Here is a 53,702-nt window from a genome sequence, read left to right as displayed (position 1 = left end):
GGCCTTTGCCATGGGAGACCCTACCCTCACCTATGGCTACGAGCTGTGGGTAGTGACCGAAAGAACGAGAGCGCAGATACAAGCAGCAGAAATGAGCTTCCTAGGAAAAGGTCCCTGTCTAAAGGCCTGTCCCTTAGAGGTAGGGTGAGAAGTTCAGCAATCCGGGAGGGGCTCAGAATAGAGCCGCTGCTCCACCACATCGAAAGGAGCCAGTTGAGGTGGTTCGGGCATCTGACAAGGATGCCCCTGGGCGCCTCCTGTGTTCTGGGCATGTGCCACCAGGAGGAGGCCCTGGGGCAGACTCAGGACACGCTGGAGAGATTTTATCTCTCGGCTGGCCTGGGAACGCCTTGGTGTTCCTCCGGACAAGCTAGAAGAGGTGGCTGGGGAGAGGGAGGTCTGGGCTTCTCTGCTTAGGCTGCTACCCCCGCGACCCAGCCCCAGATAAAGCGGAAGAAGATGGATGGATGGATGGACAAATTACCTAATTTGTGCTTTTGTCAGTTAAGCCTATTAATAAACTGCTTGTGTACAACACACAGAGCAATAAGGGCTCTGTTGTTAGCCAATGGCCATCCCTTAATCTTTAGTTTAATAATGCTCTTATTACAATACAACAAGACCTGAAGCTAGTGACCAAGCCCATAAAGTCATCAGGAAACTGGAATGTTTTCCTATAGACTTGTATACAATCACAGGAGTCGCCCCCTAGCTGGCAGTTAAGATAAATGCAGATTTAAGGCACTTCTGTGGCCTCACCTTTCAGGCCTAGAAGCTATGATCCAAGTACTGTTATTTTTTGGTGGGGTTGTTTTTTTTAGGCCACTGTTTACCAATGTTAGCTTATTTCATATTTTATATATAAATTATTAGCACTGTCTGGTTTTGATGCAACAGTCTCTTGATCCCAGATGATTTTTCTCTCGCGGGAGAGAACAAAGTCACTTTAAAATAATCGTGTTATGTTTGACAAAATAATAAACCACTCAAAGCCGTTAATACCTCAGCCATTTATTTCTTAAACATAAGAAAGAAGGGACTTCTCAAAGGTAAGAAAAATAACATTGCAATTTAAAATCAAGTGCACTTCAACGATGTCTCGCTCTATAATAAGGGAGCTGTCCCTTCCTACTGTGTGAAGTGAGATACACAAAAAACTCAAAAACATATCGTAAAGAATCGATCGTTTCCGTAAGGCTTTGGGTGCCGAGTGCCGTTACTGTTGTGATGCTTATGCTGAGATGACAGTGGTGGTGACAAATATATATGTACAGAAAGGTGACAGATTACAGGAAAAAATAAGAACATAAAGTGGCTTTTAAAGGTGTGGCAAGACTATGAGCTGCAAGAGTCGCTTCAATGCTCCTTGGCACTGGCATTTGGATGATGATGAGCCACAGTTTCCTCACATAATTTCCAAACCACTCTTTGTGCCCCGTTTATGGGGCTACTGTCATCCTGGAAGAGACGATATCATTAAGGGGACAAACTATGCCTGCAAAATGCCTCCAACAGCACAACAAAGCCACTGGATCCCCTCACTTTTCCTTTAATTTGCCACCGATCAGTATATATGTGCATATACCCATTAACAGCCAATACAACATCATCCCAACAACATCCTTTGCAACATCTGTACATATCTGTACAACAGAAATATGTGACGAGACTGTGTAATGGACTCCAGGAGGAGTCGGGCAGTGGGCTCATTTGTGCTAAAACTCTTGCTTTAAGCTGTTCATCAGGATGGGAGTGCAAAGTGGAAGAGAAATGATGACAGCTCTGCATGTCAGCGCCTTACCTGCGCCAGATGGTATTTGCAAGTCATTTCCGGTGTTTGTTTGAACGCCCTGAAGGGTAAGAGAAGGGAAGGAGTTTACTACATCAAGAAGCCAGATGAGTTTCCATGATGTAAGATATCGGCTGTCAGTCACAGAGGTCTTAAACATGGCAGCTTCTTGCCTTACAGTGACACGCCACACGGGACAGCGAGTTTGAGTGAAAATCGCAGGAAATTATTTGTAAGTCAATTTAAGGTACTTTTCTGCAATAATAAACACAACTACCTGGCTCCAGTCGAGTAATTTAACAACCCTCCATCCTCCTCTCCTCTCTGGTTTTAAAACGGGCGCTATGAATGAGCTGCAATTACAGTCTGGCCCTAGTCTGACTACCATTATACATGTGAGTGACTCATCCAAAAACAACACGGATAATAAACTCACTGGTTACACTGGAGAAGTGGGTCACACATTTCCTACCATAGAAAAAACCCTCTGAAATGAAAACAAACAAACAGCCTTCTTTAATGAAACTAAGAATAAACTTTAATCTAGATTAAAAAACTAAATGTTACTTTGAGGAGAAAATAAGTCAAACTTTTTTTTTTAATAACTCCCAAATATCAAACAATGTCCTATCTTTACACTGTAACACCCCAGTTACAGTAAAATGCAGCAATTCACAACGGTCTTAATGCCTTTTGTTACATACTCAGAATATAGAACCATATATATCAATATCAATGGCATTTCAACATTTTCGATAATACATAACACATACTCTATTACCCACAAAAAGATGCTGGTACTGTTTAAACAAACGGGTGCTTCAGATTGGCAATTCAGGGTTTCACATAAGGGGCAAAATAAATAAAAATGAAAAGAGACCTAGACAAACAACATGAGACTGGATTATAAATACTTACGATGTGTTAAAGTGGACCTATTATGCTCATTTCCAGATCCATATTGGCTTCTCTTCACTGGCTCCCTTCTCCTTAAAATCATTCAGTATCAGGGTTGGGATTCGCAATCAGATCCTACGGTATCTTATATCTGAATTATTATCTGAGTATTATCTGATTTAGACTTCTGCAGTGAGTCTTTTTAGAGGCCATGACATGAACTACTCCAGCGGCCGACATTGCTGGCAGCATTTATGGTTGTGTGTTAATTACCTTGTGGTTGTGTCCCAGTGTTTTAAATGCAGTGCCTGCCACAATAGGAACAAATAAAATATCCGGCATTTTTCCCTCCTGGCGTCACTACTCTTTGTTGTGGTCAGTATTTTTTCTCTTCAAAGGCAAACATATTTATCCCTCAAGTTTTTCCACTTCTCTGTACATTCCCTCGTGTCCATTCCAACAGGTTTGGCAGTACCCCTTCAGGAATTTGCTGATATTTGCCCTTATATTGATACTATGATTATTATTCCTTATATTGAGGCAATGGTTATTATTCTCTTAATGACAAATTTTAAAATACAGATGCACCTGTGGCATCAGTTTCAAAATACTTGGACGTCCTTTTTGAGTTATCGGATTTAGAAGATTTTCAGAAAACTTGACCTCTGACCTTGATCTTGGGGTTGAGATCACTGAGATTTAAATTTGTCTGACACTTTTAACAGATACATCTATGGTATCAATTTGAAACTCCTAGGTTGCCTTTTTCTCAACTTATTACATTCACAAACTTGGGTGTCCACACCGCCTGCCTGGCAGGGTGATGACAATATCCCATCGGCGTTTTACGGCTGAGTGGTAACAGTACTGGACAGGCCAATCGTGGTAGTTGTGGGCCATGTTTATGGGACTTGTAGCCTCATTTTTAGGGTTAGGGTGTAGGTTAGGTCATAGGGTTTCAGAATATTTGTAGATACGATGAAGCATAAATCCCCAGTTATTTGTGGTCCCTAAAGTTTCTAAAAGTTGAATGGGAGCCATTCAGCTAAGGAACCTGCACATTGGATTCAGGAGACAAAGGACCTCTCTTCAAAGTTTCCTTTTGGAGAAAGATAATTGGCATTGAATAAGGTGACCCTTAACGATGTCCTGTGTGTCTCCACGCCACAACTGCATGACTTTAATTTTGATTTTGTCTTTTGTGTTTTGTTCTGTTTTCTCTCTTCCCCCCCACGAGCCAGTTTCTTCCTATTAAAAGGGAGTTCTTTCTCCTCACCATTGCTGCTGCTCAATGTTGAGGCTCTCTCACTAATATTGCAGCCAATATTCATCTTAATATATAAAGTACCTCAAAAGAATTGTTGCTGTGAACTGTAGCTATATAAATACAGTCTAAATTTAGTAGATTAGCTTTGCATAATTCTCATTCAAAACAGTCCATATTTATTTCATACTGAGCCTCGATGCAGCCCCTCCATTTGTCTTCTGTTTGCACTGAGCCATTTTAGCTCTCTAACTGTAAGTTGTAAAATGAGCATGCATCATTGTTATAGTACTAAAAAAATTTAAAAATACATATGCATAATAGGTCCACTTTAAATAATTAAAATTGGTGTGCAAACCAGTAGATTTGTTGAACAAGCAGGTGGCAGTGTTTTTTTCTTTTACAGAACAGTGTTTAAGCCAGCAGTGTTGCCATGATAAAAACTCTCTGTTCACATCATTGCATCCAAAAAGTCATTTCAGTTGCATCAGAAAATCAGTTTGGGCAACCACAGAGTGCTTTGAAAACCCTCCATGAGTTACCCGATAAGCAGGTCGGTGTAGGCAGTTGATGCTTTAAAGTACGTACCCTCATCCTGGAATGAGCTGAGGACATTTATACCAATTCCCAAATTTAAAGAGGTACCAAACCGTGTCTTGTTGTTGCTTTTTGTGTATTCAGAAGGAGGGCAGTATTATAGAGCAGATCCAAACAGTTGCATGAGTGAAACCCCAGGCCATCTGAATGATGGCAAAGCCAATCATCTATAATATAAATTGTTTTTGTCGCGTATGTCGCTTGGAACTGACAATTTAAACACATAATATAGCCGTATATCTGTACTACCTTTTCATTGACAATAATGGTGGTGTGGGGTTCATGATGAGGTGATGGGAATGAGTGGTATGACGCATTTACTAAATTATACTTAAAGGTCGGGAATTTGAACTACTGCACCCGATTTATCTTGCCACAAGAGGAAGCAGCGTTTGCAAGATGTGAAATCAAATGCTTTGCTTAAAACATTTTCACATGTATAAAAATGGCCAAATGAGAGGGCTCAGAGTCAACTGGAACAACCTGCGCATGAACCGCAATCACAAGCGCACTTATGTTCTCGCTCTGCAGGGTTTGTCCTCGGTTTTAACTCCCTGTGAGAACATTACCTTCTCTGACTTTTCCTCCTGGCCAATAATGAGTCAGAGGCCAGAGCAGCACTGGACATTTCAGTGTATGTTTTGGAATCAGCACAAACACATGGCCTTTAAAATGTCTCTGCTGGCTGTATATTTGTAGACTCATGTACTCTTTACTTGCACTACATGGAGCAGGAAGGTGCTTTTTCCTCATTATTAATCAATCTGAGAATTGTTCTCCTGATTGATCAATAGGTTATTTGGTCAATAAAGCCTCTGAAAAAACAGTGAAAACCGAACTTTGTAATTTCCCAGAGCCAAATTATCATTAACAGTCCAACAGCAGAAGATATTTTACTTTAAGACATAAAAAATGTGCTGGAGCAGTCAAATACTTTCTTGAAAATTTCATTTTCAAACAAGTAAGTGATTAATTTGGGTAGACTTCCACTGCTTGCTTTGAAATATGAACATTTAATGTGAGACTTTAATCTTGATCTGCTTAATGTACCTAAAATTATAAAGAAAAATATAAATGTAAAAGCTGACTTATTAAATGGCGCACTTTGCTTGACTGCTTTGTGCTCGCTTTACGTAAGAGGAGAGAGCAACAAGACTACAGATCTGCAAGGTCTGAACGTCTGAAAAACTAGGACCATAAAATATCCAAGTCCAGCCACTCAAGGTGGATCTTTAGTTTTATATTAAATGCCTTTTGTCACTTTTCAAAACCTCCCTTTAGTTTCTGGACATGGATCTTTTATGCAATATTTTTGGTCATATTTTTTCCATTTTCTTTCTTTTTTCATTCCATAAGCACGAGTGGTTTGAGGGACACCAGACGTGATCCTGTTATTTCCTTTCACCTAAAAATATTCCTCTCACTAACACTCTCATCCAAACAAACCCATATATCGATCCTAAAGCATCAAAAGCGAGAGATGGAAATAATGCCAAATGAAATGGGTGATGGGATGAGTCCATCCTTGGATGTGATGGTCACTTGCGTCTAATGATGCCACCTGCATCTTGCTGTATTTAATGAATCCATTTGCACTGATATGAAGACGTTACGCTGTACAAAACGCTACTTAGATACAATGATTACATGCCCCAGTATCCTGGCTACACCAGGAAAAAAAAAAAAAACCCTGCCATCATAAGCACGTTTTGCACAATTGCGATATGAACTACCACAATTACACAGAACAATTTACATGCACATCATATCCAAATATTAATGTGCATGTAATTAACAGAAAGAATGAAAGCGCTACATACAAGTAGAACATGTTATATAAAGACGATACTGACATTACCTACACATTATAGACACATTGCTCATACATTCATATATGTCAACACTTAAATATGTATATACAGTATACATGTATATATTTAAATGTATACAGATATATCAAAGGAGGAATAAATAGTGCCATTAATGAGGTGAGAACCTAGTTTTCCTCTTCCTCTCTTGCATGACAACAATCCTGCCAACATGACATTTAGTTCACGAGTCTATGCGTGTCTGATCTCGCTCATGCGACTTCTCTAACTTGAGGACTCATGTGGTGCAAGAATTCACTCCATCGCCATCCTTCCTGGCACTAGGTCTAGTTTACAGTATTATGCCCAGTATTAAATACAAAATGTACTGCTGAACTAAAGTTGCCTATATGTAACAGCTACTGCCTTGTTAGTCATATAAATGTGATTACATTCTATATATCGGATGGGGTATTGACATATATTGCAATGCTTTAGTGCACACAAAACAAAACAAAAAACAACAAAAAAAGGCGTTGTGATCTAATTTGACCCTGTGTGTGTATTAGTTAGCGTATGACACACACATTTAGGGGTGAGATAAGTGACATGTTGTGTGGGGACCTCTGTGTGGATGAAACAGTGGTTTTGGGATTCTGAGTGAATGGTTGTGTCAGGGAATTGGCAGTGTGCAACTCTCTGGTGGCGTGATGGCTGGATCTTTCTGTTGAAAGCGGGTGGCATCCCATCTGGCTGATGCATTTGACAGTTAAAACAACAGGCCCCTAGTTTGAAGGTGGCAGAGTAAACAACAACATCTTAAACACCTCTGAGCAGAATATTCATAACCCACTTTCTCAAACCCAAAGTGCAACAGTAACTATTTTGCCATCTTTAACTGAAGAACCTACATTCACATGCAACAGCCTTGTGTGTTACCTTTATATTATCCAGAAAAATATTATCAAAAAAATAGAAGCTCCTGATACAGGTGCAGAAATGAGGTCATGCCTTGATGTGTAATGCAGAGAAACACCACCGGAGGGCAGTCTCTACAGGGGAAATTATCGTTTCAGCTCAGTAAGTTTAAAGGAGGCAAGTGCAACTATAACTAGTAGATTGTTTGGGAGTATTTTAGCCTTGTTGATAAAGATAAGCAAGTTACGATTTTCCTCTAAGAACAAGAGGTCGTGCTGCTGGGTTTCGGAAAAAATCATAATCCCAGTTAGTTATTTTCTCCATATTGAGATCATGATGATGACTTAACATGTAACAATACATGAAAATTATGCAACCTGCAGTGAATCACTTCTTAAAACACATTTTTATACTTTGGCTTTAGTGTGATTCCATAACTGGATTCCCTTCTGGTCATCGTTTTGCTTATCGCCCGTTTCTTTCTATGTGACTTTAATATGTATTGTGTCAAAGCACTTTGTAAACTATTTTTTAAAGGCAAGCAATGTGCTGAAAGACAAAGCAAGAGTTACTGACAAACAACATACCGATTATGGTATTTTAAGAACATTTAGCAACAGTGTATTAGGGCTACTGCGAGTGTGTAAGGGGCTTGGTAAGGATGTTTACAATCTGAGAAAAAGTCCAAAATCTTCAAGATTATAATCATATTCATAAATTCAGGAAAAAAGGACAATTTATTATTTTACAAAAACATACAAATTCATGAGAAACAAAGGCAGATACAAGTTTTTTTCTTGTAAATTTGTCACATTAGCCTCAATTTTATTTTTTGTTAACCTTTAGTGACCCTAACATGCTGTTGCAGTCTCACAAATTTGAAGATTATCAAACCTAAACTTATTTTTAATAAAAATGTTATTAAAAAAAAGAAAAGAAAAGCCGTCCTCTGGCTACAAACATACTTTAAAACCACTCACATGTGCCCATTACTGGGAATGACAATAAGCTCATTTCAAATTGAAGGCAAAGCATTTCGTGTTTTTAAGCAGATATTTGATCCAGCGTTCTCCTCAGATTTCTGCATCTACTGTACTGAGCTACTATCCAGCTGCAGTGAACACTCATCATATCAGAGGCTAAATATGGCTGCTACGTGAACGCCTCACGCAGCTCATTATTTTTAATTGGCTCGACCTTTTCCTGTTCTCAGCAGCGGCGGCTCTGTCGACAACCGTTTGCGCTGCAGATAAATTTCATGCTACCGCTGTCAAACAAGAGGCCTGAGTCTGTTAACTGAAATGCTACATTGTGTATTAGGGTGCATTAGAGTGTGAGTCATCTGTGTTTGTGCATTAAATCTTTCTCCCAAAGGGAAGAATTAAGGATTTTTAGGAATCGACTGGGCGTCATTGTTTTGTTTTTTTTAAGATTTAATGGAATGTGGGATTTTCCTTCATCCACTCTGTGTTGCATCATTTGTGGCCATCAACTTTCAATATTTAGGAGTTTATTTGGAATTATTTAGAGTACTCCTACTGGCGGAGACATCACTGACATTCCCGGCAGTGGTAAACTATGGAATGATTGTGCTATAATCTTCTATTTCCTACAAGTTTGTAAGTAAAATTTTAAAATCAGGGCAAAGATATCAAATTTCTAAGTTGTGGGAATTGAAGGAATGCTTTAAGTAGCTCAGAAATGAGAGGAATTCAGAGCTTTAGGGTATGAGCAGCAAAATCTGTGTGAAGTTATAAAAAGGGGGATGGGTTTTTTTTTGAGATCACACTCTTTGTAGAACAGCAGTGAGAGACATGGACTAAAGATTCAAACAGAACAGCATGTACATGTGCAAGTGTGTGTGAACACGAGGAATAATTCCACAGATAAATGCATGTATGCTTCAGAATACCCCTGATGTGTTAGATGAGTGCTGGTTTGGTCAGGGTGGGGTCAGTCTACCAGAGCAGCTGCAGCCAGTCAAAGGCAGGGCCGGAGGAGACGGGCAGCACCTCTCCAGCTTTCACTTGGCCTTTAATTTGCCCAGGTCCCCGTTCAGCTTGCCCTCCTTTGCCAGCTTCTCGTTGAGTTGGCACAGTTGGCGAAGGAAGCCGTCGTTAGGACCGATCTCTCTCTTGTGCCGCACAGTGGCCACCGCCAGCCGTGCATCCATTCTGTGGCGCAGCATGAGGTAAGCAACAACCATGGTGGGGGAGCGGCTGTAGCCTTCTCTGCAGTGTACATACACCTTCCCTGGAGGACACAGAGAACAATAAGATGAAAGCTGTTTATGGTGCGAGGCTGGTTTCACACACACACACACACCACAGAGAAATAGTTTTCATAGAAGAGTTTTCTCAGGCCTCATTGTGGCTCCTCTGCTATCTGTTATCCACTGCACAGGAAAAAGCATAAACTAGTACATCCTGTAATTGTCACTCTGTAAGAGCGTCAAAAATATCTGTTCCCGGTATGACACTGGAAGAAGCATATAAATGAAACTTGTCGGATTGCCCTGGCTATCTTTATTCATGAACAATGACCAGCTGTTACAGAAGGCTGCTTGACTGCCACAAAAACTATGATCACAATTATGACAATTATTCGTGAAGTCATGGACTTACTGATCTGTGTATATTGTCTTGATTGGGATTTCTTTGAACTTCCTCTAGATAGATCTTTTTGACTGAAAACTCTTTTAGCCATCTTTGCTTGAGCTAAACTAAACAGCAAGTGAGTTTGAGATTTAAGAGAAAGCTGTGCGCTTGAGTTATTAATTAATCCAAATATATTAGAGTGGCTATCCCTTATATGGCCACCGTAGGCACAGACTGTGACAAATTAAGCCCCTCCCATTAACTGTTTAAACATATAGTTTGTGAAGAACAGCCAATCAAAAAAAAAAAGCTGGCTTTTCAGAAAGGAGGCAAAATAGTTATTCAGGTAGAGAATGAAGTAAACGTCAGTACAAAGGGCCACCACAAGATAAGTAAGGATTAAAATAAACCATGAATCATGCAAAGCTACTCTAGTCGAGTCCAAGAATACACATTTGGAGTTTGAAATTAACACAAAAAGTCCCCTTTAATGCAAATCATTAATCAAATCAAATATATTGTGTCTATTTCTTTTTATTTCTCACATGTGGGGCATTAAATTAAGATAAGTGAACATTCAACACAGAAATAAAACATGATTTTTCAGGTTCGTATCAAGTATACAGTGTCCTTAAAGCACCAGAGCACAAACAGGAGTTTTCCCTCGTGGTAATTTTGAGACTGCAGGACAAAAAGTAGGAGGTGGAAGAAAATGAGGAAATGAAGCAGAAACAAATAAATAGAAAATAAGAGATTGTTAGAGTAGTTGGAAAACATATGCTGTGACCAAGATTGTCCAGCAAAGCAGCTTCTCTTCTAGAAGCTGCATATATAAGACATGACCTTTGCTGCAGACTCAGCAAAGTCAATCATCTTCCACCAGCTGAGGTGAACCCACATCCCGACCACAGCAAAGAATCAATGTCGTCTTTGTGTGTGCAAAATACATATGTGTTTACTGTTCTGTATTTTTATGTTCATGCCAGTTTGTGTGTTTGTGTTCATTTTTAAGGTGTACCTTTGTCTAACTTACACTTCCATTACAGACTGGCTAAAACGCCACAGGGGATTTAACTTGGCAACCTTCACAGAGCAGCTGATGTGCTCGGCTCAGGTCAGATCTGCAGATTCTGCACTTTATTTGAAACCCAACACCTCTCTCTGTCTCTACTATAGTTTTATCCCCAACATCTTTCTCTCCCTCTTCTCTCCTTTTTCTTTGACTGGCTCCTCTCTCACACTCGACCGGGAACACTTCCATGCCAATGACGTGACCTCTTCAATACCAAATCACCATGTCTGCCACAGATCAATTCTAATTCCACTGTATCCTCTTGTTAGACACACACGCTCTTTGGCTCTCAACTCACTTGCTCCATCACTGTCCAGCTCCAATATCCCTCAGTCTTTACTGTGTCTTGTATTTTATTGTTTTATTAGACTTAATAGTCTTATCTGCATTTGTTGGAAAAACATTAAATTCTATCCACTGTTGGGCACTCTTTTCCTCAACAGGAGTTGTCAGTGGGTGCAGTCAGCATCGTTCTCTCAATGCTGCGGTCCTCCTGTAGACCAAGCTAGCAGCATTAGCATCCAGTCCGAACTGCAGCACTGGCACAGCTATGTACACTTTACACCCCCTGACTGACCCTTTCTCCCATTCTTTGTCTATTTGTATACTATTCATCCACCATATTGACAGTTGGCACTGGATCTACAGAAACAACATACGATTTAATTACAAAATATTTAAACAGTTTTCTAATCATGTTCCCTTCACTACAACATTAAAAAAATATTTACGTTAATGCTCCTCATGGGGAACTGTGCATGTTCCCCACGAGGACATGCACAGTATATTAATCCACGCATGCCTCCACCACTTATGAGAGTAATTTTATGTTTGTAGTGACAATGCTCAGCTCTATGGAAAAATGTGCCTACCAATTTCTCAGGGCCCAAATAAGAAATGATCAACTCCTGGAGTTTATCTGAAATCATATCAGGAGCTAGGAATTTTGACGTGGGAAGAAACTTCCACATTTTGCATATCTTCAAAAATCTAACTAAAATGAGACAAACTCATCCCGATGCTCTTAGGAAAATATAAACGAATTCAGATTGAGCTAACCTTCTGGATCCAGGCACTTGATTCATGCATGGTGCAAAAGTATGGGCATGTATTCATTCCATCATTTTGACCTTAAAGGTTCAGCGTACTGTTTGATGGAGCTGCAGAGGACAGAACGATTAGGCAGAATTTTTAAAAGTTTTTCCAGCAGGATGCCTCCTTTTTATTGGCAACACACTCCAAATTTGTTGAACTATGGCGTTCAAAAAAAGCTCCTAAACTATGTCCTGCCACTTGCTCGGTGCAGCAACACATTTTCATTGCATTGCATGAGCCACTGAAAAAAAAAGCATCAGGCTCTTAAGGCTCCTCTCAGTGCTTCAAACGTGATCTGCAAGAAACTACCACACCCAAATTAAAAACAACCAATCAAAGCAAGGAGGCATGTCCGATACAGTCTCAATGGCTGCTTACGCAGACGGAGCAGCACCCTCCACCCCCTGCATGCCCTCAATTTGTCAAGCTAAATAACTATAAATAATAAATTAATAATTAATTTAAAAAATATAAATTTTGTCTGAAATATACATTCCAGCATAAATTATTATCTATCATACTTTAATTCTAGATCATGAATCCAACCATTTCTCCATATCACCACAGTTGATGCCGTTAAATTACTTTTTATCATTGCAGTTTTAATGTGTTGGTTTTCTGTTGATTGGAGGAAAATACACAGATCTGCACACTGTAACCTTGTGTCTTCATTATGGAAAACTCACAGGAGCAATGCATTAGTGCAGTTCCTCATTAAAATCCTGGACCTTGGACCTTTTCCAAGCTTACAGCTGAGGGTCACAAAATGTCACACTTAATGTGGCACAATGCACAAATGTCAAACTGCGGCAAAACCACCAAGCAGAGATGAGGCATGCTAAATCTCTTATGCGCTCTTCTCCACAGGAGCTCTTCATTCTTGATTTACCACAGCACTGTAGTGACAAAAAACATTCGGGGAATTAAGATGCTAGGTTTCAGATTTGAAACAGCTGCTTTTTGATTCGTACTATTCAAAATTCAAAGTTTGCACACCTGAAATGGTGTATAGTATGCCTGACCTAGAAGTTGTATGAAAGTCAAGACTCAGTTCCCTAGTGATTTCTGTATCTTCCCCTTTCTTACAACTTTTTACTGCAGTACTTGTTCTGTTCTTTTACACAGTCCCAAAGTATTACAGCACCCGTTTAACATCTTACAGGTGTGCTACACATCAAACATTGTGACGATGCTGATGTGCAGGGATGTGATCGGGTAATGGAATATGGAGCAGGACTCATGAGTGTGTCAGATTTAGCGAGAGGTGTTCAGGGCCACTGTGATTATCTCCTGTTGTTGCTTTAAGATCCACAACAATGAGGAGTACTAAGACTGGAACTAAGACTGGATCTTGTTAGACAAACAACAAGAGGAACTTGTTTTCATGTCTCAACTTTTGGAGCAAATTACTTTTAAGTGTGAGCTATTGAAGTAAGAAAGGCATAGTGCTCCCATTTGTTAAATAAATATAAATATCCAGCATAAGGGATACATTTCTTTGAAGTGCTGGATATATTTAGGTGCTAGTTTTACCCAAGTTGTGGGGTACTAACACATACTAATACTGATGTAATGTAATATAGTCAATCAATATATTCTCTACCTGTGCATATATAAGCATACAGACTTCCTAGCACCATATATAGTCAATAGAGGGAAAACAATGGGCTTTTTCAAACATCGAGTGGGTGTTATCTCTAGTTATGGCTCCTGAACAGCTTTTTAGGACCTCACTAAATAAAAATAGTCTGAAGAATGTAGAAATGATGTATTATTTTTGTGCTTTCTCAAGAAACCGACTACAAATTTGGCAAACAGCTATTTAACAGAATTTGGTGCTTTTCTTTGCTACACAAGACTGTAACGGGAAGTTCTTTGGTCTCTGGACAGCTTGTAGTCCACAGTTTAATGCACATAAGCGTAAGTAAGAAAAACATCCCACAGTCTGTCCTTCTTTTTTTTCCCCCCCCATTTACAAATCAAGCAAAAAATGTCAACAACGTTATATGTGCAAAGTGTTAGGATGTCCTACCACTTTGTACACTTGTTGCTAAGTGGTAGATCACTTGCACACAAAAGTTTGGTGGCCATTATTTTAATATTCTACTAAAAATGAATACATGTATTTCAAGAGTTAACATTTACCTCCTTAGTCCAATAGATAAAACATAAACGACAAAATAACCCCACCTTTGCCATTATTGTGCGCTAGGGCCTTGTCGATAAAATCAGCCCCTTCCTCAAAGAAGGCACTGAGGTCGAACTGCTCTGTGTCATTGGCCTGGATGCCATGATAGGTGATGCCCGTGCCAGCGTAGAAATCCGCACTGGTGTTGACATGCATGAAGGAGGTGCCCTCTGCTACATTTAAGACGTGTGTCACACCAAGTTTCTGCAGACGCATTGTATTCTGAGCGACAAACCTGCAAAGGCGAGAAGAGGTTAATGATCAGAGATGAAAAAACTGATCAAATATGCTTACCAGTCTACAATTTAATTTCAATTTAGAGGCACTGGACTAAAATCACAGAGCCTCTGAAATTGAAATAAAATGATGAATGTGCAGACACAGAACAAGACATCTGAGACAAATAACAGTACTAACAGCACCTGACAGATACAGCAAAGCAGTGTGTCAGCACAATTTTTTTTTAAAGTGGTATTTTGACAAACAGGTCGCAATAACACCACATGCAGCACACAGTGTTTCGCTGCATCTGTTGATGAACAGCCAAATACTGAGTATCTGCTGGGAGACAAAAGCAGCTCCCTCGTACTGATTTTTCAAACAAAAGTCACATTAAAGTGCCTTTTGTCTCAACTTATTTCCAAAGTAGAGTTCTCATGACTCGAGGTCTAATTACAAATATCAATCAAACCTATAATCGCTCAGCAACTTTTTTTCCAGTTTAACCCTGAAAGACCCAACCCTTCAAAAAACTAGCCAGAAAATTCAGATTTTTTTGGAACTGAGATGTTTATTAACCCTTATAACAAAATCCACAATTTATTTTGCTATATCATGTTGTGTATGATATATTTTTATTGTATATTTATTATATATTTTCTGTATCGCATAGAATACATTGGGCATTTTTTGCAACTTTTTGTTAACAACAGTGTTAATTTTAGTTTTGTCTATAACATTTTGAAATTATGTCAAGTATTGATCATGTTGATGAGCTAGAGGTCTCAGAAACTCATATCAAATATGATACAATGGGCATTATAGGGTTAAAGTGCTTCAAAGGTTACAGATGGTAGAAGTGAGAAAAGAAAAACAAATATGCAGTGATAAATTTAAAATAAAATTAAAAAATTTAATTTAATAATGTAATACAATTCACTAACATGCCATCATTCATGTTAACGGTAGCACATGTGCTCATTAAACACTAAAGTAACACAGTTTCAGTTACCCTATATATTCATCTAGCTAACGTAAACTGTGTGGCCAGACTTGCACTACATTTTGAAGGTTTGGAATAATTGTTTTTGAAAAATAACCGCATTTATTTCAGGATTTCCTACAGAATCACAACAAGGACTCCTGTTACCGGCTGCAGTCCACACTACAGAATGAGACTCTCAGGTAATCACCACAACAGTGACCTGGTCAGTGTAATGTAAACCAGTGTTAGGCTTGGGCTAGCTACTGAGCAGTTTAAAACAAAGTGAAGTCAAGGTGATGGATAAAAACAAACAAACTGCTAAACATCCTTGGGTGTCTGTTAAAATACTGCCTACATCCTGTGGGGCGCATGAAGCACTCTAATACGATTAATATATCTGAAATGTTTTAATTGAATGAATATTGGAATCATTTAGATCATTTATTTTATTTATTTCTCTTGAATATCTAAGTAGAGGTTCATTGTCAGTAAGCATTACTCCTATGTCTGTAACACATAAGCACAGCTTGTTGTACTGTGCTGAAAATAAGAAAAATAAGAAAATTTGGCTATTTGAGTGTCTAAAGCATCAGCCATTGTGAGTTCGATTATAGTCCCCCCCAAAAAGTCTTTTTTCTCAGTAATGGTTGGTTTTCATACAGCAGTGTGTACTACCCTCTTCACCAACCAGTCCAATCCAGCTCTAATGGGCACCATTTGAAACTGCTGAGGACCTATAAAGGTGTCCATTTTTCAGTCTGCAGACTCTGATGTATTTGTCTTTTTTATTTTATTTTTTGTAGGACAACAGACAAAAAGAACAATCTCTCTATTCTCAGACAGCTCTGCTCCAGTATTTTCACCTCCATCATCATTCACCCTACTTCCAGGAAACAATGAATCTGTTTCTGCTTACCTCCTGCTCTAATACACATCCCCTTTTAGAGCTGCGTTATTGCACATTAGACCCATACAAAGCAAACAGTCCCACACAGCTAACAAACCATAACAAAGCAGTACAAGCTTCTGGCTGCTCCAGCCTGCCTGGCCCAATGCCTGCATCCACATCCAACCTGGCCAAAGGCACTGCCCATTGATTCTGAACAAAAAACCTCCTTGCGTATTTAGGTTATAAGTTGTATTCCAAGTTTATGGTACATTTAGTGCCACTAATTGCACATAATTTTTTAAAACAAAAGAAATTGCACATAATCGAAAACACAAAAAATAGAAGAAAGAAATAGAAATGGAGAAGAAAACTGGAAGTATATAAAAGCTGTTGTACAATGATATGGCAAAGTTATGATGCAAGCAAAATATATTTCATTAAAGATTACTATATTTATAAGATGACTGCTATTTCTATCTGCAGTCATTTGTATTTGGTGATTTAGTGATGAGTGGTTGGAGGTGGGTTTCAAAGTAGCTTGCAGAAGAACCAGCACCTATGGGCATAGCAAAGCAGTGCAAATAGCACATCTTATGTTAGATTTGTCAATGGGATGCAATGAAACCTATCAGCTGAGCCATGAGCGTATGTTAGCTGGCATTGAGAGCAGCTGATCTAACAAGATCACAGCTAGGCATGGGACATGAGGAGAACTGATAACACCAAAGCTTTGGTAAGCATCTGGACAAACACTGCAGCTACAGTATAAGTATTTATGCAATGTCACTGATTCTTAGAGAAATTTTTGTGTTAAGGAAGTTTTGATTTTGGACTCAAGTGCATGGCACGGGGTAGCGAAAAAAAACAAAAAGAGAAAAAAGTAGTTAATACAAGAATCTAAAAATACAGAAAGTCCAACAGCTAAAAAGAAGTCCAAAAAATAGGTACAGGAAGCCGGAAGAAAATGTGGCAAAGTTAAAGGGAAAGCCAGGTTTATAAAAGTACACAAGGGTGAATGATGTTAAGAGACAGGTGGGAACAGGACACAGGTGGATGCAATCAAACAGGTGAAAGTAATGACAATCACAAAAGAGGGAAAAGAACAAATGCATGAATTAAAACCAAAATAAGGCACATCTAAACAACTAAACTTCAAAGTAAAACAGGAAATTACCTGGAGGAACATGAAGACTACCACAAATAATATCAAATATACTTTGAAATTAGTGTGAGCTGTTTTGGAGGCCAGACATAATTTTTCATTGGTCATAAGTCTGCTAAAGATTACTTTGTTTGATATTATGGTGATAATTTGACATGAATAATCATTAACTTAATAAGCCTGATGCAGTTCTTGAATTTCATTTACCCTGACCTTATTTTTAAATGCAAATAAAATTAAAAACAAATAAAAGGAAAAAAAGAGGTGGTTCTTGACATTGTGGTGTTTTTATGGCTATAAACACAGTCTGCCAGCCTGCTGCCATCACTAAATGTCTGGAGTTACAGATGGGGGGCGAAGAAAGCCCCAGGTGGAAGCTCGCGTGCCTTAGGAAATCTGCACAGTGACAATGGAGTGAAAATGGGTGAGAGACTCTGAGAAATCCAGAAATAAAGGCACCAGTCAATTCTCCACAGATTAAACTTTGTGAGTAATAATTCTGCCTTGGTATGTGTTGTTTATAAAGTTTTTTGTTCATATATCTGCAGTTTTATTTGCATACACTTATGCTTAAGACATATTTCTACTACACTGCAATGGACAATAAAGTTTTCTCATTATGATTTTAGACATAGCTTGTTAATTGAATTCTCTCATTTAGTTATCTCATCTGGAGCTGAACTAAACAGCAAGCATGTTTTAGGTGCTTCTAGAAAGAGGTGAAATTGACACTGTAAAGGAAAGGGGTGTACTTTATGTATAACACATAGAAAAGTGAGGGATCCATAGCAAATAATAATGGATTGGATTTATATAGCGCTTTTCAAGGAACCCAAAGCGCTTTACAATGCCACTATTCATTCACTCTCACATTCACACACTGGTGGAGGCAAGCTACAGTTGTAGCCACAGCTGCCCTGGGGCAGACTGACAGAAGCGAGGCTGCCATATCGCGCCATCGGCCCCTCTGGCCAACACCAGTACACTGAAAAAAATATGTTGTTGGATTTACTTAATTCAATGGTGGACATTTGTTGCACACAGATGTTTTGCTTTGGCAGCAACTTAAACAATTGAGTTAAATTAACACAATTTATTCATGTTCAATAAACCTGTGCAATTTGTGTTGATAAAATGTGACTTAAACATGTTTTGATGAAGTAATTTGAGCTCTTGGAATATTTTAATCCTTCACAATTTTCTCACGTTATCCCAACACGATTCAATAACTTTTACCCAATACTACTTGGTCACTTAAATACTACATGTTATCTTCAAATTACATTTTGCTATTATATTCTAGTATCAAATACACAATTTTCAAATGGAGGCCTTATAACAGATTGTATTGTTCTCTTCCAAGATGGTTGCTGGCATCCACCAGTAACCTTTCAAAACAACATGTCTAATTTCACTGCAGTAGGTAAAGAATTAAACTGACATTACTCCTCTACTGAATCTATATAAATCAACAGTTAAATAATGTCAGTTCTTCCGTGTTCTCTGGAATCAATCGCAGCAAAGAAATTAGACTGTTTCTTTTGAAAAATGTTGGGAAAGAACAATACAAAACATTCTATTTAAGGCCTCTGACATCAAGATTCAGTTAAACAACAATTATAACTAAACAATTTGAGGTAATGTTAGTTTCCATTAACATTAAATTAGGTTACTGAATTGGCAAACACCTTCCTATTAACACTACCCATTTTACCCCAATAACTAAAGAAATTAGCACTTGCAGGTCAAAAACTTTATTCAAGAGACGCAAAAATAACATTGATACAGTGACTGTCAAAAATTACAGCACTGATCATACTGTGACATCTTGGTTCAAAACAGCACACTTAGAAATATTCAACGTTCTTTACTTCAACTGAATGAAACTGAAAATACCATTTCACACGACCCATATGGGATATTTAGACTGTATAACTGTTCACGCTACATCTCTTCACTAGTAAAAGAAAGAAAAAATACAAAGAGAAATTTAAAAATGCTGCCAAACAGACAAACAGAACTTGTACAGAGCAAAAGGAAAAACAAACAACAACAAAAAACAGCTCGTCCTCATGGCAGTTGCAGAGTATATAAAAATGAACCCTGCGATCCGTTCCTGGAATTGAGCTTCAAAAATGCAGCAGAACAAGTGTGAGATTTAAATGTCCTCTCACCTAGAGCTGGTCACCTCACATGCATAACAGTGAGCTTCGTTGCAGGAGCAGTTTTGTCTTAGTTGTGAGCTTTGCTTGAGAGCTGAGTTGCATCCAACTCCATTACCACCCATTGAATCACCTCAAAAGTGTAGCAGAGTTGTGATGGGTAACTCATGTTGAAGGAATAAAAAAGGTCCAAACAGCATGGCTACTGCAAAGGTCACGTTATCCAGATCTTGAAGAACAACATCAGAAAAGTCATTGCCTGGCGCATCTCTGGAGACAGATGTTCATTGTGGTTTTCTCAATCTGTGCAGTGGCCTCAGTCAAGTCCTGGTTAAACACAAAACATTTCTTTAATATTCCTTTTTAAACTCATCTCTTTTGAATCTACCAGTTCTAATGTTAGAGTAATTTAAACCAATGCAAGCAACATAGTAAATAGCTATAGCCAAAGAGTGGCCTGCCATGCTGCCATTCATGGTCTAACAGAGTTTCTAAGAGAGGGTGAAAAACATAATAATTTCAAATGCTTTACATTAGTTTTTGTTAGAAAGACACTGGCCCATCAGAAATCCAGGCTATGTCACTCAGAAGATGTTAGAATTTAGACTTTCAGCCCCACAATTTGGTTAGCTGTTGGTCAGTTGGTCTTTTTTTTTTTTTTTTTTTTCAAACAAAAGCTAATGTAAATACTGGTGGGATTTTCCTTTGTTCATTAGAATGACAAATTTAAAGTTTTTTCACACTGATGTGACCCCTAATACAGGGGTGGGGGTGGGGCCTCAAGGGCCGGCGGCCGAGTTCACTACCAGGCCTCATGTGAACTTCAAATTATTAAAGAGGACTACTGGTCCTAACCAGTCCAATGAGGATCAAGTGGATAACTAAATGCATTTTTAAAGGTTGCAAATCCACAATCTACTCATAAAACACTCACCATGAACTCCTGCACCAAGATGTTGCAATTGTCTTTCACACAGATGCGGAGCACTTTGATGAGGGACTCCGAGCATTAATGTCATCCTTGACTATTATAACAAAGAAAACAGAGATTTGTGAACTTTTCAGTAGCACAGAAGAAAATGATCCCAGACAAAAACTCTTGACTTTTTAAACCAGTCAACATGCAACACCAGCATCTACAAAGCAATATCAAAAGTTCCTGTTTGACATCAACTTTATGGATATATAGTTTCCAGAACATTTATTTTTTAAAAAAGATAAATTTTTCTCAGTGGGCCAGTAAATGCATGACGAAAATTATGGCATCCTTTTAGTGGAATCATTACTCACAGGTAATAGTTGACTGTTTCAATGGATGTAGCATAAAAATTTTACTGACCTAATGCAATACATATACACTTTGTAGTTAAAGAATTTTAAAGTTCTTACTGTCATAATGGCAGCTACATCCTTTAGCTTTGTGCCCTGTTCCCCCGATCACTTTGCAAACACTTTCAGCAGACTGTCAGAGAGAAACTCAGCTCCGTCAGAAACCTTGACTGTAAAGGCATGGTTGGGATGCACTGGAATGCTGCATTTTATCTGAAATGACATAAAATTATTTTGAAATAACAGCAGGCACTGTGCTTGGTTAATCAGTAATGTTTTGTTGAATAAAAACTGTGTTTCCAGATCTTATGGGATTAAAAAAAATCCAAAGATGTTTGTTTCTGATTTGCAACCCAACAACCCACAAGTTACAACCTCATTTCAGTTCAAGTGTGCATTAATGCGAGTCCAGTAATCACCTTTCTGGCAATACATACAGGTATAAGTTAAACCTATGGCAGATTTTGGATTTCTCAGTTGTATTAATAGGGTGAGTATGCATGCACCTAATAATTATAAAAAACCCATTATAATTAAGTTACAGAAACGAAAATAGAATATACTTTCTTACCATAACACCTTGAACCCACAATCCATCAGCTGACTCCTGGTGAAATGCAGAATAGAGGTCGTCTCTCAATGTGCAGCAAAAAAAACAAAAACAAAAACAAAAGGACAGCAGGTGAGGCCAGGAGGGGTAGGGATGTAAGCTAGCATAATGCCGCTGATGATATTAGCTAAAGCTGTTCAATGTCCAAAATCTCACTAACACCATGGTGCAGTAAATACACAATGTAACTGAAGAGTCAGTTGGCAAATCTATTCACACAGAAAACCAAATTATGTTATGAGTGCCTCGTAATTAGGTTTAATGTGATATTACGGCTCTTGTGCCAAAGACAAATTCAAATGAAAAAGCGCCAATTCTTTGACAACAGATAAAACAGCAAATAAGCTAACGGCTCTTTTTTAGCATGTTACATGGCGACACTCTAGACGTTTAACTACATTTGGCTGAAATATGGTAAATATTAATTCAAAAAATCAAGACATACCAAAAACGTAGAGTTGGCTGCTCGACTTGACTGAGATGGATGCCTTTTTTAAACCACGATCCAAAGCCCGCGAGATGAAATCACGCGTGGTTTCACGAGATTTAACGTTGCTATCTTATTGACTTACTTCACCTGAACATGATATGAACAATTTAATACACCCTTTCTGCATATCATGTAGTTTTTACACTATATAGTTACATTTAACTTTAAAACATGAGGCAATTGTGTTAAATACATGCAAGATGCTTACATAAATCCAAGAGATGGCCAGTCCCTTTTTTTCAGTGTAGGCGATAGGGTAAAGTGTCTTGCCCAAGGACACAACGACCAGGACAGAGAGCCCGGGGATCGAGCCGGCGACCTTCCGGTTACAGATACGCTTCCCAACCCCCCTGAGCCACGGTCACCCCAAAATAGGACAAGAGTGACAGTTTTATCAAGATCATTTAATTAAGATCAATAATGACCTCGTAGCCTGCCTTACAAATACTATTCATGATATAAGTTTATATATGTATTGTTTTTTATTTTAAAACCATTTTCACGAATCTGTAAATCGTTCACTCTGACAAAGCTTTACTATACAGGCTTAACGTCAACGTGAGCCTGGAGGCAAGGTGAGGTGACCCTGGGCAGCTCCCTAGAGGTGGAGGCTGCAAAACCCAATACCTAACAAGAAATTCTGCTACAATGTTACTTTGCAACCAAAGGAGGAGGGATGAAGCAGCCTGTCTGCTAGCATCGTAGCTACAGGGCAGAGATTCAGAAATCCAGGCTACACATTAATAATATCTTCATTTCATTCACAAAAAGTCTGTGTATATTTAGACTAAGCTAGTGCTCATAAATGATTCAATATGCATGCACACTATGAGCACTTCAATGCAAAAAAAAGTGAAGCAAGTAAAGCGTAGGCATGCGTATCTCTTTGTGTGTAAAGGGTAGTAGTGTGTAAAGGCCTATACTGTACTTCTACACAACACAATGCAGAGGCACAGTAGGTTCAACTGGGTTCACAGCCGATGGCTTCCTTCCTATTTGCCGGGCCTGTCCCGGCCTCCTTACCCTGGGATCTGCAGTCCCAACACATCCATTATTAAAGACCAGCTTCACAAAGAGCCAGAGCGTTTCTCAAAGCAAACAACCACACCTTAAGTCCCTAAGCTGCACACCGTGGTTTAAGAGTGCTGACTACAACTGAACTGAAAACATTGCAAGCTGGCAAAGTAGACTCATAATCCATTTATGGATGCAAACATTGACTAGTTCAATAAACACAAGTGCTGCTCTAGTCAACATCTTGTTTATTGAATTAGTGACTTTAAACTTTTACTGAGTGTCTGCTGTATACATTATTTTAAGTGAAAGAACTGAATAAATCAGCAGAAAGACTCAACAAATGCAGATGTGTGGTCAAAACACCAACGTAGGAAAGAACTGTCACTCCAGTTGAGTTCAAAGACTAAGAAAACTTGTATTAATGGGCAATTGGCAGGTAACTACAGGCAAAATAATTTCTTGTGATTGTGAAGTGGGCGGAATCTGAGAATTGAATGCAACTACCAATGAGAGTGAGGAATACTGTTAATTGACAAATGAACAGGTAATAAATAAGTTAGAGGGTTAAGTAGGAAACCAAGCGACTAGCTGTGAGCTTTAAAGTGATGCACAATGAGCGAATGTATGTATGTACAAAAAAAAAAATATGAACTTACAATTTAATGGTCTGTTGAAAATGTTAAATCCTTACAGAGTACGAAAATGGGATGTTTTTTGGCAGCTGTATAAGTATCCCTGATTTTTCTATTAAATGAAAATAAAGAAGGGAAAGCAATGCTGTACATTTTCCCAACAAATGTCAGCATGAGTGACTACTGTATATCTTAAATGAACAGTTATTATGTAAATGAAACTGTGTCTTGACCTAAAAAAATTAAAATCTGACAGGCAACTGTATATCAAAGCCTAAAAATGGTTAATGGGTCCAATTCCTGAGGGTACCTATGATAAGAAAGTTTAATGAACATTTTCAAGGACAGATCTCTTTCTAATTTAAGTCGAGCGCCGTAAAAAACGCGTATGCGAGATGCACCACATGCTAGTCTTGTGTTAATAGATGCACTGGTTTTCATCCAATGGATTTCTACCGGCCAGCTACATAATTTGATTTATAACGAGGTACAACTAATGAGATGAGCAGGGAGGATTACTGGGTCCCAGAGGTGGAAACTGTGGACAAGGCATAGCCTTTAATCAACAATCAATACCGGCTCTCCCTGCCTGAGATATGTGTAATATCACATTATGTTACACTGTCCTATCAAGCTTTTCTAAGCTCTAAGATATGCTTTAAAATAAAATAGCTCAGTAATTACCCCCCACCGAAAACTCAAACCTAGTTTGTTCATCAGACATCAAAATCTCTTCGACAAAAGAAGTCATAAAGCTGAGAGCACTTTAGAGTCGCTCTTTCATGCTGACAGTTTTCTCTGATCAGCTTCAGCAGAGCGCAGGTCTGCCAGCACTTTGTTTGGAGACTTGGCCGGACAGATTGGCACATCCAGATTGATTGTGTTGTAGCACTGAGCTACAGTAATGTGCTTGTATTCTGTCCGGCTCGGCTCCTCCACCACTCTACTGGCAGTGATTGAACCCACAAGTTTCTTTGAGGCATCCCTGAATCTGTTCTCTCTACCACAAATCCATAAAGGTGGCATTAAGAGCTGCTCTGTAAAAGCTGGTATACATTACCACACAGCAAAATATATGCAAAAGAAACTAAATTTGTTTCTTTAATAGCAACAAAATTACACTTTAAACACATAAAGAGGTTTTTTGCAAATTAGCCCACTTTTCCATGCAAACTACACAAAACTGTGGCAATCTGGTAATGACCAAAGGACAATTATTGTGACCAGTTTCACCTAGAGACTGCCAGCAACCACTCACCAACCAGTCGAGGAATAAGAGTAACAACAGTAAGGTGTTTAAGAGTAACTTTGCTAATAATGATGGCGCTAATAGAAGCAGTCAAACAGAAAAAAAATAGTAGCGCTGTTTTAACAGCACCCTCTTTTATCTTCAAGCAAATGCACCCTCCTCAGAGTGCACCCAAATGCTTGTTGATGGACCTGCAGAAGCTGGTGATAGCCTAGCATACTCAGGCGGATGGCGGACATGTACATGTCCATGCAAGTTAGTCGTGTTTAGAGTCCTTTGCTCACAGTGTACGTCTGCACAAGCGGCACTCCACTTTGGTTAGATCCTTAGGTTTACTTCTTTCATCTGGTTTAAAGCCAAAGAAATCCCAAATTGGCGACTTCATAATTTTTTTTAGTGCGGTCAGCGTTAACCCGCCGTCATCACGACTAATGCAATTAACAATTAACATCTGGAGCGCAGACTGAGTCAGAATCTCTGAAATGTCTCTGTCAACGTATTTCGGGCATTTTGTCCAAAGTTTGTTTGTTCTGCGCTCCAGATGGGTTGAGCACGTTAAAAAAATTGATTGCGTTAATCGTGATAGCCGCGTTAATGCTGCATTAACGCCTTAATGCTGACAGCCCTAATTTTTTGGGAAATTAGTTCGTCCATGTTTGGACTTCTTCTGTGTTGTAAACGCGCAAATCAGTCCCCCCATGATTACATTGCTCCGCCCATCAAGTCTGCGCATGCGCGAATATATTGCCCATTGTCGATTACTGGACTGACGATTGCCGGTTGGAAAATTTTTTACATATCGCCCAACCCTAATTCACGCCTACAGCCAATTTCAAATTACAGAGGTACTGGAGAAAATCCACACATGCAGAGGGAGAGCATGCAAACCTTACACAGAAAGGTTCCAGCTTTCTGTTCAGGTGGATTCAAACCCAGGACCTCCTTGTTGATGGTGCTAACCAATTAATTCATCCATCCATCCATTCATCCTCTTCCGCTTATCCTTGTCAGGGTCACAGGGGGCTGGAGCCTATCCCAGCTGTCTTAGGGCAAGAGGCGGGGTACACCCTGAACAGGTCACCACTATGTTGCAGGGCTAACACATAGCGAGACAACCATTCGCACTCACATTCACACCTATGGGCAATTTAGAGTTACCAATTAACCCAATCTCACTAACTACATGTCTTTGGACTGTGGGAGGAAGCCAGAGTATCCGGAGAGAACCCAAGCAAACATGGGGAGAACATGCAAACTCCACAGAGAAAGACCCAGGCCTGGTGGTGTAATTGAACTCAGGAACTTCTTGCTAGGTAACAATGCTTTATTGGTAAATAAATTAAAATTTTGCCACAGGAGATGTTATAGTATTAATAACTGCCTCACAGCATGCAAACAACCAAATCAGGTAAGAAAACATTGGGGAATCACAGATTTGTGCATAAAATATTCATAAACTATGCATATGCAACTGGCAAGAATCAGTTCAGGATATTATCTGATATTGCTTTTTCTCACATGCAGCACACAGTAGGAGACAGTCCACTTTATCACTACTGGAAATACTATGGTTTAGGCAAGGGAGCTCTTAGGATAGAGCATGTAAGATATAAAATAGATGATTTCTACGCATTCATTTTAAATTCACCAGACTATAACTTACATTTGTAGTAAAGAACTGGCAGATTAAAACACATTAATGTAAATTCAACAGCCCCACATGCAGCTGTGTCGAATAAGGTCTGGAAAAGTTCAGAGCTGCGATGCGTGTATTGTAAAAGAGCTATTACAGGCAAAGAAAAAGCCCAAAATAGCAATACCAGTAGTGAGACGAGGACCGTCTCTGTTTATCTCTAGGTTCAGTGGGAAGATTTTACAGTACATCTCATACACAATCTGAACTGGCTTTACTGGAACACTGGGTAGTAAATTCCTAAACAGTCAGCATGTTCATTACAAAGCCAATAGCACCAAGTCAACAAACAACCATGGATTTATGGTTCAGCTGCAGACCTGTTTAATAAACAAATATACATTATACTCCATATACGCTGCATGTGTGGGTCTGTGTGTGTGTGTGTGCACAGCATCTCTTACAGGAAGAAATAAATTTTAAAAAAAAAAACATACTGCTGCTATTAAGTTAATTCTATTACCTTTGTTCCATGATTTGATTATGCACAAAGAAAGCACTGGTCTGGTTTGTGCCTGTGTTCAGTCTTAGACGTTTTCCAATAGATGTTTACAATCAACTATTTAATGCACAGATTTGTATTTGCAAATAATTTTGTGTTGTGTTTTGTGAGAAAGACACATATATACGTCACATTTCTTTACAGAGATGGGAGATTACCTGATTAATTAGTTACCTGGCAGGAAAAATATTAAATATGAATTCATTTTCTGCAAGGAATGTGACACATGACCTCCTTTTAGTATCTTAGCTGCAGTCATTTGCAGTTTCCATTTGCCTTAGGTGAGTGTACTTGTTAACATTATAAGTAAACAAAGGAATTAATGCAATATAATTTTATTAACATAGCGCCAGCCTAAAGAGATATGCAGGAGTTTCCAAAAGATCACACAATGACATATGAGCAAACACTTGGTTATGGTGGGGAGCAAGAAATCCTTTTTAATAGGAAGAGATAAAATGTGTTTGACACTGCTGAATTAACTTATATATGACATGAATTGACTAGATTCCTGTTTATTCCTGTCTAAAGAGCATCTTCACAATTTAGACTAAGAATTCACATCTCTTTTTTTCCACAATTTGCTCTGAGAGAAAATGTTTTTCTTCTTTTCATATAATAAATGAAAGATGGGGGGTGGGGGAAGAGTGGTGACGGTTGCTGTGTTCCTGCAGCCCAGCGGGACTGAAAGGGGAGCGGCTTGATGAAGACATGGCAATGATACTAATGACAGAGAGGGGTTCATTGAGTAAAAACACCTCTTTAGTTTCGTCCTTCGTGTTCTGAATTCGTTGGTTTCCTCTGCTTTAAAGGTAAAGAGGATCACACGTAGATTTGTAATAATAATAACAATAATAACAATAATATTATATATTGACAGATAGTCGTGATATTGCAGTGTTATCTGTTAATCAACTGTCTGGCTAATGACTTCTCCCTGAAATCAGGCTAGTATTTCGGGGTTATCTGTTGTCAACAACCGCCTGTCGCTTCCTCCATGATGATGACAGCGGAGGACCACCGCTCGTGCGCGCGTGCTAACCGGCATGCGACACCGTTGTCATGGTCGCGTCTGGTCGGAGTATGTGTAGGGAGTGTCTCTCAGTGTCACAACGGCATCACGTGTTAGATTCAATGGTGAATGACTCACGCGTTACCGATGTATATCCTGGGAAAGACCTCGTTGAAGTGCTGTGTCGGTAGGCTGTAAAAGCCGTTGCCGTCGGACAGGAGCTCGTTGAGTTGCTGGACGGTCACCTCGCAGGCTGGAACTTCAGCCGGTGGTGGCGGCTGCGGCTGTTGATGCTGTTTCGTAGGACTCAGGTGTTTCTTCATGGCTCTTCTTCTGCTCGCAGAGTAATGTTAGAATTTAGCCAGAGCCCGACTCGTCAGACTGGTTTCGTTGTTCAACAGCATTTTATACGTCCGCGTGTGAGTCGTGCTCGCGCTGTCTTCTTGTCTCCAAGGTGTCTGAGTCTGAAGAGGCGCGAGCTCTACAGCTTCACACTTCGTCGGCGACAAGTGCGAAGCAGCTTTGAGACGGACTTCCGGTCACACTTTCAAAGTAAAAGATACATGTCTTTGAATGAAAAACCTAAAAACTGATTTGTTCTTTACTTTTTCAGTGCATTTTTTCAACATCAAATACCAGATTTAGAAAGTTATTGTTTAATTTTCTTGTGTTATTTTTTCAATTGCATATATTTTAGATTATAACCCCATACTGAATATCTTTTTTTTCTTCATTTTTTCTTATTTATAGATTTATTTCAGTTTGAGCGTTGCTTGTGTTTTTTTTTTTTTTTTTGCTTTTCTTTCTTCAGTTTTACACTTTCTTTTGTGGTCTTTTAGTTTTTATTGTTCTTTTTCAGGCGACTTAATATTTCTTATAAATGTAGTTGGGGGGGTGACAATATACCCCCCCCCCCTTATTTTTTTCAGTTTTGGGTCTCATTTCATTGTATTAAATGTTATTTTTATGTTTATTGTTTTTACTACTTTACTTTTCTTCATTTAAAATGTAATTTTTCTTGGGTGGGGAGATCAACAGATAGTTGCAGCCCATTATGGCCTTTACCTTTCAGAAACAAGGAACCCTGATTACTGAGACAGAACTATGTAGAAAAAAGGACATTTTGAATATTAGTGGGAGTTTTGGAAGATTCTATTTTTCTGAAAGAATCTGCAGTAGGGTTTCAGTTTCATTTTATTTTTTGTGCAACAGTATTAAATCCTGAAACGTACTTCTGCAAAGAATAAGATATGAGGATCTCTTAATAACCCTTGTTGTACTCCAAAGGAAGAGGTTGCAGTTGGCAGGGACAGTGATTCAAGCCGTATCTCCACTGTCTCGGCAGTAACAACTGACTGTCCTGCATAGAGCAATGGCCTCAAACACACCCTTCGAGTGAAAAGAACAATTAAATGTGAGTTCTTATTAAATAAGTACTGAACTCTAATGCACATGTAGCACAAAAATCTAAGTTTTTACAAGTTTAGTTTAAATTGTGATCTCACACTCTGCAGATTTGTCGATGTCTTTCAGTTCAAATTCATTTATTTAAAAGTTTAATTACAGTTAAAGGCAAGCCAGTACTTTTATTTTCATCAATACAGGTTCAAGTTCCGGTACAATATTGTCTGTTTGATGCTCACTTGACGCTGGTTCATTTCGCCACCGCTATCTCCAGGAGACACACCCCGCCAGCGGTCAGACGGGAGCTGGATATGAGAATGATGGTAGTTGCACGCGCAGACGATGCTGCCTTCAAGTACGGTTTGTGAGATGCTAAAACTAGATCAGTTTAGAACCTTTTTGAACAAGTTTCAAAGCACTACAAGTACCGCTTGTCCATACTTAACATGAGTTTATGATTGATTTCTGGACACAGTCTAAATGTGAATATAATTTAGGGTCCAAATATTTTTCTATTAACGTCCTAAAACAGGTAGTCAGTATCCACATAGAAGAGGCAGAGGGCAGTGAGGCTCATTTCATGGATCTTCTTGGGTAGGGTTGGGATTAGAAAAAGATTCTGAATTGGGTTAAACACAATGGTTGTGACTTTTTAAAGGTCCACTTTCCCGGTGACTGTGTAATTATTTTTAGTTATTATTTTTGTTTTTAATGACCATTTCTAGTCGTTGCCCACCTCTCGGTCGTTGCCCACCTCTCAGTCGTTGCCCACCTCTCAATTTTAAATACACGTAGACATTGAGGGCTAGCAGGAGGGACCATGCGCTTACCTGCTGCTCTCTGGCAGGTAGCTCCATGCCCTCCTGGGTTTTAAATGCACCTTAGAACACACATGCATCAACACTACAATGAGCGGGTGGAGGGAGGTTTGGAGTCTTCTCTCACCCCCATTCTCTGCGACCTCCTTCTTTTTTTTCTGCTCATTCTGTTGGTTTTTGTCTTTTGCCCTTCTCCCCCGTCCCTCTTCTCAGCTGTTTCTCTTTCCCTCTTTCTTTCTCCCCTTCTTTCCCCCAGTCAAGTCTGTCCCGTATTCAGTAAGTGAAAATAAAATGAACAATAAAAGGTGAATCAAATGGACCATTATGGCAAGGCTGGGATGGTCAATTTGGTAAAGTAAATCCGTTGGACACCTTTCTTTGCCTTTAGACAACAATTCTGATGGCAAAAGAGCCAAACGGGACAGGCAAAAAAAAAAAAAAAAAAAAAAAAAAGACCATTTCATGTGTTGCCATGAAACCAGGCTCTCCTATACTCTACAACAGGCCCTTACCATAACTCTAACACAAACCTAGTTTGCTAACTTTAACCCCAAAAGCAAGAATTAACCCTCAAACACACCTTTGAAATGAAAATGAAAGAAAGAAACCATGTCAAAAAGTCAAAGTCTTACTAATTATGAACACTCAAGTGGTCCAAACTCTCACAAAACTGGAAAAGTGTGGAAATAGTGTTTCTTATGCTCTACTTATTTATTTATTTTTTTGTTGTTTGTGAATATAATTTTGCTTATTCTCACTACTGAACTGATTTCTGTCTTCCTCAAAACACTTCCTGTATAGTGCTGCCCACCCCAACAATACCATAATCAAATGTGGTCAGGATACTACAGTGTTTGGACCCGAAATTGTCAGCTTAGAGTTGAGAAAACAGCCCACTGAACACACTCAAAACTAAAGAAATCACCTTCAACTTCAGAAATAATCCTTGCGTTCTGTTTAATGTTTGATAAGTGCAGACCTGGCTCCCTTCTACATCAGCATTAACTCTGCAGAGATGGTAAACATTAGTACTTTTTACCTTTAAAAACCATTTCTTCAGTGCATTTGAAGGCGTGGCTGCTCTGTGTTGTTATATGTGGGATAATAACAATTAGGACTAATTCTAACAGGATGATTCAGCTCCATTGCCACAAGAACAGACACAAGAAGTCTTTCATAACTGCAATAATCGTGTAGAATGAAACACCTGTTTAACAGAGAAACATCTACTATATATTCTGTTTTATTTAAACTCATTCATGTACTTCTAATCTGATGGAGATTTTTTTTCTGTTGTTTTGTGTTTGATTTTATCGTATTTTAAGTTTTTTATTGGCACAGGTTGTGTCCATCATTATAATATGATCAGAAAAGTTACTGTCTTGGTGTAATAACATCTTCAGCTATTTTGAACCATCCTCCAAATGAATATGTCTGACACATCTTAACAGAAGTATTAGCTCAGCACACCCCTAGATGTCAGCATGAGCTTTTAACAGCCTGTTTGTGCAGCCCTGGGGGGCTATCTGTGACTATATTTAGCTCCTATTAATGTATGTGTCCCTTCTAATTGAAGCAAAACCTGAAACAGCTCAACTGTATGTGATTTTAGGATCTGAATTTTAAGTTAATAAGAAAAAACATAAGCAAATCTATTTGGTTTGATAGACCAAGATATAATTTTTATTGCACTGTACTGAAGCACAGCGTTGATTCAAATGGTCACACAGAACCACAAGATGGAGCTACTTTGCTATTAATGCAGCACTCTTAAATACAAGAACCTGGGGTTTTCAGAGGCACAGAAAGGGGGCTGTTTATCCAAACAATAATTACACACAGTGCAGACCAGTGAAAAGTAAATTATCCATGGAAAATGATCTGTTGTGTTTCAGTAGGTTTGCAGCAGAGTTGGAGGGCTTAAATCCACAGCCTTGGCAGTCCGAGCTGTTCTTCTTCGTAACCTCTTGGTGGCGACGGTGAATGACTCATTTTTTTAAAGTGGGTTAATGAGTCATAACAATTCAGGTGCACTCAGTCGTGTTCAGCCAGTGGCCCACAAAAGATTGATCTCACTTAGTTAAAATTACTCGAGAGGAAATGTTTGCTGAGCACAGCTGATTACAAGCTTCTCAGTCAATTATTCATCTATGTTTTCTTTGATTTAACAAAATGCACATCACCCCAATTATTTCAGAGAATATGTCTGACTTGTTTACAATGCAGTTTCCTGTCACCGCTAAGTCACCTAGCAGAATTACATCTGAACATTAAAGTGAGTGCTTTAGTGGAGCAACACGGTAATGTGACACACATTTTATTTGTTAGTAGGTTAAGAGTTTTTCCCAGCTGTGACTCCAGAGCTCAGGCTAAGCCGGGTTTGCTGTGGTCGCCCCGTAAAGCCCGCTGACGGATTTTGTTTCACTGTTTGACTCGTCGCAGGTGCTCTTGACCCATTTCACTTACAGCCCCAATGCCAGTCATCACTTTTGCGTTTCCATGGCAATATAAGCAGATGCAGTAGAATGCCATGGCAACAACAGATCTCATTGAGCAAAAACTGAAGCTCCCTGTTGTGCATACACCTGTGTGTGCTTATAACAGTAAAGTCTGCCTATTGAGCTTTTCCTTATTTTCTGTCACATATAACCACCTTTACAATGGTGCAATGGTCAAAGTTTGATACAAAGAGGTCATCATATAAGTAATCCCAGACTATTCTCCGGACATTCGCAAGACATCACTCAAATCTTTCTGTCAGTGTTTCTGGTGTCGTTCATTTATGCACAAGTTGTCCTTTTGCAGAACAGAGTATTAGCATTACAGAGATTGTTTCATTACTCCCAATCCTTAATTTTTCAGTGTTCGGGATTGCTGTCGTGAAGTTCATCTTTTGCCCCAAACCCCAACTTTTTACTAACCCAAACTGAGTAGGATTTGATGCCTAAACTTAACTAGCAAGTGAACACAAAAGTGAAAATAGAGTGAAAAATCAAAGAACTCAACTCATTTAAAGGGGGAAAAAGCAAGCCTGTTTGACAAGCTGTCAGCCTTCAACCTGCTAAAATTGACTTCTTAGGTTTCTAAATTGGAACTGTTATGTCTTAGTGGCCAATACTGCCATAGAATCAAGGGGCTGACACCAAAGGACACCGTGTGTGCAACAGGAAAATCCAGGTAGCATCTGACAAAATGGAATTTTATAACTCCCCACGATGAGAACATGATGGTAATCCCAGTGAGCTAAATAGTTTGACTTCAGACTGCCCTGAACACTCTGCTTCAGACAGTTTATTTCCTAATCTTGGCCCCTGTATGATGTCATATAGAGGACCCCTAATATGGTCATCTAAAGTGTATCAATGTATATCAGATCTGTGTGACACAGAAGCTTTACATACTCCTGTTCAAGAAGAAGATTGTTTTTTTTAACCATTAATGAGCATATGAGCAAAATTGTAAATTGTTTGATCATAATCCTTCAGCGTGGTAATTTTTCATTACAAGTGTTGGTTTATTTTTATGACACTGAAACATTTTCTGCTCAATTTCCAGACTGAGTTTAAACACAGATAACAGCTGCATTGATGCTTTTAAATCCCTGTATGCCTACTTAAGTCAGCACAGATAATTGATTGGGAGTCAATAGGGATTCAATAAGTAATTAGACCTGTAAGAAGAACTGAATTCAAACATTGTTGGCATAAATAAAATTGTATTAACCTCTGTCCCAGTCATAACTGGCATGTTGCATTTCTCTACTCTGTGAAAGTAGGATGTGGATCGTCACAGGGAACAGATCAACCACATTAGATTTGTAAGAATATTGTTGCAAAGCAGACGTGACCATGCTTTAAACATCATGCTTTCATGTTCTTTTTTACACCAAATTCTGATCCTGCCATCCAGTGTTGCGCCAGAACTATTCACTATCAGGAGTGCCGTCTGATGTGATCTTCTATTACTGTAACCAATTTTCTCCAAAGTTTAAAGTGTTGTGCTTTCAGAGATGCTCTTCTGCATACCTTATTTGTAACAAGTGCTTATTTCTTTTTGCTATATAACCTTTGCACTGTCCACTTCCTGCTGTTACAAAACAAATTTCCCACGTGTGGGACTAATAAAGGTTATCTTATCTTATCTCATCTTATTTTAGCCCTTTTCCACATACTCGGCTTGGCTTGCCTCAGATTTAGGGCTTTCCGTGGTTTTCCGTGGTTTTCCATGGTTCCAAGTGAAATCCATCCAGAATTTGTGAGGTCAGCAGACTGCATGAAACTGATTGGCCAGTCAATGGCGTTACTCCAAGTCACTAGAGCAACTCCTTCATAAAAATCAAAAACACAGTTTTTGAAACCCAGTAACAAAGGAAATGGCCGCGCAAAAATCAACACTGTGGCTGTGAGTTAGACAAAAAGCCTCAGCATCCTCCTTTGTTGTGTCACCTACAAATGGCGATCCCATGTGGATTAGGTGGCACTTAATTGTAATGGAAAACAACCAAAAGTGAGTAGAGCTGAGTCGAGTTAAGTCAAGTCAATCCAAGTAGGTACAAGTGGCAAAGAGGCTTTTGAGTTTCTGTTGTCTGCCTATCTCGAAGCAGTCTGGCCATTTTCCTCTGTTACCAACAACCATCCTGATGCTCAGTTTGAACTTCAGCTGGTCGTTTTTACCATGTCTACATGAAATAGATTAAATAGACTGAAGAGCTATTTTTGTTAACAAGCAGTTGAGTAGGTGCACCTAAAGGGGCAAGCGAGTGTATATAAATGATGGGTTTGTCCTCTAGGTTTGACATGTGAAGAATACGCCGAGTGCCTTCTTCTTTTCCAAAGGTCAACAGGGAGAGACTAATGTCGAGGCAAAAAGAAATGTGATTGTATAGAAGTCTATAGGAAAATGTCTCCTGAACCATGGGAAAAATTAATTTTGCCCTAGATAAACACTTTCCTGAACATAAACGTTTTAGGCGTTCAGTGACTTTTTTAGAGTCTAATTGAAAACAACAGAGAAATGATAAAGTACATGACACTTTAGAGTAGGTGGACATTGCCAATGAAAAGTTACAACGCCTAAGACCCACCCTATGGTATTACATCTTGGTTCCATAAAACTAAAACCACTGGCTGATGTCATGATGGCGTTATCCATCTTTTATATACATTCTACCCTATTTATGTCATTTACTGAATAGTGGAGTGGTGCCTGGTGTGCTCTTCTGTTACTGTACTATTGAATTACATTTTAACACTTTTCTTATTATATATTGTGAGGTTTTACATCCAGACACATCTTTACTTTAGTCCCCATTTTAAAGTAGAAAGCAGCAGACACTGGAGAGATAATGTAACACAAAGATGTAGAATAGATCAATTATACGGGGTTTCTACAACAGAGGCCACCAGGAGCCCCATCTGGTTGAGACATGTTAAGGCTAAACATTGATTTATTAGCCTTTTTATTGACAGTTTCTGTCCTTATTTTACATCATGATGCTGCATGAGCAGTTTAATTGGATGACCACCACCTGAGTCCTTCTGCAGATCAGCTATCAGTGACAAGCAGTGCAGTTACAGGGCACACTCAAATCTGATTTGAAAGTGTCTCACAGTATCTGATATTAGCTGATCTGCTGCATCATTCATATTTTTATTTTTGAAAATCTGCTTAATGTATTAGTTGATTTGATGTTTGCAGTTGGCAGGTTATGTGATATTTTAGACCCTTTTATTTCCAAATTTTCTGATTTTAAGGACAACTCTGGTAGGTTCTACTTAAAGTAGATGGAGTGATTCTTTTTTCGGCATTATTTTTGCCCAATAATTGCCAAATTTTCCCTAAGGGCTCAAGCAGCTCTGGCTTGGAAGATGTTCTGCTCTTTCACCTGCAAGCAGAGCAGATTCAATTTGGGTGCTCTTTCAACATCCGAGTGGAATTTTTCTCATAGTATATGCTCTAAAAAACAATTATAGGATCGTAGATATATTACAAACATGTCAATCCTCATGGTAAAAGTGGCAGGTTTTCCTTAAAACACGTGTAGGTGGAACCTTCATGTGATCAAGAGAAGTTATTTGTGAGCCCATCAAGACATTTTTATGCTTGGAAATATCCATTCTTTCCTTTTTCTTCCACTCCTTTCACTCTTACATATCTTAGAGTGATTGGGGGACTGGAGCCGATCCCAGCTTTCATAGGGTAAAAGGCAGAACTGCTAATTTAGACTCACCAATTAACCTAATGTATGTACGTTTTTGGACTCCAGAGCACCTGGAGAGACTTGTTTCCTCATTGTTTCCTCACTGTGAGGAACAATGTTAACCTCCACGACCATCCTGCACAGCTTCGAAGTAACAAATGAGAAAAGGAGACTGGCTGTGAAGACTTCATTGTAATTTGTTGATGGTCAAAGTATTACGGAGTTACACATTCACCTATATTTTGGCGTTTAAGCGATACCAGCATACCTTATTTCACAGTTTACTCAAACATAACCTAAGTTTTGTATAAATAACTTTATAATTCTGGAAAAACATTATGGATTTGTTTTTTCATACAATTTGATTTTTTTTAGTTTTATTCTTGTTCTATAAAAAATGACTGTAAGGCATAATAAGAAAAACAACAGTACCCAAATGCAGTCAGCAGAAAAAAGAAATGAAAAATGAGCTTTTACTGGCTCATAAAGTTGAAATAAAAACTGAAAACTTAGAAACTGAATTATAAACTGAAATTAAAAAAACAAAAAAAACCTTTATTAGTCTTTTTAAAGTCATCCAACTGCATGGGGGAAAGAACTGTTCTTGTGCCACGAAGTACTGGTGTTGATGAACCACAGCCTCCTGCCAGAGGGGAGTGACACAAAAGGTTTATATCTGAGGTGGAAGGGGAGGGGTCAGCAACAGTCTTCCTTCCCTTTCTCAGTGTCCTCGAGGTTTAGAGGTTTCTGAGTGACAGCAAACTGCAAGTTAGTCAACGTCTGAGCAAAATGAATGACACTCTGCAGTCTGCCTTTGTCCATAGATGTGGCAGCAGTGTACTAGATAGTGATGGAAAAATTAAAGATATAGCAGAGTGCACAACCACTGCAGCAAGCTGAATTTCATCAGCTACTGCAAAAGTACTATCCTCTATTGTGCGATCTTGATGAGGAATCTGATGTTTCCACTTGGCAGGCCTGCAGGAAGAAAGAATCTGGCGGGACTGGTTTCATGCTGAAGCCTACAATCTCCTCCACTGTTCTGACAGCACTGAGCTCCAGGCTGTTGTCTGCACCGGGTCACCAGAATGTCAGTCTCACTCTTGAGAGAATCAATGAGCATAAAACTGAGCTGCACATGAGGCAACAACATGACAAAGAAAGGAGAAGACAAGACAATACACAAAAACAATAAGGATTGAAAACGTGTTGGGGAACGTGGCAAGGGTGCGCGTCATCAGTGCAGGTGAAGACAATCAGGACCCAAAACCCAAGACTAGAAAAGAGAAAACACTGAAGGTGAAACAAGAAAATGAACAAACAGCCAATACTGAAACAAAGTAGCCTGGTCTCACATCTGTTCATGTCAACACCTTTTATTTACTGATTTGTGTTTCTGGACACAAATTTACTAATTATTTTTGTGCACAAAAATAACAATATTTTATACATTTAAAAAGGTTAAAAAAGTCCATATGAGGAAGTTGGAAGGGTTGATAGTGCGGCGAATAAGTTTCCTGTTAACACAAGAAAAGTTTGAGTCATACTGGACATAGAGTTTAGCACATTTTTGTAGGCATTTTTAAAAATAATTACTAATTACAAATATGTTGCTTGGTTAAGTTTATGCACTAAAAATTTCCAGATCAGTTTTGCATGGGTTCTCTCCGGCAACTCCGGCTTTCTCCCACTGTCCAAAGACATGCAGTTAGTGGGAATAGGTTAATTCTGTCTGGTGACTTGTCCAGGGTGTACCCTGCCTCTCGCCCTAAGATAGCTGGGGTAAGATCCAGACCCCCCACCAACCCTGAAAAGGATAAGCGGAAGACAATGGATGGGTTACATGTTACAAAGACAAAATAAAGGGGAAGAAAAATGTGGAAAAAAAGGTGGCTAATTCAAAAATCCATTAAAATCCAGACAGAAACCAAAAACACAGTGAGACTGAAACTGAAAGAAATATTAATAAGGTTAAAGTGGAACCAAAAACGTGTGTGACAAATTCTAACATATCTGTCATACAAAAAGAAAGCAGGTATAATAAACATAAATAGGACCATTGAAAAGTATTCCCTTGTGGCCATAAATGACCCCATTCGGTCAGTTTCAGTTGCTAAAATAGCTTGTTCGCTTGAGGGTTAAACTAGTATTGGTGGAATGTGCAATAATGGGTTTCCTTTTGACTTTTTGAAGACTTTATGCATTTCAAAGACTACATAATATCACACGTAAATGCTTTTCTGAACCGAGCAGAAAGCAAAACTCTGAAGTATAAAGCAAGGATTTTTCTTCATTCCTGACATCCTTTCTGTATGAAAGATTTCTACCCATCACCGCTCTTTTGCTGAATTATCCAGATGGCCTCTGCATGTGCTGTACTCTATCATTTAGAGTTGCCTCTACATGCTCCCTCCATTGTAATGCATATCCGCATGTGGTGCTTTTTAGCCAGCAGCTCCTTTCACTCCAGAATCAGTGCATCTCAATCAATTTGAGCTCCTTTTATTCACACTGACCACTGCTTTGGCCAGAAGCTTTTGTAGCCAGACAGTAGAAGGTTATTTGTCTTATGTCTGAGAATATACAACAATAGTAGCTTCTATAGGCGGAGATGTGATTGAAATAACCATCTGCCTGACTGGCCACCTTGATTAAATTGGAGTGCTGAATGCTGATGCCTTGGGATAAGAGCAAAGATCACAGAAGAATTTCAACTATCAGCGAAAGCAACAACAACACCACAAACATGATGTGGAGGGTATAATTTGCAAAATTACTTTGATGGTTTCCTGGCTGCCTTCCAGAGTTTGATACATGTGTTTATTTGTACATGTATTTGTCCTTTTTTTAAAAAATAAAAAAATAAACTTGTGTAAATGTGCCTGTGGGTCTTCTGGGTGGTCAGTCTGTGCCCACATTAATCTCACAGATGAGAGAAGAGGTCCTGACCTCGGGTGTTTTTCCTTTCAGGGGAGGTCATTTTCAGTCAGCTAGTCTGCTCGTTCCTGGTGTGACTTGTAAATTCAGGGGTTTGCTCGGTCACCTTTTGTGAGAGCGTGTTTCTCCTCACGCCCTAATTTAAATGAACGCCTGGAGATCGCTGAGAAAAATATTGTTGGTCTAAATGTTACTTAAATTTTTGCTAAATCAGTATATATTGTACAAACTGTTAATTTAGATGCTAATCAATTTATATTGTCAAGCAATGACCTATTAGCCACCTTCAATAGTGATGACATGGTGCCATTTTTGCATGGAAACCTTCAAAAATCCCATATGGAAAAGAAATAGTAAAAACTTATATGTGATTACTCATGAAAGTGGCCACTTTCATGAGTAAATCATATAAGGCTTATATGATTTACTCATGAAAGTGGCCACTTTCTCATTACTTTCATACATTGTTTTAGTAATTATCCAAAACATACAAGTTTCATTATATAATTTTTCAAGGGATCTTATATCTGTTTTCACTCTTATATGCTTTTCATACAAGTTTCACACAAGACAGATACAAACTTTATAAGATTTATATATATCTTTTCTATATGGGATTGTAAAACAAAATAACCAGACAGCAAGCTGGGAGATGTGTGCTGAGTGCTGCCCCCAGAATCTGGACCCAAATAGAAGGGAGGGCATAAACTTTTAATTGTAACGTTAATAACAATATCTGTGATAGTGATTTATATGTACGTTTTTGTAAATGACAATATATTTTATTTACTGATTATCAAAATACATTTGCAGGAGGCCTCTGGCCTACACTAGCAGTTTAATATATTAACTGATGGGTGCATATGAGAAACAGCCCTCCACTGTGAAGTAACTCTAACTGAAGACATGATAACATTTGGGCAACCAGGTGAGTTCATCTGGGTGGTGAGTTGAGATGGTGAGTTAGGCAAGATTAAGATTCCCAGCACTTGGGAAACTGTCTGGCACGCAGAGGAATATCACGACTGGAGCTGTAAGTGTGGGTGACTGAGCCGGTCCTCGGATACACAGAGGAAAGATGAGCTGAAGCACGCTAGGCAGGAGCAACTGGAAACCAGGCATCACTCATCGCCTGACCAATGGCATCCCTGCTGAAGCATGGTGGTGGGAACATCATGCTGTGGGGATGTTTTTTGTCAGGAGGAACCGGGAGACTAGTCAGGGTCAGGGAAAAGATGCAGCAATCTACAGTGACATTCTTGATGACAACCTGCTCCAGAGCACTCTGGACCTCGGACTGGGGCTACGGTTCATCTTCCAACAGGAAAACAACCTTATGCACAGCCAACATAATAAGGAAGTGGCTTTGGGATCACTCTGTGAATGTCCTTGAGTGGCTCAGTCAAAACCTAGACTTGAACCTGATTAAACATTTCAGGAGAGATGTGAAAATGGATGTGCACCAACACTCCGCATCCAACCTGATGGCTCTTTGGAGGTTTCGCAAAGAAAAATGAGAAAAACTGCCCAAGGCATACCAAGCTTGTAGCATCACACTCAAAACACTTGTAAAGACTGTAATTGCAGCCAAAGGTGGTTCAGCAAAGCACAGAGCAAAGGCTGTTTCAAACAAACTTCTTTTTCACTTTGTCATTGTGGGCTATTGTGTAGAATTTTGAGGTGAAAAATGAATTGAATCCGTTTTGGAATAAGGCTGCAACGTGACAAAATGTGAAACACTGTGAATTCTTTCTGGATACACTCTACTCTCATAGCAAGAGATAAAAAGAAAATAGGAGTAAAAGCCAGCGGTACCTGGGCAGAGACCGCAGCACTGAAACTATGAAAATATCCTAATTTTACTGAAACTAATTTGCTAACAAGCTTGTGAGGTTATAATTTCAGGCGTGTTTTGCAAGTCCAAAGACACCAAATACTGACATGCTGACATTTGGAAGGTCACTATCTAGGGTCAGCACAATTACCATTGAACACACATTACTGATACTGATGGAAACAACAACAACCTTTATTTATTTACACCATTTTAGATTTATGTGTATTATTTTAAACATTCCTGGGTGAGCATGAACACCTGCGCTAGATTTGTTGTAGCACTAGGGGAAAAGTAACCTAAAGATCAGGAGGCTCATTCTCTAGGGGCTATGATGTATGCAAGTTTTGGAAGTTTTGTGCAAGTCTGTGTAGGAAATTTTGTAATATTTCTGAACGGACCACTCGGATAGTAATCTGCACCGTTTGTGGAGATATTTCAGTCTAGACTGAGTCACACTGACCTGACACCAATTATGTGGCTAAATCTGACCTGTAGCCATTTAATTCTCCATATAATTTGGAGTAGGTCACTGTTTACTGGGTAGTTATTTTTAACGAGACCACTGGATATTAAAAGAGTCGCTGGGATATTTACCTACCTGTCCTCTCCTCTCTGCTCAGTAGTCCATCCTTATATGGCGCTAGGTCGCTTTAGATTAAAGCTTTATATTTAAAGTTAGCATCTCTCTCTCAGTTCTCATTCTTGACCCTTCTACAGTTTATCAGTATTTTAAAATGATGTGATGGAAACACATGATTCCTCTTATTCTCCTTCAATGTAAATTATTAACATTTAAAATAGAGGAGTGAGCATGCATTATTTAGTAAAGTCCTTCATGCTACCCTTTTGAACAGGCTGGCCTTCTTGTTTAACGATATCTGGATTCTTTCCAGCATAACCTACTTTTCATTTTTTCATAATTCAGTAAAATAAGGAACACCAGGTTGTGCAAGCTTACAGCGATCAGACGGTTGTGCTTAGAGTTTAACCCAACGACGTCTGGGGAAACAGATAACATTCTTCTTCTACAACAAATACTTGTTCTCACTTTCCACAGCAAACAAACCTTAGTCTTGTGAACTGAGCAGCATGTTTGAGGAGAGGATCTCTCCCGTTGTCTGAAATTAGATTTACAGCCTGCATATTTGCATTTCACTTAGAGCGCCCTGTTTGTTAAATCCTGATTAGGCCTAATGTCATTTCAACCGCAGAGTGATAATGTGATGATAACCATGGACACTAGTGTTGTCTTAAGTAATCAGAGCCAGGATTTTAAAAAATCCAAAGGGCACAAGGCTTTTGTCTCAAGCAGCTGCAAAATGAAGACTCAGTATAAAGGGAATATTTTAGTTTTTTGCATTTAATTATCGTCATATCGTTATTGTTAGTCACAATGTTACAGTTTATGGCTATACAGTCCTACGTAGTTCTCATTTGTCAGTAGTAAAAGTTTGTCCACATAAACTTCTCAGCTAGTCAGTAGTTTTAGTTATCATACCATTAAGTCAAGAAAAAATAAATTAAGATATATATAGAGAGAGATTTTAACACATACTTAAAGTTATGTATTCAGATCCCCTCAGTTTGATTGTTAGCGGTATGGCCTTGGCCTTAAGTGACCACTTTTATACCAGAGGGAAAGGCTAACAAGTAACACTAGCAAGCTTGTTTAGTAAGCTTGTTTAAAAAAATGCATCTATAAAGAGTTTCAAAGCGCAGACACGTGTATATGCTAATTAGTAGTAAGTAAACAAATAAAATATTAGAATTTAACATGAAAACTGAGGTCGAGATTTCTCAGACAGTGTGTTACACAGCAAGTCATAATTTAAGTCAGATAATTCTATAAAGATGCTCAAAAATGCATTAACAGTGCAAACACAGTGGACAAATTCAGTTCATTGACTAGCGGGACTGAGGCCCTGCAAGACCAGCACTTCAGAAACAGGTGAGCTCACTGCAGCTGCATGTACTTGTTCTACTGTCTATTGTTGGGACTCCTGTCAGTCAAAGCAACTTATGTGAGGTCCATGTATCTCAAAGAGCTTGGTTTGTAAGCACACATTGCACTGCTTCTTGGTTGTGGAGTGAATCATTTTGTTTGTGTTGTTCTCCATGATTAAAAGTAGTTGCACTCACATTCTTATCCGGTGGTGATGGGCATGAAGGTAGGGTGAGCTCACGGGTGAAACTTGATGTTGTAGTAGGATTTGATGCTGTTTTTGTTTGCTTAACACTTCTTTCTTCCATTGAGCTTTTGTACTGATAGTGTATTAAGGTGATTGAAGAAAGGGGAACAAATAATTAAGAAGTGAGTTTAATTATTTTTGTGTATAGCCTGCCACAGCATTGTTGGTCACTGGTTAGCTGTTTCAGCAACTGTGCCCTAAACTCCAGCGTCCAGATGGATTAATTTCAAGTTATAAAATTCACTCTTCAGGATTACAAAGGAAAAAACTATCTACAGAGGTCAAAACACTTTTTTTTGTACCAGAATGTAAACACATTTCTTTATAACCCAGTTTTGCATGTGATTCTATAGGGATTTACTTACTTTTGGAGACATGAAATGCTCTGGAGGTTGCCAAATGATCTTACAACAGATGTAGGATGTAGACACTAGCTCTCTGGAAAGCTTCACCTCAACTAATTTGCTTGCTAGTTCCTTGTTAGCTTGTTAGCCAAATGCTTGTTAGCCATTAACTTTGCATTCACACATTTTCTCCAAGTCACTGATTTACTGATGGTCTTAAGAACTAGAGACTGGAACCCAATAGGTAATGATATGATAGTTTATAGAATTTGTCTAAGATACAGTTTTTAGCATGTGTCTATGGGTGAAGTGCTGTAAATCTCGGTATGCATTATCAAGACTTTACCAGTAAATAACCTGTCCTCATGAGATGTTTTGTCACTCATTTGCTGACCTTGTGCACACTCCTCTTTTTTTTTTCTTTCTTTCTTTTTTTTTTTTACATAACATTAGATTAGAGGGTTGTCCTCTCATATTATATAAGCACTCAGGGTCATGTTATATCTAAGCCAGTGAATTCCTTTTATGTATAATAGTAGCCCTCTGGGAACATGTAAATCCATGAATACAAGGCCTGGTGGCTTTTGTGGCAGCTGGTATAAAGAACACTCACTTGTTCGTCTGGATTTGATTTGCAAAATACTCAGGGTTTTTTTCTTCTTTATATCATTTCTATTTTCTTCATACAACAGATGGGGGCTGCTTGTTGTCTTGTTTTTAATGTCATATTTCAATGTCTAAATTAGTTATGTCACAGTTTGGTGAACAGCTTTATGTACTGTATTTAAGCAGGTATTTTGGTGTTTTGACACCTCGCTTGTATACAGTGTATAATGCCAGCAATATTTAATGCTGTTTTTCCATCGGAGATACTAGTAATGATTGTAGGTAATCCTGTAGCCCAGGGAATTCAAACTCATTTTACATCATGGGCCACATACAGCCCACTTTGATTTTAAGTGGGCCGGGCAAGCGAAGGTCAATAGTTTCTTCCCTTTTGGCTTCTAGAGGCTCGATTACAAAATGAATCTTGTTTTTTATTCCAGTTATCTGACCTATAGTACGCAGGTGTGGCACTCCTAATACTGTTTCCTAACTGGCTGATTTGATGTCTTGAACTCCAGAGAATAATGATGGATGTTTGTGGCTGCTAATAATTGTTCATTTTAATTGCCGGTTACAGTTAGGGAATAATGCATGTCTCTCAAGTTTAGTCAGTTACATGATAAACACACAGAAAATGAAACAACAACCAACCAAAACAAATAAACTAACCGAATTCAGGCCCTCTGTGAGACCAGAGCGCACCAGAGATTGTAATTCATTTTGTTCTTCACTGGAGCAAATTTCCAGCAATTTCAGGATTAATCAAATTCTGTTGACAAAAATAGAGTCAACTCGAGGCTTATGGGGCCCATTGGCGGTTTCCATTTTGCACAGCTGGTAATCTAGCTCTGCCAAAGACAGATTATACACAATAAACATGTCTTTTAAGATTGTCACTGTGTCAGATTAGAGTCATGGGTTATACCCATTTCTGAGCCAAAATACATAAGAGACTATATTTTGGAGCAAACAAAGCTTGCCGTCTTTTCAGATCGTGTTACACAAAAGAGATCCTGGGATCAAGTTCACAGCATATGTTTTTTAGATGTGTAATTATAACTAAGACAGTTGGTCTCTCTCCCAGCAGCATCAACCCACAAACTGTGGGTTTGACTTAAAGTTTGTTATTTCCTCAGATAAAAATGCCAAAATTTCTGCATCGTGATTGCTGTAAAACGTCTCTTTTCTGCTGTGCAGTTAAGAAAAGACTGTTTGTCTCATTCTTGATGTGATAAATGCAAATTTTCCAGTTTGAAACACACATAAAGTCCTTATATGGAGGAAGAAGAGGTGAAGGTGGTATAAATCACTGTTTTTTTGCACTTGCTTAGTGTTTGGTGGTGACTAAACCTAACATTTTTGGGGTTATATGTCACACTTTCACAGTGTATCAGTACAATAAAGCACTTAAGATGGCCTTACCCAACCATGATAAGTCAGGAGTGAGACCAGGATTTGAGTCGCTGTAATTATTAGAGATTAGACACCTATTATGCTTGTTTTCACCTTCTTATTTTTATCGCCGGACTTGATGACTCATAGTTAACTTAATCCTCCATGTGAAAAAGTGTTTGCCCCCTTCCTGATTTCCTTTTTTTCCCCATGTTTGTCACACTTTTCAGAGCACTCTGAAATCTGTATAAGAAAAATTACCAGTACCGGGACGGTACGAGGGTTGCAGTTCGTCTGAAAAGCTGCAGTTGCACTTTGGCATCTTTTATACATCACCAGGCGCGCTGTCTGTCCCGTCTGTGAGCGCAGAACAACAACTCACAAAGCCGCAGCTCGGGGATGACGTCACACATGACTTCTGTAGGAAAACCTGGACATTTTCAATCTCGAAAATCCCCACGGACACCTCGGACAGAATGTGAAAAGTGGACATGTCCGGGGAAAAGAGGACAGTTGGTCAGCCTAAGGCGCACCGGATTATAAGGCGCATTAAGCAAAACAAAACAGTCTGATAAGTCAAACTTTACTTAACTCATTCTTCTTGCTTCCTCCACTTCCATACCATTGATTCATTTATTTTGAATTCTCTCGCAGCTGCTCTATTCCCATGTTGCTGCAGTATATTAATAACTAACCTCGTATTGTGGATGGATTATCTCAGTTGTTCTGTTGACTGAAGTTTGGTCCGTTTACAGCATCCTGTCATGCGGTTCCATCAGGAACCCTGCGTTAACTTCTATCAAGTGGAAAAAGTTAGCATTCATCCTCCAGCTTCACTGTGTTTATGTTATGCTAACATAGGTGTGTTGCTAGCGATCACGTAGCACATCATTATATACCAGCTAGCCCAACTTCAGTAACCCTACAAAAGTCACTGCTGTTTAGTTTTCTGTCTTCATTTATGTTGGAAGCGATGGCAGAGCTGTACGTTTTATTTTATTCAGAAATCTCTCCGTCAGAACATGGTATATCATGTTTAGGTGGAAACTAGCTAGCTAACTTCCTGCTAACTTCTAACTCAGTTAAATTAAATAAATTCTGTTTTCATGGATGCCTGGAAGTTAAACTTAGTTGTTACACCTGGTAAAGAAGCAACGCTGATCATTTTATCAAAGATGAAAGAATTTAGACAGATTTTAACTCTCAGTGATGTCGCAGTGTTCGTTTTGGGACCTGAAGCAGACTCCGCGAGGCTCATGACTATGGTAGCCGTAATGCTCCGACAATCCATCAAGTCGTACTAAAATATTTTTTGACAGATTTTTGAGGGCTGTGTACCACATAAAATTGGTTCGAGGTCAGAACCGGTAAGAACCATAATTCATACATAAGGCGTGCTAGATTATAAGGCGCACTGATAATTAAAGGACTTTAAGTGCGCCTTATAGCCCAAAAAATACGGTAGATTAAGCCGGTGTGATGTGATGTTTCTGGTCCTTGTATAGCATCAGGCTCACTGGAAACAGTATTTGTCTTTCATTTTCCTATGTTTGCAGATGTTTACTGGATCAGACTCAAAGCATTTTTAGAAATAGATGAAAGAGACAAAAAGATCTAACACACCTGTCTTATTCTGATCAATTCATGTGCTGACTGATGTTTAGATGCCATGAGGCAACAGTGTGCTGGAGGTGAGATAAGATTAAATACCTCATAGAGGAGTGTTTTATCCCATTTGGAATGAAAGCTGGTTTGTTATGATTGTGAGGATCACAGAGAAATCAGCTGAGTAGAGCTCCACAGAGGGTTTAACTAGCACTTGGACTGACCCCGTGGCTGTGATTAGCAGCCTTTTGGACAGTGTCCATTAGTTCAGTTTTATCTTTAGACCCACGCTATTAGTGATCTGGATAGCACCGTCTAGACAAATTGATGTGTGGCCGAAGGGAAGTAGACCAATGGGTTGCCTGCACTGATGATGTAATTTGTGGTTAATTTGCTGCTTAATCCTCACATTTACTACTAAGGGTGTATGACCAGAATTTACTCTACAGAAACTAAAGATGAATGAGAGAAAAAAAAAATCATAATAAATGAGTGATTACAAACTCTGTGGTACAAAAATGTTATTTCAAAAAATTTATTTAGATGGCAGGTGGAAAATATCTGTTTCAGTAGAAACTGAGAGTGCATTTAGTCCATAAGACATACAAAATAGTGTCAGAACTTCCTTTAAGATGTCCATGAGTATGGAAAGGGTATGGATCATATATCGTGGCGATCGTGGCTTAAGAGTTGGGAGTTCGCCTTGTAATCAGAAGGTTGCTGGTTCGAGCCCTGGCTTGGTCGTTGTGTCCTTGGGCAAGACACTTCACCCGTTGCCTACTGGTGGTGGTCAGAGGGCCTGGTGGCGCCAGTGTCCGGCAGCCTCGCCTCTGTCAGTGCGCCCCAGGGTGGTTGTGGCTACAATGTAGCTTGCCATCACCAGTGTGTGAATGTGTGTGTGAATGGGTGGATGACTGGTTGTGTAAAGCGCTTTGGGGTCCTTAGGGACTAGAAAAGTGCTATACAAATACAGGCCATTTACCATTATGGTCTTCAGAATTACCACATATTGACTGATTGGTCAACCTCAAGGGAGAAAGTGTTACACAGTGCTCTCTACTACCTTTGTCACCACACCAAATGAGGGAATATCTTTTAGAATATAGCCTTTGATCTTTCCAGTTTCCAGTTTTGAGGAGCACTGGAAACTTTTCTGCTTGCATATTATGGCCAACATCTTACTAAGAAACCATACATTAGTCTTCACCTTGCTTTTATAAAGCTGGGCTGAGGCATACAGGAGAACCAAATGTTGCATTCGACTAGCTGATGGATTCACACACTTGACTGTGATTGGTAAAGTTGTGTCTAAATAGAATACTGGCCAAACGCATTCTACTAGAACAAATGAAACACGACTTCTTAGATTTGTCTGGTTTCCAGGCTGCTGAACATCCTGAAAAATCTCAGACAAAGCAAACATTAATTACAGAGGATCTCGTGTCAGGTTTACCATGAACTTGAAATGTTTTGGTATCATTACAGGCGCGGTGACAGCTGCAGACACTGTTGTTCATTGTTTGCAGGATATAGAGGGGAAAATATTATGCAGTCAAGGTGATTTCATGTTCAATGACACAAGGTTGGATAGTGTATGTAGACAATTAAAAACTAATTAAAGAGAAGAGGGAAGGAGGGGGCACTGAATGGTGACCTTGTGTAGCAGTAGTATTTTGACATCTTATCCTCATCTCAGGCACAGAGCTCCAGCTTCTGTCTGCGAGGGGCAGCCAAAAAGAAAGTTGGCTTAGCTTGTTTCTTATGAGCTGAGGTCCTGCAGTAAGGCCCAGTAAGATAAATAAGGATTATTCTGAAACTATGAGTCATGCAAAGCTACTGTAGTGTAAAAATATCAAGCTTGAAATGAGTATAATTGGTCCAGTTTAAATCGTCAGGCATTTGCTGCATGAAATGTGACAATTGCAGTGTTTTAGGAAGATAAGAGAACAATTTAATGAACTTTGACAAAAGAAGTTCATGCTATTTGTTCCATATAATCTGTGTCCTGTTATAGATGTTTTTGATCTGTCATAGCTTGTGTAATTTCCATACTGCAAAATATTAAAGATTTTTCTCTGTCCTATATTAATTTAGGACATCAGATAGACCTTGATGAGGCCATCGCTGTAATGTGTTATGGACGATAGTGTAAATGATCCCATACATACTCAGTTACCAGTGAGGTGGTTTTACTCAGAAAAGGCTTCTCCTGCACTCACGGGCCCTTGCTGCTGTCCGTGTGTGTGTGTGTGTGTGTGTGTGTGTGTGTGTGTGTGTGTGTGTGTGTGTGTGTGCGTGTGTGTGTGTGTGTGTGAGTAACCTTGACAGAGTAAGCTAAGCTTCACTGAGTGCCTGCAAGCACTGAGCTATCTTTAGCTTTTTGTTGAGGCTTTTACCACTGGCCTCCTCTTCCCACTCTTCATCCTCCTCCTCCACTCCCTTCAGCCCACTCACTGTTGGCTGCACATGCAAAACATGCACACTAATACATGCTTGCACACAACCAACAGACCCACGCACTCACGCTACCATGCATATGCACGCGGCCAAACTGTTACTGGGCAGATTAGAGGAAGCAACCTACTTCTGGGTTGAAAACATGAAACTGATGTTTGTTTTTAGTGCACACTGGAAGGCTCAGTTTTGTTCCCAGAGCAGCACTGATTTCTGCCTGAAGGCAAGTTATAAGCCGCAGGCCTCTCAGGATTCACAGTTGTGTTCCTGCTGGTACAAAATCTATTAAATTCAGTCAGAAGTTCACTCAGAGACTGTAAACTATTAATAAATGAGTTTTGTGCTTGCAACAATTATCAGTTTCTTACAGCATATTGCATATTATGCCCATGAGTGCTGAATTGCTTCTGATAGTTAATGCAAATTTCACATTTCATTTGCTGCACATAGAATTTGAAGCAGATCTTGTAGATCAATAATTTTTATTGCAAAAGTATCTCCTTGTGGGGGGGAAAAGATAACAGAGTCAAATTTCTCTATGCAAAGTTCACAAATAGGTTGATCGATCACTAAGCATTAATAATGCTAATTTCTGTCATATTAAGGCTGAAGAACAGGCAATTAAGCATCAGCTTCGGGAGATGGGGATAAACTAATCCAATCAGAGATGATTGCACTTTGAGACCAGTCCCTTAAGCTTTGGGGTTTGTAATAATGCATATTTGCTTTCTCATGGTATATTTCATAAACTGAAAGTTGTATATCACTGTCCAATAACAGTAACATAACAGTAACGTGTCCCTATAATAGATACAAATACACAAATGTGTCGTTTTTATCTCATGGACCCCTCTTTTAAGTGAGTTCTCAATATTTTGGGGTGTTTAAAAAGATTAGTGAAGCTTTTTTGGCCAAAAGCAGGCTCTATAGAAGTCTATGAGAGAACAACCCTTCAAACCCTTTGGTTTCTTTGAACTGGTCTGAGTCTTAATGAATAAAACATGATATTCATTTTTTAAATTATGGTTCCCATCAGAATGAAAAAGGACAATAAATCAAGGTAAGCTTTAAGATGGGCCTACTTTGCTACCATATCAGCCTTTAGTGTCCCCTGGTTTCTCAGTCACATCTGCCCCTCATTCATCACATCCGATTTCAAAACAATGACAGCAATGACAAAAACGCTTAGGATCAAGATTTCACAACTGGACTTTACTGACTAGTGTGTGATGTAACTGCACCTGTTCATCTTTTATTTACAGTGTATGGGTGGCCACTTCCATCTGGCATATCACTTTTATCCCCTCTCTGGAGGGCACAGTGGACTTTGAAGGTGGTAACTGTGAAAGGTTAAACATCAGAATGGGGATGAACTAGCCTGCTGTGACACATGTGCTCATCCTTCATGTCCTGTTAGGGGGGTGGCTCATTTCGACTAATGTTTGAAACAAGCATGGGTGCCAAGGATATTTTATCTTATCCCTCATCATTTGCTGGAAAAAACTTTAAAAAGTGCATTTTAGATGATTTTTCAAGGTTGTCTGTTGAGAATGGCCACAGATAAAAAGTAAGTATGTCATATAAAAGGCTTAATTTTTACTTAACTTTTTATAGCAGGCTCTTCCTTGAAAAGTATTAGTTATATACTCACATATCTATATTATTGCTAATATATATTGTAATATATCTATATCACTAAAGCACTTCTGGATGGATGCAAACTGCATTTCGTTGCCCTGTACCTGTGCATGTGCAATGACAATAAAGTTGAATTCTATTCTATTCTATTCTATTATATGAGGGCTTATGTTGAATACTTACCTGATTCTGAGCATGTCAGGTAGCAGGCTCTATTTTTCCAGGAGTTAACCACATGATTACATGCAACGAACCCCATGACCTTACATTTAACACATTCAGCATTCAGGATATAAGCATAACTTTTCCTACATGCAAGGTCTTTTCCTAAACCTAACCAAGCAATTTTCAGTGCATCAACCTAATCCGCATGTAAAAATGAAAAGAAAAACAAATCAGCAAATCAAGCAAAGCAAAGTTTAAAGCCCAAAGCTCCAAACAGGTTTCTTGCCTGACAAATGATCCTTCTACTATAGATTGTGTAGATGTGCAGTAATGTTGTGTCAAAGTACAGTTGGCAAAGGACACAGACTGACAGAACAGCAGTATTGGATGCCCTTGGAGGCGTATTTCCATAAAATATAAAAAAAGACAATGTGTAGGATGACTTTTTTGACCTTTTTTCTAAGTATATATAAAATGAACTTAAATATTCATACCTTTCTGTGTTAGTATCATCAGAACACGTGCTTGTCATCAGCTGAACAAATACGCCTCTCTTTCAGGTCGTAAAAAACTACCTCGGAGCTACTCATGCATTTTTCAAGTCCATTTAATGCTGTTAGTGTGGGATTGGCTAATAATAGTCACTGTACACTGCAGAAAGCAAGTTATTGGTGTCCGTGTGCACCTGTTATTATATCCTTCCCTCCTCTCTCTCTTTCTGCATTGCAGAGTCTGTAACATATGCACTGTGTGTCATCTTGGGCCTGTGCACAGACCACCGGGCAACACATCGGGTAATGTGATACTCTGTTGTCCTGCTTCACCTTCTGAGCTGTTGTCCCATGACGCACACTGAGCAGTAAGCTTTTACACTGCAGCTGACACCAATGAGAAAGTATTGCTTTTGCCCTTTATGTCTTCTTCTGGGAAGAGAATACTAGATTTTTTATTTTTACAAGCCATCAATTTTTTCTGTTCTCTTGGTGAAATAACTACATTTATTCTCTCATTCTTAACAAACATGAAGATACCAAGTGTATTCTTCTGCAGATTTCCTGCTGTGGAGTCCCAGCATGTGTGCTTTAAAACACAGCTGGTGAATAATGAATGGAGTTGCAAATTGTGGCTTCTACTGCCTTAACATAACTGCTATATTCAAGTAAAGGCAAGTGGCATGCTGTAGTCCCAAATCCTCTGCATTTCCCTAAAATTGGAGTGTGCCCTTGACAGAATGACAGGGTATTTAGCCACATTCAGCTGGAGCCCAAGGCTTCCCCCCCCCTCCTTACTGTTGCGCTCTCAAAGTTTCCATTCAGGTTTAATAAGTTGCTAATGAAAGAGAGCCAGCGGAAGCTGTTTAAGTCAATCTCCTCCGCACAGTTACAGATCATTGGATGCTCCATTTAGGGTGATTTAGATGTATGCCATGGGACATATTCCAAAAAGCATTCACACAATGCCTTTCCATTTCCTTCTCCTTTTCTATTATAGTGATGGAAGCGGGGGTGTCTCAGGCAACAGACAAAGGGAAGCACAATGGTTATGTCCCCTTCCCCTCCTTGGGAAAATGGCATGATGGTTTCAAGAGTGCACCATACTCTCACTGGAAAATAAAGAAAAAAAGCTGCTGCTCAATTAAGTAAGAAAAAATGGTTGCACCACTATGTATTTAATCACATTGCACCATGTGAGGGAAAAAAACAACAACTGGGGGAAAGGGATAATGAAGGAAAGTGTGCAACCTCTCGGTTATTTCTCTCCTTTAATCAACAATGCATGGCTCAAAGAGATAAGGAAAGGTAGAATTGTGCCCGTTGTCTGATGCTAATGAGTTCCCAGGATGCACAACACATCGTGTCCTTTGCTTATTTACTGTCAGAGAAAGAGTTGGTGGACACACTATCCAGACTAAGATGGAATTATATGTGTCAGTCTAAT

General features: G+C 39.1%; 1 protein-coding gene and 2 long non-coding RNA genes across 6 annotated transcripts; 1 reads left to right on the top strand and 2 right to left on the bottom strand.

Annotated features, from left to right (window-relative positions):
• Nucleotides 1–990: 990 nt before the first annotated feature.
• dusp3a (dual specificity phosphatase 3a) lies at nucleotides 991–28,671 on the bottom strand. Its single transcript, XM_085285226.1, has 3 exons — nucleotides 28,315–28,671; nucleotides 14,228–14,460; nucleotides 991–9,526 (listed from the first exon to the last, which is right to left on the bottom strand). The coding sequence occupies exons 1-3, from the start codon at nucleotides 28,497–28,499 to the stop codon at nucleotides 9,297–9,299; spliced, it is 648 nt and encodes a 215-aa protein (XP_085141352.1). The 5' UTR covers nucleotides 28,500–28,671; the 3' UTR covers nucleotides 991–9,296.
• Nucleotides 19,220–24,564, bottom strand: LOC146568874 (uncharacterized). Its single transcript, XR_014893663.1, has 4 exons — nucleotides 21,543–24,564; nucleotides 21,032–21,184; nucleotides 20,577–20,667; nucleotides 19,220–19,969 (listed from the first exon to the last, which is right to left on the bottom strand). It is a non-coding gene; the product is annotated as an uncharacterized LOC146568874 (long non-coding RNA).
• LOC146568872 (uncharacterized) lies at nucleotides 28,598–53,390 on the top strand. 4 transcript variants are annotated; one of them, XR_014893665.1, is made up of 5 exons: nucleotides 28,598–28,728; nucleotides 29,464–29,590; nucleotides 29,781–29,935; nucleotides 52,494–52,558; nucleotides 53,256–53,390. It is a non-coding gene; the product is annotated as an uncharacterized LOC146568872 (long non-coding RNA). The 4 variants fall into 4 exon arrangements; XR_014893664.1 differs by lacking the exon at nucleotides 53,256–53,390 and having other exon boundaries at nucleotides 52,494–52,623; XR_014893666.1 differs by lacking the exons at nucleotides 52,494–52,558; nucleotides 53,256–53,390 and adding an exon at nucleotides 37,574–37,866.
• The last annotated feature ends 312 nt before the right edge of the window (nucleotides 53,391–53,702 follow it).

This window comes from Mchenga conophoros, linkage group LG8 (assembly GCF_057382185.1).
Source record: "Mchenga conophoros isolate Kocher_MC1m ecotype Shallow Benthic linkage group LG8, M_conophoros_male_GT1.1, whole genome shotgun sequence".
NCBI classification, from domain to species: domain Eukaryota; kingdom Metazoa; phylum Chordata; class Actinopteri; order Cichliformes; family Cichlidae; genus Mchenga; species Mchenga conophoros.
The sequence above is the reverse complement of the archived record's forward strand: the minus strand, read 5'-3'. Positions and strand labels throughout refer to the sequence as shown.

What these genes read in the sequence shown, in the direction of transcription:
- dusp3a (XM_085285226.1), bottom strand. Translation starts at nt 28,499, where the DNA reads ATGAAGAAACACCTGAGTCCTACGAAACAGCATCAACAGCCGCAGCCG. An exon ending in AGGATATACATCGGTAACGC is followed by an intron (nt 14,461 to 28,314) that starts GTGAGTCATTCA and finishes TCGCCTTTGCAG; the next exon opens with GTTTGTCGCTCAGAATACAA. An exon ending in AGCGCACAATAATGGCAAAG is followed by an intron (nt 9,527 to 14,227) that starts GTGGGGTTATTT and finishes TGTGTCCTCCAG; the next exon opens with GGAAGGTGTATGTACACTGC.